The sequence below is a fragment of the Capricornis sumatraensis genome, chromosome 20 (assembly GCF_032405125.1).
Source record: "Capricornis sumatraensis isolate serow.1 chromosome 20, serow.2, whole genome shotgun sequence".
In the NCBI taxonomy this organism is placed as follows: Eukaryota; Metazoa; Chordata; class Mammalia; order Artiodactyla; family Bovidae; genus Capricornis; species Capricornis sumatraensis.
Genome location: NC_091088.1, coordinates 16,596,098 through 16,647,787, shown reverse-complemented (window position 1 = coordinate 16,647,787; position 51,690 = coordinate 16,596,098). Strand labels below are relative to the sequence as shown.

The following is a 51,690-nucleotide window of genomic DNA, read 5'->3' as shown; positions in this document are numbered from 1 at the left end:
CCCAGCACGGAGTCATTGCTTTCTCTCCACTGCCCAGGCCTATTTGAACTGAGTTTTCATTTGGGCTTCCCTGGTGGCTCAGAGGATAAAGAATCCCTCTGTAATACAGACAATGCATACAGGAGAACTGGGTTGCATCCCTGGGGCAGGAAGATCCTCAGAGAAGGGAATGTCTACCCACTCCAGTATTCCTGCCTGGAGGATCCCATGGACAGAGGAGCCTGGTGGGTAGAGTCTGTGGGGTCACAAAGAATCAGACATGACTGAGCGACCAGCACTCACGCGTTAACAAGTAAGAAGACTATCCACGCCGAAGTGGCTTGTCTCCCTCCAAGACGGTGATTCCCATGAGGGCACCGAGCATGTTGTCTAGTTCAAATATGCATGCAGGCAGCTCTTACATGTAACATTGTTACTGCTCAAGTTTAAGAATCTAGAGATGAGATTTCACAAAAAGATTCAGATTTTTTGCTTTTCTTAGACAACTGGAAGGCTTGGCCTCATCATGCCAAGATTCCTGCATAGCAACTGGGACAGATCTGAGAACCAGCGGCCCCCTTTAAAGGGCAGTTCTGAAGATGAAACTGACACCCAGAGGAGAATGACCTTCAGGAAAAAATGTTCTTGGACTCTGTACTTGGCTCATTCACATTACGTGCCTGCCCCCTACAGGCAAGTGTGTTTGTGATCCCTTTAGACACACAATGGGCCCAGTGCCAGGAATAAGTGAATGAATGGATGGATAGATAAGTGAATGAACAAATGAATGAATTTATACCTGCTCTCAATTTTTTTGTTTTGGTCCCACCATGTGGCAAGTGGGATTTTATTTCCCTGAAGTGAAGTCGCTCAGTCGTGTCCGACTCTTTGCAACCCCATAGATTGTAGCCTACCAGGCTCCTCTGGCCGTGGGATTTTCCAGGCAATAGTACTGGAGTGGATTGCCATTTCCTTCTCCAGGGGATCTTCCCAACCCAGGGCTCGAACCCGGGTCTCCTGCACTGTAGACAGATGCTTTACCGTCTGAGCCACCAGGGAAGTCCTTTATTTCCCAAGCAGGGATCAAATCCAAGCCCCCTGCCCTGGAAGTACAGATCTACTGACCACCAGGGAAGCCCCTCTCCCAATTCCTAACAGAGTAGCCAGCACGTTGCTGCTGTTGTCCAGCCCTTAAGTTGCGTCCAGCTCTTTGTGACCCCATAGACTGGACTGCCAAGCTTCCCTGTCCTTCACTATCTCCCAGAGTTTGCTCGGACGCATGTCTGTTAAGTCAGTGATGTCATCCAACCATCCCATCTTCTGTATCCTCTTCTCTGGCTGCCCTCAATCTTTCCCAGCATCTGGGTCTTTTCCAATGAGTCAGCTCTTCGAATCAACTGGCCAAAGCATTGGAGCTTCAGCTTCAGCATCAGTCCTTCCAATGAATATTCAAGGTTGATTTCTTTTAGGATTGACTGGTTTGATCTCCTTGCTGTCCAAGGGACTCTCAAGAGTCTTCTCCAGCACCAGAGTCTGAAAGCATCAATTCTTCAGCACTCAGCCTTCATTATGGTCCAACCCTCACATTTTTACATGACTACTGGAAATACCATAGCTTTGACTATATGGATCTTTGTGATGGTTTGGCAAAATGATGTCTCTGCTTTTTATTACACTGTCTAGGTATATCATAGCACATAATATATGTCAAATATTTTGATTTGATTTTTTCTAAAGAAATGTGAGTTTGATTAGATTGATTTTTATATTGTGTGGATCTCAGATTTAAACAAATATTCACACAGCGCATTTATTACTGGTGTGCAGTTTATTGTTCTGCCTTAGCTGGGCATGTTGACTTCACAATGCTCAAAATCAGGTTTTGTTTACACTTTCAGTCCAGTAGAGGGCGACAGCAACTACGAATAGGAGAAACACAGTTAAAGGTGGAACCGTCAAGGCACCCAGGCAGGGTCCCTGAACTCTGGAATCAAATTCAGACTAGAAACCACTTTGTTGTTGTTGCTTAACATTCTTAATATATAGTGCATTCATATGTTCAAAAACAGAACAGAATAGATAGAAGTAAAATGGTATATGGTAAAATCTCTCTCTTCTCTTCCCTTTGTACCTGGCTTCCTTCCTCATCTCCATCTCAGGTACAACTCTTTTTATTTTTCTTCTGTGTGTTCTTCCAGAGGTATTTATGAACGAACACAAATATCTCTGTACTCCCTCCCCCGACTTTAAAAAGGTAGCCGCACAAGAAGGTGTTTTGGGCATACTGTTCTGGACTTTGCTTTGTTCCATCAGGATGCAGACTCTCTATCATTAATGTTCTATCATTAATGTAGACTGTAGACCTATCAGTAACAGTGCATAGAGAGAAGCCCCCTACTCTCTTTGTTTTTCCAGCTTCAGATTTCTCCATGGCACACCTGTATCATTATCTCTTCATCCAGCCCCCCATCAATGGGGGACTTCTGCTACTAACAATAAAGCTCAATGATTCAGTTCAGTTCAGTTGCTCAGTCGTGTCTGACTCTGCAACCCCATGGACTGCAGCACTCCAGGCTTCCTTGTCCAACTCCCTGGAGCTTGCTCAAACTCATCCATTGAGTCAGTGATTACTTGAATGATGATTACTCAATGATTACTTGACTGTGTCTATAGCAGCAGCCATCAGCTACAGTTGCACATGAAAATGATGAAAGGGGATTTAAAAAATCCCACCCCTTAAGTCATACTTCAGATGAACTACATCAGAATCTCTGAGTGTAGGACCAAGGCACACAGAGCGCCCTATGTCCTGTTGATGTTTCTAGGGGAAACTGGCCAAGAGCACAGAGATTTGCAACTTTGCTAGATATTGACAAGTGGCTTCCATGTCTGGTTGTGCTAACTTGCACTCCCACCAGCTTGTATGAGATGGCCTGGGTCTTCATGGCTTCATCAACAAAGCATGCTTGTCAAATTTTGCTCTTTGCTAAACTGTTAGTTTTTGTTTTTTGTTTTTTTTTTTAAGTTATCTCAGTTTTGCTTCAATCTGCATTTCTCTTATTAGGGCTTGAGATTGAGCATCTTCTCATTGTTTAAGAGCCTTCTGATCTGTCTGGTCATATCCTGTGCTCACTTTTCTTTTCTCTCCCTTCTCTCTGGCTGTGCCACAGGGCTTGCAAGATCTTAGTTCCCCAAACCCAACCCTCCTCACCTCCCCAGGAGTGGAAGCATGGAGTCCTAACCGCTGGACTGCCAGGGAATTCCCTCTTTTTTCTAGGTTGGTTAATCTACATGTCAGTGAGATAAATTCTTCCTGATTTGAGTTGCAAATACTTTCTACTGCTCTACTGCCTTGTTTTGTTTTCTTTTTTTTTCCCCTCGAAGAAGACTTTTTACATATCTGAATGTATCTATCTTTCGTTATGGCTTTTGGATTTTGAGTCATGGTTAGTTTGGTTTCCCATTCCAGTCTTATAAAGGAAGCTTCCCATGTGTTCTTATGGCACTTTTGTGGTTTCCTTTATTTACAGGCAAATCTTCGATCCTTTTGGAATTTACCCTTATCTGCAGTGTGAGGTATGGATCCATCTTTGGTTTGATTTCTAATAGCTAATTCTCTCAGTATCTTCATCAGGGAGTAAGATAGGAGCTGCTTTGAGCTGTATCCAACTGGAATTGTTTTTGCCTTTTAATTTATAGCAATACCAGCTCCTACTTTTCCCACTCACCTTCCCCCATGTGTCTGTTCAATGCTTGATTGATTTTTGTTTGTTTAGCTTTGAGAATTAATTTTATTATTAATTAAACATTGTCCCTGACCTTTGGGGTTTCTATTTACGATTTATTTTAGTTGATAACCACCAACAATGACCTTTTGTTGAATGTCTAACATATTTGTTTACAAGTTTCATTAAACATTAATCATAAAGCAAACCTATGATGTCAGTTGTAGTTGTTGTTTAGTCGCTATGTTCGACTCTTATGTTGTTGGTACTATTACTATCCCATTGGAGGAAAGTAATCAGAGAGTTTCTGAGGCTTGTCCAAAGGCCCACAGTTAAAAAGAGGCAACACTGGATGCAATTCAAGAGCCGAGTCTTGGGGGGTTCAGCCTTTTTACTTGCCTCAACCCTGTAACTGGTCTTTGTGGAATTATTGCAGGAGGGAATGAATGAGTGAGTCAGTGAGGGAAGGAAGAAGACAGAATGAGTCAGCTCCTGCCCTCAGTGGAACCCAAAGGGGGAGATAAGATGTGAATGCAAATAACCAGAGCACAAAGTAAACAGTGATCCCACCAGTGTTTTGGAAGCAGTCCACTTTCTATCCCCTCCTATTTAACAATCTTACTTCTTTCCAATTTCTCCCTACCTAGAAACCACGGAGCCCAACACTGGGGTGGGGCAGTTTGATGCAGTAAGTCACCCATGTGGAGTTTCCCTGTGGAGCTCTGCAGCCCAGGAGCCCTGGTGGGGAGGAGGGAGGTAGAGGAAGGGATAGGGAGGAGGGGGGATGCAAAGTGAGAGAGAGAGGAGGAGAGAGGACAAAAGCTTGAAGACAAGGAATAGGAAGGAGGTAAACGGAGTTGTTGTTTGGGGGGGATAAGGAGGACTAGGGGTAGGAGATGGGGGAAGGGAGGGGAGGTGGGAATAGGGAGGCAGGAGGGAGAAGGGCTTAGGGAAGTGGGAAGAGCAAGGGGAGGAGGTGAGGTGGGGAGCGGGTAGTGAATGAGGAGGGAGACTCAAGGAGGGAGGAGGGAGACTCAAGGAGGGAGGAGGGAGAGGGACTAGAGAGAGGGAAAGGAGAAACAGCGCTTGGGGAGGAGGAAATGGGGGAGGAGTTAGGGGAGTGGGAGAACCAGAAAGGGTTGGGGGAGGGCGAAGAGAAGAGGAGGAGGAAGGAGAAGAGGGGGGAGGGAGAAGAAGAGCGGAGGAGAGAGGGGAGGAGGGCGAAAAAGCCCCCCTCTCCAGCCCCCTTCGCAGGGTTGCGCAACCCACTCGGGCTGGGATTGGCCGCTGGCGAGTAAAGACGCCACGCCCCCGATACGCGCTACGACCAATAGCAATAGGGGGCGGGGCTTAATGCGTCCTGGGAGGCCAATGGGCGAGGGGGGGCGGGACTGCGTGGCCTGGGTCTAGCTCGCGCTCCTCGCGCATTCGGAGCCACCGCCGCTCTCGGAGCTCGGAGCTCGGAGCTCGCCTTCTCTCGCTGCTGTCGCCAACCGCCCGCCCGCCTGCTTGCCTGCCCGCCTTCCGCGCGTCCCCGCCCCGCTCCGCTCCGATCCCTGCAGCCGGCCCCAAGCGCGCTCATCTGTCGCTGCGAGCACAGTATCCCCACTGCGGCCCCGCGGCAATGGCCACCAAGATCGACAAAGAGGCTTGCCGAACGGCGTACAACCTGGTGCGCGACGACAGCTCGGCCGTCATCTGGTGAGGAACTTTGCATTGCTCTTCGAGCCCCGCTGCCTGAGCTCGCGAGGGGCCTGGTGCGCTGAGCCGTCTTCCAGACGGGACGGATTAAGGGTCATCCCCGTGCGGTCTCCCCGCAGCCTTAACCCGGGACAGCGTGGAAAGCCAGCGCTGGCTTTTCGCTAGCCAGAGCATCTCTTAGATTGTTCTGTGGAAGCTCGGCACCGTTCAGGCACCAACGCTGATGTGTATGTGTATGTGTGTGTTTTTCTCTTCTCCCAATCCAAAGGGTGACTTTTAAATATGACGGCTCCACCATCGTCCCCGGCGAGCAGGGAGCGGAATATCAGGACTTCATCCAACAGTGCACAGGTAGGGAGACACGCCTTCTGGGGGACTCCCGGTCTTTTGGAACAAGGTCAGTGCTAGGGAGGAGCCTGAGGCTACCCTGGGCGCCCCCAGCGCTGGAGGAACCAGATTGGAGCGTTCTAAAGCCTCCACACGCCTTCTCTCCTCTGGGCATCCAGAACAACCAGAGGTGACCGGCAGCCTCCTCCCTCTCACAGTAACCTTTTCAGGGGCGACAGCTCCTTTGCCCCCATGGTCACTAGCTTTCCACCGTTAACTCACGGAGTTCCATACTCCAGGGTCCAGCCCTCCCGGGTTTCCCCTTTCATCAGTCAGAGAGCCAAAATAAAAACAATCCTGGTGCTTATTGAAGGAGAAAGGAATGGTTAGCGACAGCCCCCTCCTTTCTCCTGCCATCATTGTCCATGTGCTGGTGATGTGTTTTTGTTTGTAGAATATAGAGCAGAATATGAACACGTACATACCATATTATCCCATTTATGTGAAATTTTAGAAAAGGTGAAGCTAATCTGCAGCGTGAAAAGTCAGAAGAGTGGTCCCGCTTGTGGGTGGCTAGCCACTGACTGGGAGAGGCACATGGAAGGTGGGGTGGGGTCTCAAGGGGTTGGGAATATTCTGTATTTTGAATATTCTGTATTTTGGGAGGCAGTTACACAGGTGTGTACACATAAGAAATCTGTCAAGCAAAATCTTTAGGATTTGTAAACTTTGTGCCTTTCCCTGGGTTGTCTTGAATCATTAAGTGGAAAAAACACATGCATGTACAACAACAACCTCCAATCCTTGCCCCCCAACACACACCATTGAAGCAAAAGGCCCAGCATCACTGGTAATAAGGACCTTTAAAACTAAGATTGGAGGACGGACTCTTTTTCTGGGCTCTGGGCTCTAGCTTGGAAATAGATATTTTCAGACAAAGGCAGTACGGCCTGAAAGTTAGGGTGGGGACCTAGAGTCAGCATGGTGGGTTTGAATCCCCTTGTGGCCGCTTTCTAGTTGTGTGGTTTGGGGCAAGTTACTTAGGGGCCTTGGTTTCCTCCCCTGTAATCTTAGAGGGCTGTCGAAAGGATAGGTGAGTCAGTGCCTGTACAAATGACATGGTTGTGTGTGAAATAAAAAAAAAAAACACAACACTATGCTCAAGATCACGCAACGGCCCCTTTTCTTTATTCAAATGACTATTTTGAATTTATTCTAATTCAAATAATATCTATAAAGTGTCTGCTGTGGGCTGGGTGGTGCTGAGAATTACCATCCCTGCCCCCCCCCCCAAAAAAAAATCTCCCAACTAAAACATCCCCCAGAGCTACCTCTAGGCCTTCACTTACTGCTTTTGGACAGGATTGTTTAAAATGTTGTTCAGTTAAGTCGTGTCCAACTCTTTTGTGACCCCATGGACTATAGCCTGCCAGGCTCCTCTGTCTGTGCAATTTCTCAGGCAAGAATACTGGAGTGGGTTGCCATTTCCTTCTCCAGGGGATCTTCCCGACCCAGGGATGGAACCCAAGTCTCCTGCATTGGCAGGCAGATTCTGTACCACTGAGCCATCTGAGGAACCCTTTGTTTAAAAGCAGATGTGTAAAGTACTATCACAACTCACATCTGCTGAGGTGCACGGGGCCAGGATTGAAAGCCAGGTCCCTGACTCAGGAACCCTGTCTCTCAGCCACCTCTGTCCTTTCACCACCGTGATGCCTGCTTTCACAAGTGGGATAAGTGCAGACTCCTGGGGTTTGGTGTATAACTGGGAGGTTCAGCAGTATTTTTTGCCTTGCCGGCTCTGAGCTTTTCTCACAAGCCAGCTTCCTTCCTCTCTGGACAGTAAAGTAGCAGTTTCCTCCTGCTAGCCATCCATCATCCCCACCCCCAGCCATCAGACTGGGGTCTTCTCCTCCCACCCACCCCCCAGCTTAGGAAGCTATTGTTCTGTCCATTGAATAGGAGAAGGTGACCCCAGGAATAAAGAGCATCCTGTGAGTGGATTCTGAACTGGGGAGGCTGTGGTCAGAGAGCACTTCCTCCCTCCCTGGGGCTTTGTGGTTTGCTACTCCATCCCTTCCCCCAGTGATAGGGATGGCAGTGGGGAGGGCCTGGTGGGAGAACTAAAAATGCTTTCCCTGCTGCTTGTTGAGATTATGAATGGGCCGTGGGATCTGAAGGCTCCGTCTGCTCTGGCTGGAAGTCCGCCTTCCTTCCCCAGCCATCTGTTGGACAAATGTATAGGCGAGCTATGGTTGCCGTGTCTGCTCCTGTTTGTCTTAAGAAAGCCTGTTCCATGCTGCCACTGTGTCCTCCTAACCCAGTGACCAAGGATTCGGAACGCCGACTAGTAACTTTCTACGCGCAAGTCACTGCACTGGGCACACCTTGTCTCCGTTTCTAAGCTTGCTTCCCTTCTGTAGGTGGGGAAACGGAGACCCAGAGAGGTTAAGTGACTTGCCTGCAAGTCACAGCAAGGTCGTGGCAGGCCCAGGCCTTGAACCCGGGCAGGGTGACTTTGAGGCCTGTGCTCTTGACCTCTTCTCACTGAGAAAGTGGTTTAGAGGCTCATTTCTGAGTCGTGGAGCATCTTTGCTGTACTGCAGGTTCTGTTTGGGGCTGGTGGGATTGTTGGCAGTTACAGAAGGCACGTTGGCCCATTCCTGTGATGCGGGGAGGCCTCTCCGTGGCCCTCATCTCTGACCAGGTGTCCTGACAAGCCAGAGGGTCTAGTGCTCTTGGTCTGGCATAGCTTTCCTATTTCCAAACCTCTCACAAGGTCACAGGGGACCTGGGAGCCTAAAAACAGTGCCTGGTCACTCTTCTGTCTGCCCTGGGGGAACGAGGGGGTTGGAGGGCCCCCCTCCACCCCCACTGTGGGCTTTCTCTCCTCCTTGACATCCTCACCCTCCCCACCCCCGTCCTTGCTCTGAAATACCCTCTTTCGCCCCTCCTTTGCCCTCTGGCTACTATCTTCCTTCTGTCCTTCCCCTGGGTTCTTCGGAATGGAATCTACCCATTAAGCCTCTCCCTGTCACCCCTCCTCCGCCCCCCAGGCTGGCCTGTCCTTGTCCCCAGGCGCTGGTTCCTGAAGGTCACGAACTGGAAGGTCGCTGGGCCTCCCGTGTCCTCCGGTTTCTTGCTGACAGGATCTGGAGCCCTCTGGGCCCCGCACTGGCTCTTGGGCGCCGGCCTCACCTGGCCCCTTCCTTCTGTACTGGCTGCTCCATCACCGCCTCTGCTCTTGCTTCTTACCCCAAACTTCAGTCCCTGTGGGATGGTTGGATCTGTCAGGCACAGTGAGAGGAGCCTGGTGCAGTTAGCTTACCCACTCCCCCAGCCCCGAAGAACAGAAATCAGTTTTAGCTTCTGTGGTTGGAAAGTCCAGGTAAAGTACTAACTGCAGTTAAGGCTGTCCGAACTCACCCCCCTCTCCCAGCCCTGTTTTCTTCCTTGATTGCTTGTCTTGGGGGCAGGAGGGCAAGTTCTCCCTGAGCGGTGACGTGATAACCTCTAACCAGCCGGCTTCCAGGCTTCGGGGAGGAGAGAGAGACCGACTGCCACCGATTTCCGCAGAAGTCTCCAGACTGACACTCTGACTGGGTTCATGTGCACATGGGAACTAATCCCTGCGATTCTGGCTGACTCTACCTGGATCAGTGCCCATGCCTGGAGTGGGGGAGGGGCACCCCACCAAACCAGGAGGCAGTGGGGGAGGGGTAGCCCCACCAAACCAGAGGTAGAGTCGGGGAGGGTGGGTTCCTAAGGGAAGAGTGCAGGCGAGGGCATGCTGCTTGCAGAAGAGGGGCAGACCCAAAAGAGGCCCATGGCCGCCCTTTATCGCAGCAGTCTCTCAGCCCATGGTCTTTCTTGTCTTAAATTCATTCCATCCCCCTCCACCCCCCCAAAATGGGAGTGAAAGTGAAATTGCTCAGTCGCGTCTGACTGTTTGCAACCCCATGGACTGTAGCCTACCAGGCTCCTCTGTCCATGGGATTTTCCAGGCAAGGGTACTGGAGTGGGTTGCCTTTTCCTTCTGCAGGGGATCTTCCCAACCCAGGGATTGAACCTGTGTCTTTTGAATTGGCGGGTAGACTCTTACCACTGAGCCACCAGTGGTAAGCCTACAAAGTAACTTTTCCTAAATCGTGGGTCTCCTCAAGTTCCTTCTCTGCTCATTAACCATCTATAGCTCCCATCTGCCCACTAAGTGCAGGCTATCTACTTGGCCTTCCAGTCTGTCTGTCCCCAGCTGCATCCCCTGTGCAGTAGCTCCCACAGCCTCCTTTGTGCACCTGCAGCCTGACCCTGTGTAACACTCTCAGCCTGCAGGCCAGTGATTCCCTCTGGGTGGAATTCCTCTCCCTTGTATCTGTCCATCTGAGACTGAGCCAGCAAACCCACCTAGTGCAATCCCTTCTGTATTTCAACAGCCAGGACCTTTGGAATCAGAGAAATTCTAAATTCGCACCCCAACTCTGTCTCTTGCCATGTGACCTCAGGCATTTCTTTGTCTGTGCCACAGTTTTCTGGTCTGTAAAATGGGGGTTCTGATGGTGCCTGCCTCTGATGCTGACTGCGAAGGTTCACTGAAGTTATATGTCTAAATGGAGAGCCCAGACATAGTGATGCAGTTGGCTGTTGTTACTGTTACTTTTCTTTTTTTAACTCTCCTAGTCATATTGGTTGTTGTTACTATTACTGTTTATATCATTATTTCTGTTCTCCTAGTGTTTAGGATGGAGAAGGCGATGGCACCCCACTCCAGTACTCTTGCCTGGAAAATCCCCTGGATGGAGAAGCCTGGTGGGCTGCAGTCCATGGGGTTGCAAAGAGTCAGACACGACTGAGCGACTTCACTTCCACTTTTCACTTTCCTACGTTGGAGAAGGAAATGGCAACTCACTCCAGTGTTCGTGCCTAGAGAATCCCAGGGACGGGGGAGCCTGGTGGGCTGCCATTTATGGGGTCGCACAGAGTCGGACACGACTAAAGTGACTTAGCAGCAGCAGCAGCAGCGTTTAGGATGACAGTGTCCTTTCTGCTCTGAAGTTTCTTGTGCATGCCCTAGCTCAGCAGACAGTCAGCACTCAACTCTGAGTTCACTTAGTAGAGGTGCTCAACCCCAGACTGGCACACAGTAGGTGCCATGTGGGCATGCTTGAGACCTTTGACCCAGGTCTGCATGCAGTAGGTGGTCAGTACAGGGTAAGAGGTGGTTAGCACAGTGGTTAAAGGTCTAGGCTGCTTTGGATGGTCTGGGTTCCAATGCTTGCCAATCATGTGACCTGAATTATTCACCTGCTCATCCTTTTGCTATATATAATGTGATTATTAGGAGGGTTAAGAAAGCAAGCTCATGGTGCCAAGGATGCAGTCCGTTCTCCGTAAATGGTAGTCACTGTGATTGTCATTTCATTGGTGGAATTTAACTGATGTGGAAGTAAAGTATGTCACCAGAGAGATGAGGGGAGGGAAGAGATGATGGGGAATGGGTACTGAGCTGTCTGGAGGGTCTCTGGTTGCCCTGACAGAGCCATGGGGAGTGGGGAGGAGCCAGGGCTAAGCTGGGAAAGGAGAAAGGAGTCATTTGCCAGACTGCCTGGCGGTATGATCTCTCTGATCTCTGTAGGAAAGGCTTACAGATCATGTGTATGTGTTGGGTCAATGGCTCAGGGTGTCTGTGAAATGTTTTTTTCCTTCACCTTACAAGTAGTACAGGTCTGTGGCAGAATATTCAGAAAGCAAGATTAAGCAAAAGGAAGAGAATAAAAACCAGATATAATTCAAATGTAGTTTAACACTCAGAAATTTGTTCCTTCATTCATTCATTTCCTCCTTCCTTCCTTCGATCGACTACTCTGTAGGTTACTGGTCTAGGCACTGAGGGTAAATCTAGAAGCAGAGAAAGCCCCTGTTCTCATGGTGCTGATGTTTTATTGTCATCGTCCAGCCCTTAAAGTGGCTCCTAATCTATCTCTCGTATAAATGTAACATTGTTTAACAGATCTTTGGTTGATACACTGACCCCAAAATACTCTGTTGCAAGCATTTGTATTTTAGAAAAAATCTAGGCATCTGGGAATGAATCCAGTTTTCTGTTGGTACAGATTTTAGAGCCAGTCATTTACGAGCATCGATGGTAGAGCCCGGGTGTCTTGCTTTGACTCGTAGCCTTGCTGTGCTGTGTGACCTTGAGCAAGTCTCCCAGATTCTCTGTTTCTTCATCTGTAAGATTCAGTTAGTGATTGCACACAGGGTACAGGATTGCTAAAATTGAGGATAAATTGACATGATACACGTAAAGCTTATAGGCAATGCCTACTGTACAATGGGTGCTCAATTAATGTGGTTATCAGTAACACAGAACCTTGCAACTGCTGCTCAGGGACTGAGTTTGGCAGCGGGATGGTTAAGGAAAATGGGGGTGTCTTTACTGTTAAAGGCAAAAACATTCATTCTAACGCTTGTTAAAGAACAGTAAGGCAGAGACTTCCCTGATGGTCCAGTGGTGAAGACGCCCACCTTCCAATGCAGAGGGCATGGGTTAGATCCCTTGCCGGGGAATTAAGATCCCATATGGTGCATAGGAGAAGGCAATGGCACCCCACTCCAGTACTCTTGCCTGGAAAATCCCATGGATGGAGGAGCCTGGTAAGCTGCAGTCCATGGGGACGCTAAGAGTCGGACACGACTGAGCGACTTCACTTTCACTTTTCACTTTCATGCATTGGAGAAGGAAATGGCAACCCGCTCCAGTATTCTTGCCTGGAGAATCCCAGGGACAGGGGAGCCTGGTGGGCTGCCGTCTATGGGGTCGCACAGAGTCGGACACGACTAAAGCGACTTAGCAGCAGCAGCAGCATGGTGCATAGCGCAGGCAAAAAAAACCAAGAACAATGAGGCAGACTTTATTCAGAGGACTGTTGTGATAGGTGTAGGGACCACTACAAGGAAGAGAGTTCAAATTCAACTCTGAACACCACAAGGAGAAGTGGGAATTTGGAGTCAAGGAGCCAGGTAGGGATCAATGGCTGGAAAGTTACTAAGAGGAAGGGTCTGGGGTGAAGGGAGAGCTGGTTAAACTGACTTAACAGGATTCTTGCTGAAGGCATGCCAGGGATCAGACATCACCGGGGAAGAGTGAGAACAAGGAGTCTGATTAGATATTGAGGGGTGATCAGATATGGCGGACAGGGAATTCTGGCTCAGTTGACTTGGTGGGATCCTTGCCAAAATCAGTGAAGGCCGAGACGAACACAGAAGTCCAGAAGTTGAAACCCAGGTGAAAAAGAGTTCAGAAGAGCGTGGTTAGAGTTCAGTCAAAGAGAGACTCTTCGCTATTATTGCAAGAGGGACAGGTTGGGAAAGAGACAAGTTCGGCCTCTGCGTGTGCCGCTGTGCAGCACGCATACGTATGGCGGTCTCTCTATTTTGCTCTTCTGCACTGGACTTTTTTCCCCCAAGCTGCACATATGCATCTTCTTCCCCTCTAGCTTTACTCAAATTTCTAAATTTGAGTGAGAAAGGAAGGAGAGAAATTATCTAGTGAGTCAAAGGGAATATGAGGTCAGAAGAAGCTGTAGAGCTGTGACAGGGCTTTGGACCTTGTAAAGTGCTAAACAGTCTGTCTGTCATGCAATCAACAAATGGGGATTGATTGACACATCATTTCTGTTGCTCCAGAAACAATGCTGGGTGGTGATTCTTCAGTGGTACCTGAAGTGCTCTGGAAACATTATTTTCACAGTTTTCTGCAAAATTCAGTCTCCCGCTGCCTTCTTGGCTCATGCATGTGTTGTTGGGGGATCCTGAGCCGCGTTGTGTGGCTTCTTTGTGTCATAAGATGCGTAGGCTTTGTAACAGCTCTTCTGGGTGATATTTCCATTTGCTGTGGAGTTTGTGGCCATACCTCCGTGGAGAAGGTTGCTAGATATCCCTTTCCCTGCTAAGTAGGGTGTCTCTGCTTCAGCGAAAGTGTTCAGTTAGTTGAAATGAATTGAGTTTTCCCTCCTTGAAAGTCTTTAGACGTTAATGCAAACTTTAGAAATTATTGCTGGTGAATCGTGTAGATGTTACATCCATCTCCTCATCTCCCACCGTTTTTTCACCTCGTTACATCCTGGCATCCCACCACCCCACATCTGGAGCCTGGCACCCCATGCCCAGGTCTTCGGTCACCTCCTGGTGGCCACATGGAGTGGACGTTTCTTTGTATTTGTTCACTTTCCTTCTAGCCTTCGGCAGTGACGGCTAGTTACTAAAAACGTGGTTTTCCCTTCCGTCTGCTTCTGTAGTGCAAAGCTCACCTACTTCTCCTTTCCTGTTTCTCATCTCCTGCTCTCACTTCCGTCTGCTGGTTCTGCTTCCCTTTCGTGCCCCAGAAGTGTGGGTGTTTCCCGGGCGCCACCCACGACCCTCGCTTTTCCTTCTCCGGAGCATTTCTTGAGTGCCAGCCCTTTGCCCAGGACTGAGTTGACTCCTTCTGAACCTGGTGAGCTTGCAGTCCAGGTAGGGGTGGGGAGGTGGGGAGAGCTTTTCTCTCCCCTTAACCTTTTGTCGCTTTTGCCCACAAGGTCCAAATGCTTAGAAATGACCCAGAATGCTTGTTAGGATGGGATGCTCAGCAGCTCACCCCTCTCATGCACATCCCAACACATGATTCTGACCCCATGGATGCCAACTGCCCTGCACTAGGTAGGCGCTTTGCATGTATTAGCTCATCTAATTTTTCTTACCTGTGAGTGGTGTGTATGTAATAAGAACAATGACACCAGAGTAGGAGTCATCTCCATTTTACTGATAAGAAATCTAATTGTTTCCTCAGAGAGTCCAAAGTCACTTGTTAGACTCACATATGACCGAGAACAAACTAGTGGTTGCCAGTGGGGAGAGGGGAGGGAGGAGGGGCAAGTGAGGGGTGTGTCCTAAGTCGCTCAGTCACGTCCAGCTCTTTGCAACCCCATGGACTGTGGCCTGCCAGGCTCCTCTGTCCATGGGATTCTCCAAGCAAGAATACTGGAGTGGGTTGCAATTTCCTCCTCCAGGGAATCTTCCCAACCCAGCGATCAAATCCAGGTCTCCTGCACTGCAAGCAGACCCTTTATCACTGGGGAGGATAGGGGTAGTGGGAGAAAAATGATTATTATGGGATTTTATGACATCATGTGGGAAACTTTTGAAGATTGTAAAGCACTACAGAACTTAAAGAATCTTTCATTCAATAATAAAATAATAAAAAGTCACTTGCTTGTGATGGTTCAGTAGGTAGAGAAATTGGACTTTGAATCCAGGTCTGTGTCTGAGGCTGCACCGCCCTGCCCTCCCCCTTCCTTGGAACTTGTGCACAGTTTTCCTTCTTTTGGCCTGTCCTCATCTGTCTTGCTTTCCTGGAGGACTTCTATACATCCTTCAAGGCCCAGTGTAAATATCCCCTCCACTCAGATGGCCTGCTTGCCTTTGTGATGTTCATCCCATTCTGCGGTGATTACGTGTGCATCTGTTTCTTCAATTCAGTGGTGAGATTGTGGAAAGAAGGACTTTTGTCTCTCTGGTGGTGGTAACCTCAGTGAAGCATCCTCACCCCTCATGGTTACCTAGTCCTAATCTCTTTTCCCCCAGTGGTTGTGTCACTCTCTTGTGTGGACCCAAGTCATGGGTAGCAAGCCCTTAGCAACTCCCCAAGCTATATCCAAAACAGGAGCTTTCTGGTATCTGGTGTTTGACTCTGCTGCTAGATAGAATCTGAGCTCCTGGGGGTAGAAACCTGGTTGGCCTGGTTCTCTGCTGTACTGTCAGCACCTGGAACAACACCTGATCTCCCCAAGTGGGTGTTGAATAGATGAGTGAACACGGTCCCCTGAGATGTTTGAGAGCTGAGCTCGCCCCTGGACAGTCCACCGTGCCCTCTGCCAACGTAACAGCCCAGTGGCCTGTATGGAGAGTCTTTAGGTGCTGAGGCTCTGAAACCCTGTTCCCCTCTGGCCTCTGGCCCACATTCCTGCCCTGGAGCCCCTAGGTGTTTTCCTCTCCAACTGAATTTGATGCCTTGGCTTTTCGGATTCTGCTCATGGCCTCAGCAGGGCCAAGTCCCCAGAGGCTTGTGTGTAAGGCAGGGCTGTTAACCTTAGCATTTTCTGTTTTGTTTCATCAGTGCATTTGAAATTAACTTGCCTGACATCCTGTTTTAGTTCTGGGCTTAATTTCCGGTCACCTGTCTCATTTTTCTTCATGCACTTATTCTTTTTTTTAATCATTTGTGCATTTCTGTAACTGTCCTTGCCAATCACAAATTATCATAATCCGTAAAAATAATGACTAACACTGGGCTTTTATTGTGTCAGAAATTGTGCTGAGGTCATTGTATCAGTTTCCTGTGGCTGCTGTAACAAATGACCACAGACTCAGTGGTTTAAAACAACATAATTTCTCGTCTTAGAGTCTGGAGGGCAGAAGTCCAAAATCAGCCTCACTGAACTAGCATAAAGGTGTGGGCAGGACTGTATTCTTTCCAGAGGTTTGAAGGGAGAATCTGTTTCTTTGCCTTTTTTGGCTTCTACAGGTTCTGCATCCCTTGGCTTGTGGCCCCTTCCTCCATCTTCAAGGCCAGCAGTATCTGGATGAGTCCTTCTTATGAAGTCATCTGATTCTTCTGCTTTCCTCACTTTCATATTTGAAGACCCTTGTGATGACATTGGGCCTACTCTAGTCATCCAGGACAATCTCTCCATGCTGAGACCCTCAATTTAATCACACCTGTAAAGTCCTCTTTGCCATGTCCAGTCACAGAGTCACATGTTCTGGAAATTAGAGTATGGACATCTTTGGGGGCCACTGTCTTGCCAGCCAGAGTCATTTAATCCTCACTTTATTTCGTGACACCATGGCCCCATGTGGTACCAGGGTCCTATTGTCATTCCCATTTCACAGACAGGAAAACTGAGGCTCAGAGCTGAGAAAGCACCGACCCTGGGTTGCGTGGGGGTGGAACCGTGTTCCTTACCCAGTGTCTGCCCTTCTGGCCACCACTCCTGACACCCTGCTGCTTCCCAACACGTGGAGCTGAAATTCTTTTGAAACAAGGAGGGAAGACCATGGGCGAGCTCTTTTCTTTTTTCCCCTTCTCCTTCCTCCCCCAGTTTTGTTGAGAAATAATTGGCGTGCACCACTGTATGAGCTTAAGGGGTACAGCATGATGGTTTGGTTTCCATGTATCATGAAATGATGACCTCAATAGGCTTAGTTAACATTCATCCTCTGATATAGATGCAATAAAAAGAACAGAAAAAATATTATTTTTCTCCTTGTAATAAGAACTCTTAGGAGCTATTCTCTGAACAGTTTTCCACAAGCTCTTTTTCTGAAAGCCAAGGGGCAGACCGGAGGCCTGTGCCTCTGGCTGGAGGCACATTTCTAACAATACACAGCTCAGAGGTAATTTTTCTGCCTTTGTTCAAGTGGAAAAACCTGTGATGGTCTCTGGGGAGCAACACTGCTTAATCAAACGCCTCCATTTTTCCTAGGAAAGATTTCTGACTCTGCTGCTTTTGACTGAAAGGATGGCCCTTGGAGGTCATCTGATCTGACCTGGAAGTAGTTTTCTTCCCTTTTTTGGGCTATAATTCTACCCTGACTCTAGAATGGAGTGTATTGTTTAGGATTTGAAAATAAAGGAAGCTGCTGTCCAGGGGCCCCTCTGGGTCACATGCTGGGGCTTCTGGGGAGGAGGGAAAAGAGTCAGACTTTGTGCAGCCCCTGTGAGCCCCCTGCCTGATCAAGGAGGGCCTGTGTTCACTCTGGTGAGCTCTTGTAGCCCTGAACTGGAATGCCACTTGCACTGTTTTTTAAATTTTATTTATTTATTTACTTTTGGCCGTGCTGGGTCTTGGTTGCTGCAGCTACATGCAGGCTTTCTCTAGTTGTGGCGAGGACGGGCTACTCTCTAGCTGGGGTGTGAAGGCTTTTCATTGTGATGGCTTCTCTTGTTGTGAAGCATGGGCTCCAGGTGTGTGGGCTTCAGTAGTTACAGCATGTGGGCTCCGTCGCTGTGGCACACGGGCTTAGCTGCTCTGTGGTATGTGGGATCTTCCCGAGCCAAAGATTGAACCCATGCCCACTGCATTCGCAGGTGAATTCTTATCTATCCTTAACTGGACAATCAGGGAAGCACATTAAAAAAAATATATAGTGAATATATATATTGAATATATATAAAAATATATTGAAATATAGTTGATTTACATCACTTGCTCTGTTCTTGATTTGGCAAAATCTAACTGCTATGTGTTTGATTTGGGGAAAGTAACTTTTCTTCTTTGGCACTTTGTTACACTCATTATCCAACAAATGTACATTGAGGACCTACTATGTGCCAGGGACTCTGGACACTAGGAAAGTTGAGCGATCCAGATCACAGAGCTTACATTCACAGAAAATGCAAGGGAAGCTAATAAACAATCTAGCAAACGTGATCATTTCAGAATGAGATGAGTGCTAAGAAAATGAAATGAAGCAATGGGCCAGAGACACATTGTGGGGAGGCCACTGTTAACCAGGGTGGTCAGGGGAGGCCTGAAATGGAGGGGACACGAAAGCAAGACCTGAATGAAAAGGAACTGGGCATGCGGGTACCTGGGTGAGGAGTGACCTCAGCAAAAGGGGAGGGCCTCAGACCATGCATCCTGTAATGGTCCAGCTTCCAGGATATGTAAAGAACTCATACAACTCAACAAGACCGGTAACGCAAGTGGAAAGTGGGCAAGGGATCTGAATGGACATTTCTCCAAAGGAGACATACACATGGCCAGTAAACACTTGCAGAGATGCTCAGCATCAGTAGTCGTTAGGGGAATGGAAATCAAACCACAGTGAGATGTGACTTCACACACACTAGGGGGCTGTGATAACAGGTGTTGTAAGGTGTCGCGAGTCAGAACCTTCGTGCATCGCTGGGGGGAAAGAGAGCTGGTGCAGGCACCGTGGGAAACAGTTTGGCAGTTCCTGAAAGGCTAAGCCTAGCTCTTTCACGCCTTAGTATCTACCCGAGAGAGATGAAAACACACAAAAACTTGTGCATGAACGTTCACAGCAGCATGATTCACAGTTGCCCCAAAGAGGAAACCACCCAATGTTCATCAATGATGAAGGGATACACAAAGTGTGGTCCATCTGTTAATGGAATATTAATCACCCACAAAAAGGAATGGAGTACTGATTCATGAGACAACATGCTGCTGCTGCTGCTAAGTCGCTTCAGTGGTGTCGGACTCTGTGTGACCCCAGAGACGGCAGCCCACCAGGCTCTGCCATCCCTGGGATTCTCCAGGCAAGAACACTGGAGTGGGTTGCCATTTCCTTCTCCAATGCATGAAAATGAAAAGTGGAAGTGAAGTCGCTCAGTCGTGTCCGACTCCATGACCCCACGGACTGCAGCCTACCAGGCTCCTCCATCCATGGGATTTTCCAGGCAAGAGTACTGGAGTGGGGTGCCATTGCCTTCTCCAAGACAACATGGGTGACCCCTGAAAACATATTGCTGAGTGAAACATAATGCTGAGAAGTCAAATGTGAAAGGTCGCATGTCGTGGGATTCCATTTATTTCAAGTTTCCAGAGCAAGCAAGTCCATGGAGATATAAAGCAGGTTTAGTGGTTGCCAGTAGTGAGGATGAGGGACAAAGTGTGACTATTCATGGCACCAGGTCTCCTTTTGGGGTAATGAAAATGTTCTAAAATAGACAATGGTGATGGTTGCACAACCTCATGGATATACTAAAAACCAGTGAATTTTACACTTAAAAGGGGTGAATTTTATGGTTTGTAAACCTCTCAGTTTTAAAAAGTAAGAAAAGGGGTGGGAGAAGGGCAGAAATCCAGCAGGGTGATGGCCTCGCAGTGTGCAGGGAATGGGGTCAGAGGTGGGGCTCAGGGCCATGGCCACGACTCTGATTTTGCCTGAACAGCGTGCATTTTATTCCCACAACTTTTGTCCACGACTTTGTGGAATTTCGCCTTTGGCCTTCCTGTGGTTCATTACCAGGTTGGCATCTCTGGTTCTGCCATTTTCCTCTTCATGTCAGACTTGCCTTTCCCCAGGGTGGCTGTGCAGGTCCGTGTGCTCCGCATGCGCTCAGCCCCGCCACGTGCTCGTGTGTGAACTCGCTCTCGCGCGTGATCTTGCTCTCGCGCGTGGACTCGCTCTCGCGCGGGGACTCGCTCTCGCGCGGGGACTCGCTCTCGCGCGGGGACTCGCTCTCGCGCGGGGACTCCCTCTCGCGTGCTCTCGTTTCCCGCCTCCTCTGTGTGCTCCGCCATTGCCGTCCACGTCCTTATCGTCACCCTGTACCATTTTTAGTGCCTCTGGCTGTGTGCCAGGTTCAGTTCTGAGCTTTCCTTTCCACAATTCAGATGAGGATTGATGACGAGACCCGGCACCAGTCCCCACGGCCGGGTTTTCATCTTCTAGTCCAGTGCCTGGCACTGAGCTGGTGTCCAGGGGGGTATTACGTTGCTGGCAACCTTTCCTCAGAAGTGGGTCCTTAAAATGGGAAAGCCTGTCTTGGATATTCATGTGGGTTAGTAGCTGTGTGAATCAATAAAGAGTGGGATGAGTCAGCTGTAAATGTGTGGGCGAACTCCAGGGCTGCAAGTGTCAACAGCCACAGGGGGGTGAAACCCACTTGTGTGTTTGTCCCCACCACGCAGGGGGCTCTGAGACAGGGACTGAGAAGCTACCCCTCCCACCCCCAGCTTAGAACATGGAGGATCAGAGAGGGGATGCCATGGGTCCCTGGTCACACAGCAGAGAGAGGCAGACCCAGGGCTTGAACCCTGGCCTCCTGGCTCTCTGAGCTGCTGAGGGCTGGTGTCTGCTTTGCTCTTGTGGGGCACCGTGCTTGGTGATGCGAGCAGGGAAGGGAGAGAAGCCGCCCCACGTGATGCAGGCATTGCTAATCCTAGCAACACTGTGGTGTTGGGCTGCCCTTCCCATGCACTTTTATTTACAGGGCACCTTTGACCAGATCAGTCAATTGCTACCTGACGGTTCTCATCTGATTATTTCTGCTGGTCTCTTCATTAGAAGGCACACCTTTAAAATCCAGGGAGGGGATTGGTTTTATTCTTACAGGACAGAATCTCCCACTGAAGTGACTCAGCTGAGGACTGGGGACTGAAATGCTTCTAAGCTCCTAAGATAGATGGGCAGAGGCTCTTCATTTACTCAAGAAATGTTTATTGAGTGTGGGCAGTGTGTCCATTCTTAGGTACCATTCTGGGTCCTGGAGATGTCCTCCTAGGGGACAAAATGCTTGTCCTCCTTGCGTAGGGATGAGCATACTTCAGGAGCCCTAAGGGATGTCATTCTGAGCCATTCAACACTTGTTTTACACCCAGTAATAATAAGCCAATTATATGCCCCTCTAGCCTGTGGCAAGTCACAAAGAGAGCGGCTGGTAGAGGAAGGCGTTTTGAACTTGCCCACTGAAGCTGGTGCTGTTGTCTCTGGAGTTCTGTTAGAATTTAGCCCTTAAGTTGTTAACATAGCCCACTTCTTCCTCTTTACCCTGTTAGCTAGATGAATTCTAGGTCGTCCTTCAAGACCGAGATCAAACATCACGGCCTCTGTGAAGCCTGCCCTGATCACTGCCCCCCAGGCAGAGTTAATTTCTTTATTTCTTTGATGTTCCCCTCTGCCCTGTGATGCCTTGTGGTCATGGTGCTAACTTCACTGTATTCACATGCTTAGTTTTTCTTTTTTTGCCCTGCTAGATTGTGTATTCTTGAAGGGTTCGGATTGTATCTTATTCAGCAGTCTTTGAACCACACATTATCAACAAGTGTTTGTCAAACGACTAACAGCAACGGAAGAAACAGAAAAACTATAAGAGAACGCAGAGCATGTACCCCAGGGCACTTAGTGCTCAGGCAATCAGGCACTGAATCCTTCAGTGTCTCCAGAGTGTCTCCTTGTCAACGAGGCCATCGTGTACTCCTAGCCTTCAGAAACTGGTTGCAACCACTGGTTCTCTAAGTCAGGAGATGCAGTTGGGTGTAGCACACCGACTTCCATTTAAGGAAGTAAAAGTAATCACTAAAAAAAAAAGTTCTGGTGCTTTGTCACTGGGGGAGAACCTTTAGCTGTCCTGATCGGTTCAGTCTCCAGATCGGGTCCTTCCCTGAGGGTTCTACTGAAGTAATCATCTTTCTTTTCCTCTGGCTATCCTGTACTGCATTTTCTTGTGTTCTGTGTCAGACTAGGAGAGCGGGGTCATTCATTTCACAAAAATCCAGTGGGAAAGGAATCATTTGAGATATCTCCTGCTTTGAGGAAGGGTGGGACAAAGAGTCAATGTGCATGGGCTGTGAGAGCTCATATGCAAGGACTGTGTACACATCCATGGAGCCCTTGTCCTCTGTGTCAGAGAGGGGCCGTTTCCCCTGCTTCCAGGTCCTCGTCTGTGGCCGCTTGGGCTCCCCTGTCAGCAGCCCACTGGAAATGATGCAGCTGTGGCTTCTGTCCAGCTGTCCCTCCGCCCCAGGCAGCAGGATGTTTGAATTCTTTCCTGTTTCCTTTCATGCCCACTCTGGGGAGCTTGCTTGGTGGAAGCTGACAGCTCAGCTTTTTTGGTGTGTGGGTTGTTTTCTTCCTTACTGAACCTTGTTTGCATAACTTCTTAGGGAGTCTATATAAGGTAAGGGCAGCTTCAGCCCGACTCTGGGGCAATTTCCTGCTGTCTCCTTCCCCCTTTCTTTTGTCTTGCTCTGAACTTCAGTGTTGGGTGGAAATTATGAGATGGTTACTTCTCTCTCTCTTTTTTCTTTCTGTTGACCGGTAGATGTTTTGTTGGGTGCCTGCTATGTGCTTGGCACTGGAGATGTGACACGAATTGGACAGGTATGGAAGCAGCTAAAAATATCAAAGGACGTGCCCCCAACCTTTTGCTTAGGTTCCATAGGGAGTTTACTAGGCTATTTTGGTGGTGAGGCAGTTTTGTTTTTTGCTTGTTTGTATTTCTAGTTATTCTACACCTCATATGTGCTTTGTGTGTAATGAAAAAAAATTGCTCAAAACATTTGCAGAAGTGTGAGAGCATCACACTGCTTGGCTCATGGCAGCATCTCAGTCTCCTTTAGGTTTTGTCCTCTGGCCAGTGCCAGCTGTGGGAAGAGGCAGAGGGGAAGACAGGTCTTTTGGGGAGGAAGATGAGGGCCCTGGACCCATGTGGATCCTATGTCAGGGTCGCCATGGCGAGAATATTGAGTGTGACGAGGCAGACTCTGCCCCTCAGTGATTCCGAACCTTAGGAGATTTCCAGTGTGGCTGGGAGGTGTGGAGGAGGGCAGGGAGTCCTCGAGAGCTTGGTGGGGATTGTGTGTCGTTCATAGTTTTGGGGACGATTTTTAGAGCAGCTCATCCCTGAGGCCTTGGTGATTCCAGAGACACCTGACCTCCCTTGTTTCTTCACTCTTCCCATGCCCTCTGTGGTCACGTCTCTCTCTTTGTATCATTCTATGTCCTTCATATCCCCTTGCAGGATCGAGGAGGGAGATAGAGGAGGGAGGGGGAGGAAGGGGCTGTAGAGGAGAGAGCACCTAGTGACCACTGCTGGCGTTTCTGAGCACAGTTCTGCCAGGCAGCGTCCCAAGAACTTTACATGCAGTGACTTTATGCTGCAGATTAATGTACTTAATATGGGACGACGAGAAGCCTTGAAAAGAGGAACAGGACTTTGAACCAAGTGGGCCCTGCGTGGGGTCTCTAGGTCCTGGGGGTCCTTAGGGCTGTGGGACTGGCTGGTGCAGGAGATGTTTCACACTGATAACCCATCCTTGACCTGTGATGAGGCTACGTAGACCAATGAAAGGGTCAAGTTCTTTTGAGAGGGGACTTCTGTTAACACCCTATAAGGACCATCTCTTCATGGACAAGACTCTTCCTGGGCGGGAAGGGGAGGGTGTCCACAGCCCTGAATTGAGGCCACCACAGTGAGGGCCCAGAGGCATTGCCCAGAGGGCATTGACAGTCCTCAGGGATGGGGGTCCCGACCTTGTTTTGTCATTGGTTGATGGCTCCCCTGAGATGGGGCTCTATGTGGTTTTGTGATGCATTTGGGAATCCTTGTTAGTGATGGCTTATGTCAGTAGACATGCAGAGGTCACCGAAAAGCTCTGTTACTAGTGCGGTGATTCAGCAGCCCTTTTTCTAGAGACCACTCTTCTTTGTCTCGGGCTGTGGGGTTCGAGAGGAGGGAGAGTCTCTGGGGGACAGTCCCGGTGGTCTTTGATGGTGAGATGCTCAAGGAACCATGCCTCGAATTCTATAAATTACAACATTGACAAGACAGACCATACAGGAAGCTCCTTTGTATGATCACTTCCTTAAAATGAAAGGGTGTGGGTGGGGAGGATGGCGGTGGGGCTGAACCCTGGGCATTTCAGCTTTTCCACCCACAAGACCCTTGTCTCACCCTCTTTCCCAGTCAGGGGAGAGCAGGTCCTCCGAGTTGAAAACCCCATCTTCTAGTCTCCTCACCTCATCCTCTAGGTCAGTGGTTCTCAGGCTATGGAGGCATAAGAATCTCCCCCAGGGTCTCTTTGAAACTCACTTCTGTTTAAAAATGGCCCCATTCCTAGAGTTTCAGATTCAAGTCTAACGAGTTCCTGGGAAATGATGTTGCTGCTGGTCCGAGGAACACACTTTGAGAGCTGCTGCTCTAGATGGAACCAGGGAAAAGAGATGTCTGGTTTCTTGTCACTTCACCTCTCTGAGCCTCAGTTTCTCTATCTGTGAAGTAGGGTTGTGGGCAGTGCTGACCAGACGGAGAGGCTGGGATGAGAAAATGTGCAGTCACACATAAATGCTTAGGATGGCACCTGCCACACAGCAAGCGCTCAGTGAACAGCTTCTGTTATCTTCAGGACCCTCGTTGGTCTTATCTGTGCCCCCTAATGCTTGGCACTGTGCTTGGCATACAGTAGGCCCTCAAGAAATCTTCATGAGACGAGCGGTTCCATGACCATGTGCCTAGGAGGGCCCCTACTTTGAGACCCAGCAGAGTGAACGTTAATTGGTGGAGGCAGAAGGCCAGCTCAGAGGCTGGAAGGCAAGGAGGCCACTGTGGACCTCATTTCACCAGACAGGTGGGGAGAGAAATATAGTCACCAGCCCCATCAGCCAAGCCTTTCACGCTCTTTCTTTTTCATTTAACCCTCAATATGCCTTATGAGATATATGTGACCCATTTTGCAAATGAGGAAATTGAGGCTTAGAGGCATTCAGGAATCTGGTCTTATCACAGAGCTGGGACTGAATGGGGATGAGTTTCCAGTGGATTCCAAAACTTGGACTCAACCCGATGCTGTAGACCAGAATGTTGAAACTGAATGGTTCAGGGGGCAAGCAGGTGTAGACAGCTGTTCTGGGACCTCTCTCAGAGGGGGCTCAGGGTGTGTCCTCTGATGTGAATTCAGGGCCTGGGTCCCCCCACTGGGGTTATCCAGAGCTGCACCTCGACTCCCCTACCCCTTCAACCCCAGACTGGAAAGATGTGCCACTGAATCCCCCGAGTGCCACCCCGGGGGTGGCAGTAACCTCAGGACCAATCTTCTAGCCAAGTTTGCTGTCCTAGTGTGTAGGCGCCATCACATACGTTCACACTCATGCATAAGCATGCACACACACACAGACGGGCGCACACAAGCACGCTTCATATACATGTATGTGATGAGGTCAAGCTCTCCCTTCCAGGTGATACACCCATGCGCACATCCGTGTTTGATCTGCCCAGTTTGTTCAGAGGAGGGAAGTTAGTGACTAAATGAGAACTTCCTCCTGCGTTGACTAGCTGGAGGTCAGATGGGCTGAGAACCTCCTTCAGGAGGCTTGGGGGCTGGAGGTCTGTGTGGGCAGCTGTGCGGAGGTCTCCCAGACCAACAGGTTTTTCACGTCAGACTTTCCGCTGACTTTTCAGTGTCATGCCACATCCCGAGCAGCAGACATTTGTAAGCAAAATGTGACCCTCAGATTTTCAAAAATGTCAGCAATCTTCTCGGCCACACCATTGTCAGATAAGCACCAAACAGCCATCCAGGAAAGTGGTCTCTCCTGCTGTGATAATTTAAATGACATTGGCCTGCAGTCCTGGAAGATCTTACGGCTGGCCGTGTCCTCGGGGGTGGGGGTAAGGTGTCCATCCTGTGACAGGTCCTAGCCTGGTACTTGGGACACACGATTTGTAACTTTCTCAGTGGCTTTGGCCAGGGACAGAGCAGCTGGGATCCAAGTGTGGTCACGGGATCCCAAACATCCAGACTGACCAATGAGGTAAAGGGAAATAGAGTGGTTGCTGTGGAAACAGGCTGCAAGTTCTTTTGCTGGTGTTGTCTTGGCATTAGCAAGTCAGGAGGCATCAGATGTGTGGTCCGCCTCCCCTTCAAGTCAACGCTGCAATTTAATTAAACACTTTGGAACTGCTTCTCCTGTTCCTCCAGCAACACTACTCAGAAGAGTGTGCTGGCTTCCCAAATGCAGCCTCCAGTGCCGGGAAATACCGGGGAATGAAAGGGCTCCTGTACCAGCCGTGCGTGGCTGTGTGAGTTTCAGTTCCTCAGCCCCACCAGCCCTATTTCCTGTGCTCACACCTCACCCACAGCTCCACTCCAGGGAGAAGGTTCTACCGGGTCGGGCCAGACAGGTTTCACAGCATCCCATTTTATCCTCATGGCTGATGTAGAAGAGAGGTATAAAATCACCTAATTTGGAAACATCCCAGAAGTCCATCAGTGGGTGCATGGATGAATAGAACAGAATGTGGTCCATCCATACAATGGAGTATTATTCAGCCATAAAAGGAATGAAGTACCAGAATTCCCTGGTGGTGCAGTGGATAGGAATCTGCCTGTCAATTCAGGGGAGTTCAATCCCTGGTCTGGGAAGATTCCACATGCTGCGGACTGACATGCCGTGTGCCACAGCTGCAGAGCCGGCGCTCTAGAACCTGTGAGCTGCAACTACTGAAGCCGGCAAGCCCTGGAGTCAGCACACTGCAACTGCTGAATTCTGTGCACCTAGGATCTGCTCCACAACAGGCGAACCCACTGTGATGAGAAACCTGCATACCACAATAAAGAGTAGCTCCTGCTTGCCGTTACTGGAGAAAGCCCTTGCAAAGCCATGAAGACCCAGTGAAGCCAATAAATAAATAAAACCTTCAAGCTATTAAAAAAAAAAAGGAATGAAGTGCCGATCATGCTGCCACATGGATAAACTTTGCCAACATGCTGAGCTGAAAGAAGGCAGACACAAAGACCACATAGTGTAGGGTTCCTTCCATCTGTGAAATGTCCAGAGAAGGCAAATCCAGGGACAGAAAGCAGCTGAGTGGTTGCTTAGGACTGGGGGGACGGGGGAATGCTGAGGAGTGATGGCTGGTGGGTAGGGGGTTCTTTTGGGGGGCGATGCAGATGTTCTGGAATTAGACTGTGGTGATGATGGCACCATATTGCATATGTCCTAAGTGCCACTGACTTGTATGCTTTAAAATAGTTAAAATGGTGAATTTTTTGTGGTGTGACATTTACTTCCATAAAAGAAAAAATGGGGAGGACCAAAAAAATCACCTCATTTTTCAGATGAGGCCAACTGAGGCTCATATGTTTGGGGATTAAGTCAGGCTCCTCAGGGAGTTAGAGATGGCACTCATGTTGTCTCCTGTTCCCAGACTTCTCCTTCTTCATTTCTCACAACCAGTTGGTCACTTGTTTGGTTGCTAAGTCATATCTGACTCTTTGCGACCCCATGGACTGCAGCACAGCAGGCTTCCCTGTCTTTCACTATCTCCCTGAGTTTGCTCAAACTCATGTCCATTAAGTCAGTGATACCATCCAACCATCACATCATCTGTCACCCTGTTCTCCTCTTGCCCTTAGTTTTTCCCAGCATCAGGGTCTTTTCCAGTGAGTCAGCTCTTTGCATCAGGTGGCAAAGTATTGGAGCTTCAGCTTCCGCATCAGTCCTTCCAATGAATATTCAAGGTTGATTTCCTTTAGGATTGACTGGTTTGATCTCCTTGCTGTCCAAGGGACTCTCAAGAGTCTTCTCCAGCACTACAGTTTGAAAGTGTCAATTCTACAGTGCTCAGCCTTCCTTATGGTCCAGCTTTCACATGCATACATGTGAGACGTATATCGGTCACTAAGCTGTGTTAATTTGGCCCATGAAGGGTCCCTGAGACCCATCTCTCTTCTCTGTCCTCACCGCTTTGTCACCCACCGACCCCTCTGGTCAGGTCCTGGGATGGGCTCCCACCAGCCTCCCAAGGCCAGGTGGGGAGGGGCAGTTCCCTAAAGGAGGAGGGCTGGGCAGACACACCTGAGACACACCTTGGCTCCAGGCTGGCTTGTCCTTGGTGCATTACCTTGGGCATGTCACACGACCTCCTGGCTTCATCTCCCAAACGGTGGTTTGGATGTAGATGATGGTGACCATGATGCCCCCCGTGGCCCACCTCCCCGCATCCTTATGAAGACCTGGTGAATACTAACCCATAAACTGAAGGGTGCTGTGTCATTGTGAATGGCGATTATGATCTGTTTCCTCTAAGAAAACCCTGGATATAGAGTTTGAATCTGGAGTCCATGCCCTGTCAAGCGCTGTGTCTTAGCTTCCCTGGGTCAGATGGTTCCCTGCTAGACTGGCTGGCTTGTTGTCTAGGATGAACTTGGGCTTTGAGGTACTAACCAGCCAGTGTGGACTGTCTCCATCACACCCAGAGGGCTGGTGGTCTTGGTGGCTCAGACAGTAAAGCGTCTGACTACAATGCAGGAGACCTAGGTTCAGCCCCTGGGTTGGGAAGATCTCCTGGAAAAGGAAATGGCAACCTACTCCAGTATTTTTGCCTAGAAAATCCCATGGATGAAGGAACCTGGTAGGCTACAGTCCATGGGGTCGCAAAGAGTCGGACACGACTGAGCGACTTCACTTTCAGTTTATACTTTGTGTGGGATTCCACATGGAGGCACCTGGAATGATTCTAGGATCAAGATGCCTTGGTTTTTGTTTGTTTATTTATTTATTGGCTGCGCTGGGTCCTTTTTGCTGCTTGAGGGCTTCCTCTAGTTTGAGAGCGGGGGCCACTCTTTAGTTGCAGTGCTCCGGCTTCTCACTGCGGTGGCTTCTCTTGTTGGAGAGCATAGGCTCTAGGCCACGAGGGCTTCAGTAATTGCGGCACAGGGGCTCCAGAGTGCAGGCTCAGTAGTTGTGGTGAAGAGGCTTAGTTGCATCTTGGCATGTGGAATCTTCCCAGAGCAGGATCAAACCTGTGTCCCTTGCATTGGCAGGTGGATTCTTAACCACTGGACCGCCAGGGAAGCCCAAGATGCCTTGGTTTTAAGAAAGAAAGTCGTGAAACCCCAAAGCGTGATCCTTTGACTAACAGCATCAGTATGACCTCAGAGCTAGTTAGGAATGCAGACCCCAGGGTCCCGTCCTAGACCTGCCGAATTGGAATCTGCATTTAAGCAAGATGTCAGGTGATTCAGATACACACAGTGCTTGGGAAACATAGCTCCACGAGTCATTGGGTCCCTGAGAAATCCTAAAGCCAGCAAGGAAGAGCCGTTTGAGAGCATGACCTGGGTCAAGGGCCAGGTACAGGATGATTAACCCCAAACCAGCAGCATCGACTTGATGGACACGAGTTAGTGACGGACAGGGAAGCCTGGCGTGCAGAAGTCCATGGGGTCGCGAAGAGTCGGACGTGACTGAGTGACTGAACTGACTGAGCAGCAACCTGCGTCCCGGCCATCACCAGGGAGGGGCTGAATCGAGACTTCATTGATAACTGCAGTTGACATGTGAACTGTTTAGGGATTAATCTGAGTAAGGGTATGTGATGCCCTCAACTAAAAGGGCTGGATTTTGGTGCAAAACTGAAAGGGGTCCTGATTAAACGGGGACATAAAGTATGTCTGGAAATTGGTGCTCACCCGGCTGTGGCTGGGGGTGGTCTGTTCCCCAGGGAACACTGGGTGACGGCTGGAGACATTGTTGTTTGTCATCCTGGGCTGAGAGATGTGATACTGGCATGGAGGGGGCGGAGGCCAGGGTTGCTGCCCAGTCCTCCAATGCACGAGACGACCCCACCAGGAAGACGCACCCAGCCCCAAATGACTGGAGTGCCGAGGTGGAGACATACACATGCGCGCGCGCGCGCACACACACACACACACACCCCCCATGTAACAAGCATAACACACCTAGTGGAAAAATGCTCAGAATTCTTTATTGGCCTAATTGTCTGGCCACAATCTAAGAATGCCCAGAGGGCCCCAAGCTGAATCCCAGGCCAGAAGCAGGACCACTGTCTTTGTTCCCTGCTCCCTGACCCCAGCTTGGTTCCTGTCTCTCTACTGTGTGGCTTTCCTGTTCCAAATAGGGCCTCAAAGATTTGGGATAACCTTTTGCTCCTTGAATCAGATTCAGAATTTGAGGCATGACTATCTGAGGGGAGGGCAGGGTGGTGGGTGTGGCAGCCAGAGAGGCCCGGGCTCCCTCTGGCTGTGCAGCCTCGGGAGCATCCTGGGGCCCTTCTGCGCCTCCACCCTCCGTCTGTGAAGTGGGCATCTCTGCCTGCAGCACTGTTGTTAGGATCGAAGGAGGGAACGGTGGCTCCTTCTGTGTCACTCTGGGTGCCCTTAAGGTTCAGAGCCCTGTCTGGAGGGTGTGGATCTGGGTATTCTAACCGAGCCCCATGCCCTCCTTTTGCTGTTGGTGCAGATGATGTCCGATTGTTTGCCTTCGTGCGCTTCACCACGGGGGATGCGATGAGCAAGAGGTCCAAGTTCGCCCTCATCACATGGATCGGCGAGAACGTCAGTGGGCTGCAGCGCGCTAAGACCGGCACCGACAAGACCCTGGTGAAGGAGGTGGTGCAGGTAACCGTATTTGTGTTCTCTTAGGGTCTGGGGGGTGGGGGTCACATTCCGCAAAGCGTCACCATCCAGTAGGGACACAAGGGGCAGGCTTGGCTCCTTGGTCTGTGACTTTGAATGTGGCGTGCTAAGTCCTTGGACCACTAGCGACACTGGTGGGAGATACCCCAAATTGCCTTCTGGGTACGGTAGCCGCATTTGTGACCCTGACCATCGAATACTAGAGACGTGGTGGCTGGTGTCTACCTTTCCGGGTGGGGCAGGCAGCTCATGGAGGAGGAGGCTGGAGGAATGATCAAAATGGCGCCACTTCCTGTGGCTGACGGAGGGCTTCCGGCGTGGCCGTGAGGACGCAAAGGGAGAGTTCACGAGTGCCCGCTGAATGGTGTCTAGCACACAGTAGGAGCGCAATGACACTTGGTGAATGAATAAATGTCAATCACATGGGCACCAGCAGGGGTTTACAGATAACTTTGATGACCCTAGAATGACAAAGGCTGCATCAGTGCGTCAGCAATGGCAAAGATCCCTAGACTAAGTAGCTGGGCGCTGGTGGTAGCTGATTTACTCCTGTGTCCCTATTAGACTAGAGGAAGAGGGGAAAATAGTGTACCCTTGGTTTTGTCCCTGGAGTTCTAGACAGCTCTACCTGCAGAGCTTCCCATTTTAAAGTTTTTTATTTTTGCATTTTGGACAGAACAAAAATTGACACTATTGGAAATTTCCAGAGCAGGTCATTTGAAGCTAGGGCATGGGGTCATGCTGAGAAAAAAAAAAATCCAAATTCTAGGGCTTCCTTGGTGGCTTAGTGGTAAGGAATCTGCCTGCCAGTGCAGGAGACGTGAATGGAATCCCTGGGCCGGGAAGAGCTCACATGTTGTGGAGCAACTAAACCTGTGCACGGAAACTGTGGCCCCTGGGCTCTAGAGCCAGGGGGCCACGACTACCGAAGCCTGTGTGTCCCAGAGCCCGTGCTCCTCAACAAGAGAAGCCCTCACACCCCAACTAGAGAGTAGCCCTGGATCCCCGCAGCTAGAGAAGGGCCCCCGCAGCAGTGAAGACCCAGCACGGCCTGAAGGAGCAAGTCAAAAAATCATGGAAAAAATCCAAATTCCAGAACGATAGACTGGGGCAAGGGGGTGGAGGGGGGAGGGTTTTCTCCCCACCAAAGGGATCTCCATCTTGCAGAAGGATTTCCCAAAACCCATGATAGGGGGTGGATGGCTAACTGGTACAGGGCTTCCTTAGAGGGGATGAAAATATTCTAAACTGTTCTAAAACCTGTGGTGTTGGTTGCTCATATCTGAGAATATACAAAAAGCCATTGCATCCTAAAAAATAAGAAACACACACACACAAAAATCTGCCGAGTGCAGTGTGGTGTCCTGGTTTAGATCCAGGACAAACTGGTGAAATCTAGAAAAACTGGTGAAATCAGAATGAAGTCTGGGGTTTAGTTAGTAGTCATGTTCCAGTGTTGGCTTCCTGGCTGTGATAAACATACCACGGTAACTTAAGACGTTCACAGTTGTCAAAATGGCCGTGGGGTACGTGGGAACTCTTGGTGCTGTCTCTTGCAACTTTCCTCTAAATCCACAACTATCCCCAAATAAAACTTCTGTTTAAAAAGTAATAATAGGAGAGAACGCCTATCATTCCATTATTACAGCCGATTTTTCCTTCTCTCCTCCCAGTCCTGTGGGTGAGCACACTCCCCTCTGCATTGCTACAGTCACAGCCTATGAATCACACCTAATCAGCTTCTTTTTCCTAACATAACGTAATTACATAAATTATGTGTCTGTAGAGTCTTTGTAATGAACGTTTTTCTGGCTGCCGACCGTCCGGTTTCACAAGTGTATTGTGATGGATTGAAAATCCCCTTGGTGTTGGCCTCTTGAGTTGCTTCCCATTTTCATTGTTATAAATAATACGTTCCAACCAACATTTTAATACGTGCAGCTCCTTCCCGCCCTACACTGAATCGTTTCTTTAGCGTGCCGTTTCAGGAGGGGGAGTGTTCCGGAGTTAACAGGGGTGAGAGTCCCTTTAAAAAGGAATAGGCTAGGACTTTCCTGGTGGCCCAGTGGTTAAGACTCTTCACTTCCAATGCACGGGGCACAGGTTCAATTCCTGGCCAGAGAACTAAGTTCCCACATGTGCTGGTGTGGCCAAAAGTAAATAAAATGAAATTTTAAAATATTCGAGCCAAAAATTAAAAAATACCTATATATTGCACATTAAAAAAAAAAAAAGGTATAGGCTGTCAAATTACCTCCTAAAGGGCTAGCACTGTGCCTGGGATGTGGCAAACGTTCCATAAATGTCATTCACTTCCTAGCCTAATCAGCATTACCAGCAAATACTGCAGCTGGCACCCTGTCCAGCCCTGGCACCCTTTCTTTGGGCAGCCGCCTACTCAACCCCTCGGGCTGTTTTTGGACAGTTGGAGGCTTCACTGGTTAACCAGCTTTCAAGGGTCTCCTTTGTGGCAACAGAATGGAAAATGCAGAAGAATGTATGTCCACGATCAGAGGTCTCCCGCTGGACTCCACCATCCACGCTTAGCCCTCTCGTCAGCCAGCCCGGCGTAGCCGGAAGAACAGCACAGACTGGGAGAGGGTGTTTGCTGGGGCGCGTCCAGTGGGGGTGGTCTTTGAATCTTGCAGAACCCCTGTTTTCTTTCCATTTTTAAGACTATGGTAAAATGGAATAACATAAGATGTTAGCCCTTTTAGTGTGCCATTCAGTGGTGTGACATACATTTAGTGTTGGGCGGTCACTGCCATTGTCCAAAAATTCCAGAGCTTTTAAAATCACCCCCAAAGGAAACTCTGTCCCTAGTAGCAGTCTGCAGAGTTCCTGTTACATCTAAAACTCTTCTCAGTTTGGTGAAATGGGTAGAGAGTGGTTTGGGGAAATATGATTCTTTGGTGGAAAGACTTCAGTTGGGAGTACTGGTTATAATTCATTTGTTTGTAAACTCTAACATATTGCAGCAAAATGGGAATTGCTTGGCTCTCTGAACTAGGAAATGCAGGGGTTGCCAGCTTACGATGTGGCTTGATCTGGAGCTGAAGCCGTAGCTTCTTTTCTTTTCTCTTTTCTCTTTCCTCTTTGTGTGGCCCCAGGTGGCTTCTGTGCAGCAGGAGAAATGGTCCAGGCCTGGTGGCTGTTCTGGGTCTTGATCCCAGGGGAAGGGAGAGTCCTCCTCCCTTAGTGTCAATCATTCCCTTAAAGTGATCCAGTTGGCCCAGCTGAGGCCACACGCATGTCCTGTGGGGCTGGGAGGTGTGGAGCCTCATGACTGACAGCTCTGAACTGATTCCAGTTGTTAAAAGAAAAGGATGCTTGTATATGAAGAGCATAGCGGATGCTTGCTTCATCTTGAACTGCAGGTGCAGTGTGATATTTTGACCATTACCTTTTGCATTTCCCACCTCTTCATTTAAAAAGGTTTATTACCTGAAGCTGTTACAAGACCTCACATTTATACTACAGTTGTAAATACAGCCATTTATGTTACAAAGGGTCGATTTTACTGGTGTAATGGTATCTTCCGACAGTCATTAAAATCATGCTGATGCTGGCAGGTCAGTTTTCCCCTCTGCTTAGTGGGGACTCAGAGCAGGTGTTCTTTAAGGGGTCTCCAGATGGCCCTTCTGGATTCCTTGTCTTGGGGACAGGGTCACATCCCCAGCTGCCTTTTACCACCATTTTCATGTGAAGAATAAATGAATTTTTAATTTAAGATTTAATTTAAGCCTTTTTTTGGTAATAATAAAAATACTCCACATCCTTATGCTTTGTATGAAATGTTCAGTTCAGTTCAGTCGCTCAGTAGTGTCCAACTCTTTGAGACCCCATGGACTGCAGCATGCCAGGCCTCCCTGTCTGTAGAGAATGTAAATGAATGTTGTTGTTCAGTTGATACGTCGAGTCCGACTCTTTGCAACCCCATGAACTGTAGCCCACCAGGCTCCTCTGTCCATGGGATTCTCCAGGCAAGAATATTGGAGTAGGTTGCCGTTTCCTTCTCCAGAGGATCTTCCTGACACAGGGATCAAACCTGTATCTCCTGCATTGGCAGGTGAATTCTTTACCACTGCACACCAGGGAAGCCCATAAATGAATGTAGAGCCACTGAAATCAAGAAGCGTGGGTCTTTATGCCACCTGCCTGCACATGGGCAAGTCTCTCTCCCTTCCTGGGCCTCAGTTTCCTCATTTAAAGATAAGTTGGATTGGGACTTCCCTGGCAGTTGACTTTGCCTTCCAGTGCAGAAGGTGTTGGTTCGGTCCTTGATTGGAGAGCTAAGATCCCACATACCTCCTGGCCAAAACACCAAAACAAAAAACAGAAACAATCTTGTAACAAATTCAATAAAGACTTTAAAAATGGTCCACATCAAAAATTTTTTTTTCTTAAAAAAAAAAAAAAGAATTGGATGAGTTGACCTGCTGTGTCCTATTCTGTTTGTATATATTCTGAAATTGTTTCATTTGTTTAGGGGGTACTTCGTTTATCAAAGTGTATTACTTTTAAAGGAACCTTTTACTTTGTCAGTAGAAGAGACAGTGTGCAGTGCAGTAGTCTGGGGGTGTAGCCTTTGGAGCCAGATGGAGTGAGCTCAGGTTTCAGGCCTGCCATTCAGTGTGCAGCCCCGGGCAAGTTGCTCTCCTCTGGGCCTGATGTCTGAAGCAGGGCTGGTATAGAATCTGCCTCCTGGGGTTGTTGTGGGGATTGAATGAGCGACTATCAGGAATCGCAATTAGAACAGTGTCTGGTAGCATCCTGGGAGTGTAGTTGCAATTACTTCCAGCTTTCCTGGTTCGACACCACTGCGATACACAGCTTTCTGGTTTCCCTGGGGGCTGACAGGTCCACATGCTGAGTCCCTAACCTGGGGCATGACTCTTGATTTTGAACCATCCTGCCTAACTATCTTACAAATGGCTTGGACCAAAGTCACATCCGTCAGCAACACAGGAAGGTTCCAGCCTCACTCACCGTTGCTGGTGCTGATTTCAAAACAATCCAGACCTCACCTGGGGCCTGTGCCTGGGTTCATCAGCTAGGAGAGTAACCCTAAGCGTAGCCCTGAGCAATAAGACTTGCATCAAGCCATGGCTAACAAGCAGCTGGCCCGGGGCTGCAGCCCCATGGAGTCAAAAGTCAGGAGGTTTAATGGCGGGTCCCTAGTCTGTGTTCAGAGCCAGGCTGGCCTCTGAGGCTGCTGGAGAACAGGATGAGGCCAGCAAGGCTGGGGGCAGCAGCAGGGTGCCAGACTGGGCAATGATGACACCCAGACTTGGGCCTGGAATGTGCTGAGTGGACAGGGTGCGTGGCTGCCTTGTCACAGCCATCGTCTGCTGCACAGAAATGCCTGGCTGGTGCCTGCGACACAGTACCCAGCCCATTGTCCCGGCGCCGCTGCGGGGTGAGAGGGACAATGCAGCGGCCCCGCCAGAGACCAGCCTGCGCCGGGCCAGGCTGTCTCGATTTAGAAGCAGACTCGGTCGATGGAGCATTGTGCTGGCCTTGCAGAAGCTCTGTACTCACGTGATCCTTTCATCTCTTTTTTTATTTTTGAACATCATATGAATGCTCACGGAACCAGTTACCCGCAGGTACATCTCAGCTTTCAGCTCTGGGAAGAGAACAGCAGGGAGTATTTCCTCTAAGGGGAAGTGGAGGTGGGAAGGACGGGCCTGTCAGTGACAGCATGGAGCCATCAGTGTAACGTGTATCCTGAAGGCTTCTGAACCCCAGGAGCAAGGGCAGTTTACATGCTGGACCCGTCCACCCACAGGGCCAGGACCAAATGTCCTAACTCTCTTCCAGGGGGGTCATGTTTATGTACAAGTGTGGTAGTTATGTTAATAACAAGAGTTTTACTGTGCCCTTGCCTTATGCCTGGCACTTTGAAGGACTTTCCACATATTGAAATTATTTCTTCTTCACTAGGCCAGTTCTGCCATCATCTGCATTTTATAAATGAGGAGTCTGAGGACCGGGGAAAGTTGGGGAATTTGCTCAAGGTCCCCTGTGCTTGCAGACTGGCCAGGAACCCCGACTCTGTCACTTCAGCCCACTACACATCTCCCAAAGTCTTCTAGCACCAGGAAGAATGTTCTGAGGCCAACATACCTTTTGGAAACTACTTTTATAGGCTCGCATGACACATGAAAGGCTCTGAGAAAATCTGCAGGAAACAAACATCTTACATTTATTTTTAAAAATACTGACCTGGTTCTCAATCTTCCTTGATGTTAGAACTTTTTTTTTTTTTGAAACTGGAAACTGAACATCATTTCACAGTGTTTCTTTCTTTTTTAAATACTGCTGTGTCAAGTGGAAGAGATCATGGGCCTAATGGGAGTGAGATCCAAGTTGATATTCCAGCTTTACTAACTTTTCGCCCTAGTGAAAGTGAAAGTCGCTCAGTTGTGTCCGACTCTTTGCGATCTCATGGACTATAACATGAATTCTCTAGGCCAGAATGCTGGAGTGGGTAGCCTTTCCCTTCTCCAGGGGATCTTCCCAACACAGGGATTGAACCCAGGTCTCCTGCATTGCAGGCGCAATTCTTTACCACTTAAGCCACAAGGGAAGCCCCTTGCCCCTAGGACCTCGGGCAAGTAACTTTATCTCTAGAAGCTGTTCTCACTTAAAGAGAATGTAGATTCTCACAGAGCCGTTGGAAGGATGAAAGAAAAACAAAGTGAAAGTTTTCTCCTTTTAGTGACTGATGAACTCCTATTCATCCTTCACAACCCTGATTTTTTATCCCATTCTCCTACCAGCCTCAATCAGAATTGATTGCTCCTGTGTTTGTACTGTAGCTCAAATTCCTTGAATTATAATTAAGTGGCCCTAGAAAGTGATCTCGAGGGCAGGGACCATGGCTGCTTTATTTGCATTTCTCATACCTAGAAAAGTACTAAAACATGATAAAATGTGAAGAAATAGATCTGTTGAGGTAGGCTCTAGTCTGTGACTTATTCTGGACAAAAGCTAGTAAATGTTCAACAACTGCTCTTAGGGCTGAATTAAGCTGTGGAAGCCATTTACACTCAGGGAGGGGCTTGAGGGTGGATTGGGATTTCCACAGGCTCCTCTTTTGTTTCAGGGGAAAGCAGAGGTGAGAGCTGTTTGGATCAGCGGGGAGAACCCCTGTACCTCGGTGTCGGGAGATTTATGGGGCTGCTGCCCCCGCTTGCAGAGCATCAGTGCTGCGCGCCAGCTTAGATGCCTCATTCCTCTTTGAAAGGGCTGTTTTTATGGGGAACTTTATGCTTCTTCAAGCCTGTGGTTTGGCCGTTTATTCTTCTCAGAACCAGAAAGGGCTTTTTGTGCTCATGTGTTTCACCTGGGCCTGGACTCAGACAAGGGGGCTTTCCGGTGATCAAATCCTGTATTGAAAACATAGGGACTTGCCTGGTGGTTCAGTGGCTAAGACTCCATGTTGCCAATGCAAGGGGCTTGGGTTTGATCCTTGGCTGGGAAACTAGATCCTATATGCCACAACCAAGATCTGGCACAACCATATATATATATATATATAAAACACACAGACAGACAGACAGACACACACACACAAGCACTAAAGTCCCAAGCTGCCTGTGAATGGTCGTGCCGGGATCCTGTGTGGAGGGCCAGGTGCCATTATGTGTCCAACGTACAGATGAGGAAACTGAGGCTTGGAGGGGTGCCACCTTGAGCCAAGGATGAGTGTCAAGACAGAAGCCAGATGATGGGGCTCAGAGGCCATTTTAGTCCTGGGGAGGGCAGTGGGGAATGTGGTTCTATGCTCTTGCTACCAAGAGGTTAAAAGCTCATGGGAGAAAGAGGAAGATGCCCACACCCTGAGCCTGGCATGTAAATGCAAGTCGCTTTCACAAGTTGAGAGCTCTGCCAGCTCTCAACGGGTTTAGTGAGAGGCTGGGTGCCCGTCACTAAAACCCTAGATGGGTCCCAGCCCTGGGCCAGCTGGCCTTGGCATGGTGCCTGCCTGCCGCCACCCCCCACCCCTGCAGTGGTCGGCCTCCTGGTGTCCACACAGTGGTTCCTGACACTCACAGCAGACGGTTTCCACGGACTGGGGACATCAGACTAGAGCCGTGCAGGTCTCTACTGAAGGAGCTCAAGTGCTGAGTCCAGACAGGTCCCCAAGTGTGCCCCGCACACCCAGTGCTGCTGTTGAGACGGCTGCCTGTGCCCTCGGCTGCTGAGCCTTTCAGACCTTCACTCCCTCAGTCTCTTGCCTTGCGGGACCACCCCTACCTCTGCCCTTCTCTTGTCGTAGCTTATCCCCGGCACCCTGCCTTTTGAGAGTCCCTCCTAGAACAAGCTCCAGGCTCTCTGTTCTTTCCCCTATGATGGTTTATCCCCAGACGGTGAAAAAATGGTTAGGACAAAATGAAGGACTTCCCTGGTGGCTCAGACAGTAAAGCCTCTGTCTACAATGCAGGAGACCCAGGTTCGATCCCTGGGTCTGGAAGATCCCCTGGAGAAGGAAATGGCAACCCACTCCAGGACTCTTGCCTGGAAAATCCCATGGATGGAGGAGTGTGGTAGGCTACAATCCATGGGGTCGCAAAGAGTTGGACACGACTGAGCGACTTCACTTTGCTTCACTTCAAGTGATGGTTAGTCACACAGCTAAGTCTGCTAATTCCCCTGGAGCTCTGGGTGGGTGATATGTGTTATTACAAAGCATTGCAGAGGTGCAGGGTGTGTCCTTTCATGTAACATTTCATAGATGCTTTTGGTTTTTGTAATTTTAATGGCTGAATACTATTCTGTTCAGTGGATGTGGGATTGTGTGCATGTGTGTGTGTGGTTTTCATCCTCCTGATGAAGACCTTGGTGTGGAGTTAGACATGGGTTTGGGCCTCAGCCCCACCCCATGATGTGTGTGGCCTTGTGCCAGCTGTTTCACTTCCCTGAGCTTCAGCTTCCTCTGAAAATTGGGGATGATAATATCTAACTCATAGAATTGTAAAAATTAAATACTGTGTATCCTAAGTGCCTGCCATGTAGGAACTGTTCAGTGTAGGTGCTATTTACTTATTTACTCAACTTTTGTTGAAAAGTGGAAGCAGTTTGGTATTTACTGACAGTGAACATCTGTGAGTATACATGTTGTCATTTTTTTTTAATTCTGTTGAATTTTTTCCTTTGGGAAAAATTCCCCAAAGTGAGTATTGCTGAGGAGCAAGAAATACTAACCACTTTTTATGGTTGAGCAATGTTCCACTGCATGTATGTACCACAGCTTTTTTATGCATGCATCTGTTAATGGGCATTTACATTGTTCCCATGTCCTGGCTATTGTGTAAAGGGTGCTGCAATGAACATTGGGGTACATCTGTCATTTTGAACTATGGTTTTCTCAAGCAGTTATACTCCAAGTTAAAAGAAGAAAGAAATGTTAGCCACAGCTTCAACCAGGCAGAAAGTGAAGTCCTAAACTGGGTTAATATTTCTTGTCAGTTGATTGATAGCAGGGGCTATTTGGAGGTATGGATTAAGAAGGATTCTGGGGTTAAGTCTGGACTCAGTGGGAAAAGCGCCATGACTGATTTGTGATGTCTGCCGTGGGTACCAGAGGAGAGAGTGGAGCTTGTTCCTCCTCCTTTTTATGTATATATTTATTTAGCTGGCCGTGGCAGCTCTTACTTGCACTTGGGGTCTTGTTGTGCCATGCAGGTCTTCCATTGCAGTGCTTGGGTTTAGTTGCCCCGTGGATTGAACTCGTGTCCCCTGCACTGAACCACCAGGGAAGCCCCCAGTTCCCACATTCTTACCATCCTTGATCTAGATGGAGCCTTGTCAGAAATCAGGCAAAGTGGAGTCGGGGCTCTTGTCAATATCCATGGTCAGTGTTGGACCGTTACCTTGAGCCCACTTGGAATGCCACCGTACTCCTCTCTCGTCCTTTGCCCCCTCCTGAGTGAAATGGGGTCGTGTCATTCCTGACCTGTGACAATGGTGCAGGTGCCTTCGTTCCCAAATTCTGTCAATCACTGGACCATACCCTTTCAACCGACTTGTTTTTCCCTTGTCTATGATGACTCATGCCAGTTACAGGAACCTTTTCTTTTTTAGTAAATGTACCCCACTAGAAGGACTTTTAAGACCTTGGTCTCTGAGACTCTGTAGAATAGTTGTAGGAGGGAAGATGTAGGGGGCCCAGGAGGGGTTGGCAGGTTTGAAGCTGTGCATTTTCATCTGGCCCATGTTCCTTGGAAGGGTGCCTTTTCTCTTAGCAAGATGCAGGCTGCTGGGGACCAATTGCTTTTCTTCAGCACGCCAGGGTCTTTGGTTTATAATTAATCTTCACCCGCTTGGGGAAAAGATACATTATTGAGGCCAGCATGTGTCCCATCCACCCTCTGCCCCATCTCACTGCCTACACACACTGCCCCACCTCACACAGGTGGCAGGGGAGGTTCCATCCCCCTCATTTTTGCAAGAGTTTGGGATGGGCCTGAAGCCAGCACACAACCTTTCTGAAAGTCATACTCAAATCCAAAAGTTGACATTTCTGTGCTGGTTTCTCTCACTGCTCCTTGGATTCTGGTGTCCAAGGTGGAACTTTGTCCCATGGGCTCTGGAGGCTCAGGTGCAAATCCGAGGATGGCTGGTGGGGAAAGAGACAGCAGACCCACCATCCAGACCACTTCTTTCATGGAGATGGAGACCAGGGCCTAGAGCCATTGACTGCTTCCTGCAGGGCTTTTTAGAGCCCTCCTGGTTCTTTTTCTCTGCTCTGAGACTGTCAGAGGGACCTGTTAGTATCAGATTTTGACTTCCCAGGGCCTCAGAGAGTGTCTGGCATATAGTAGATGTTCAGTAGGCAGGTGTTAATTGGAAGAATGATTTGCATTAACTCTCGTTATCTTAGGATATGATGAAGGTCACCTCTCCTCCCTGGCGCCACCTTGTAGAAATGGGCATTGCTGGCATCACAGACTGAACTCACTTTTTCTCCCCAGACTTTCCCGGCATCTGTGTTCTCTGTGTAGGGTAGCAACTCATCATGGTCCTTATGTTCCGGGTAGAAGACCAGACACACTTCTGCCCCCACAGACCTCCTCTCTGTCTTCCCATGGCTAATTCTGTCCCCAGCTTTTGAGTGAGCAGCTGGACTTGCTGTTTTCCTTCTGCAAGGGTGAAGAGAACCTGTGTCTCTATCTTGGTTATTCTGAGAAATTCCCCAGACTTCCCTTCATTAAAAAGTAAACAGTGAGGATGGAGAAGTTAGTGTGGGTGAGGGAAAGGGAACTTAGCCTCACCCTATACATTTGCTCCTGAGAAGGCAATGGCACCCAACTCCACTCCTCTTGCCTGGGAAATTTCATGGACAGAGGAGCCTAGTGGGCTGCAGTCCGTGGGGTCGCTAAGAGTCAGACACAACTGAGTGACTTCACTTTCACTTTTCACTTTCATGCATTGGAGAAGGAAATGGCAACCCACTCCAGTGTTCTTGCCTGGAGAATCCCAGGGATTGGGGAGCCTGGTGGGCTGCCGTCTATGGGGTCACACAGAGGCGGGCACGACTGAAGCGACTTAGCAGCAGCAGCAGCACCATACATTTGCTCTGAGCATTTCAGAAAACTTCTTTAGAACTCACAGACTGCCCTAACAATCTTGAGAATGAAGAAAATACATAATCTTGTGAAATATTACCTAATCCTTCTTGAGCACTTGCTCTGCGCTAGGCACACTCATCAGATCCTTACAGGATGTAAGTCCTCTTACTGTCCCCACCTGAGAGAGGAAACTGAGGGTCAGGTGGGGAAGTTTCTGGGGAGGGTCAGGCTGCTGGAAATGCACAGGGCAGCCGTCTCAGTATGTGGCCCAGGCCACTCCCAGTACATTTTAGGACCAAAGCGGGGGCTTAAACCCAGGCAGTTGGGGGCCATTTAAAACCAAGATGATTTGGGGACTTCTCTGGCAGTCCAGTGGCTAAGATTCCACCCTCCCCATGCAGGGGGGCTGGGCTCAATCCCTGGTCAGGGAACTAGATCCCACATACAACTAAGAGCTTGCATGCCGCAGCTAAAGAACCCACATGCCACAAAGAAGATCCAAAGATCCCGGCTGCTGCAACTAAGACCCAGCACAGCCAAATAAATAGTATTTTAAAAGTAATAAGAGTGAGATGATTTAAAACCAAGGATGGGAAACTATAATATGCCCTTTTTAGACCAGCCTTGCAAATAGATTCTTGACTGTGTATAGAGCACCACTTCCTAATCCTTGTCCTTCTCTAGAGTTGCCCTCCTTGGAAGCAGACCAATGTCCATCCTCTGTCTTTGAAGTATGAGCTTAAATGCTCTTGAGAAACATCCCGGGGACAGAATGTGTCCTGAATTTGCTCAGTGTGTGTCTCCAAGCCATCTAGGAGTCCTGGTTAGCTGGATGAAGCGTCTTCCTTTGAGAAGTCCTGCCCTGGCAGAAAAGGGAGAGACCCTGTCTGCAGGCTGTCAGCCAGGGACACTGAGTTCCCAGACATGACAAAGATCTTTCTAGAACTCTAGGTGACAGTGCCCCCAGGCCAGCCCATGTTGCTTTGAAGTCCTTGGCATGTGGCTCCGGCAGCCTGAAGGATGTGATGGCTGCTGGCATGGGAGGGGCGCACAGCCCACCCGGTAGTATGTCGGGGCAAGAGGGCCTGTTCCCCGGGGCCCTAGTGTGATGCTGCTGTGTTCCCTGGGACGAATCACTCCCCCTCTCTGGATCTTTTCCTTGCTGCTGCTGCTAAGTCGCTTCAGTCGTGTCTGACTCTGTGCGACCCCATAGACGGCAGCCCACCAGGCTCCCCCGTCCCTGGGATTCTCCAAGCAAAAACACTGGAGTGGGTTGCTATTTCCTTCTCCAATGCATGAAAGTGAAAAGTGAAAGTGAAGTCGCTCAGTCGTGTCTGACTCTTAGTGACCCCATGGACTGCAGCCTACCAGGCTCCTCTGCCCATGGGATTTTCCAGGCAAGAGTACTGGAGTGGGGTGCCATTGCCTTCTCCAGGGTCTCTTCCTTATTCTCTATCAAATGAGGGAGTGAATGTCAGGGTGTCAAAGGCTCTTTCAACTCAATGCCCCCTCACCCTGACTTTCTTTGGTTAACCAAGGTACACGTAAAGGAAAACACATATATCTTAGGTGTACAGTTTGATGAATTTATGAATTCTAAAATTTGCAATTTTTGTACACACCTGTGAAACTACCGCCCAGATCAAGACATGGATCCAGCACCCACCCACTCCTGCCCCAGAAGGCTCTCCTCCCCCTGAGCCAGATCAGCTCTAATATTTTATGATTAATGTGTCTGCTTGACTGAGCACATTATTTTATTTATTTTTTAACCTTTTATTTTATATTGAAAGATAGCTGATTAACAATGTTGTGATAGTTTCAGGTGCACGGCAAAGGGACTCAGCCATACATATTTTATTTTTTATTCATTCAGCTGCTCTGGGAGCAGCTCACGAGATCTTAAGTCACAACACTCGAACTCTTAGTTGTGGCATGTGGGATCTAGTTTCCTGACCAGGGAACGAGCCCAGGTCCCCTGTATTGGGAGCGTGTAGTCTTAGCCACTGGACTACCAGGGAAGTCCCTGAGCACGTTATTCCTTCAGGCTCTTTCCTGTTCTCTCTGGATCCGGACTGCCACTGGCCATGTGTGGCCACAGAGCATGTGAAGCCTGGCTTGTCACACTGCTGTGTGCTGAGTGCACTGGCTTTTTGAGATTCAGTATGGAGAACAAAATTACTTGTTCTGGTGTGGCTTCTAGCAAATTTACGATTCCCTATGTGTTAACGTTGCTCTGGCCACGCTGGTCTCCTTTCTGCAAGGACTTGCGCTCTGCAGCTTGCAGCCTTCGTGTGGCCTGCCTCTTCTCCGGGAGGTGTTGGTGGTACCTGGAGGGTGCCAGGGACTGTGGCTGAGAGTCCAGGGTGTGTGCATGGTGGGGGGGGCCTGCTTTCTGTAGATGTGTTCTTTGTGGTTTTCAGTGTGGGTGAGTCCTTGCAGGCCCCTCAGGTCGTGGCCTTTGCTCCTACATTGAGGTCTGGCTGTCCACAGAATCATTTTTGCTGTTTCTGCCTGGTTTTGAAAGCTGACATTTAAGCCCACTCCCCAGAGGTGGTGGCGCCTCCCTTGCCATGTTGAATGCCCGCTCTGTGAGGACCCTGGAAGGAATGGAGGTGGAGAAGTGTACAGTCATTTGGGGTTGGCTTAGGTTGACTCAGACCTTTGGGGGACTTTCTGCGGAGTCCACACCCTGAGGCGATCTCACCTTTTTGAAGCCTCTGCCCTCCACAAACTCCACCCCAACATCCTGTGGTAGGGGAGCCCCTCCAGGCCCGCCAGGACCACCTCTATGTGGCCAGCCACTTCCTGTCTGCCCTCCGGAGGGAGGGGGCTGATTCCAATAGTAGGGATCGATGAGGCTGCTTGTCTCTGTACTTTCGTTTGAAAGAATCAGTTTTGGCAAACGTGTCAAAAATTTTTGGTTTTAAGCATGTCTCAGATGTATAGGGTTTGAGTTTTATTTTTGCAGTTTGAGACAGAGATTTTTTTTAAACGTAATTTTGTTCATTTACATTTATTGTTATGCTGTATTTCACTGGGTTCTGCTACCGTGGTTTGCTTCTTTAGCTATGATTCGATTTCCCATATACTTGTGGTTTTCAGGGGGACTGTGCTGTGTGCACTTTGACTGTGGATTTCTTAGACCTTATCAAACCTCTTCTTAATCTACATTGTCTAATGGCTAACAGACACAAGCGCAAGTGTTCTTGTTTCTCTAGATAGCCGTATATAGCTATCACGGGCAGAGGAACTTTGGAACTTCCTTCTATAGCATCTTGAGCTGTGGGGCTTCCTCCTCCTGGTTTGCTCTTCGTCCCTCCCCCTGCTGCTGGGGCTCAGGTTGAGAAACACCTTATTTCTGGGTTCCCTTTTCCGGCTCTGCCGTTCCGCTGTGTTCACTCTATGCTGATGACTTACACAGACCCTTAGCAGCACAGTATGGCGGACTGGGAGTAGAAAAGGATGTTGAGTCATCTGGGCTGATTACACAATCTCTCCAAGTCCAGCCCGTGGAGCTTATCTTTAAAAACAACAAAAAAAACTAATATACTGAAGGAGGATAAGCGAGAAAATGTGTGAGGCTGCACCTGGCACCTATTAGTTGCCTGATAAATATTAGCCTCCCCTTTCCTCCTTCCTGTTCGTATTCTTGGTGACTTGGCATGTTTTGTGAAACTTGACCTTGAGGTTGCTTCTGGTTTAGTCATTCTTTTTTGTTTCTTTCTCTCTCTTTTAAAAATTGAGGTGAAACTCCCATAACATAAAATTAACCACCATTAAAAAATACACAATTCAGCAGCATTTGGTACCTTCACAGTGTTGTACAGACACTGCCTGTATCCAATTCCAAAATATGTTCATCACTCCTAAAGGAGATGGTGACGCTTTTAAGAAGGCCAGCTTTAGGACGTCCATCATGGTGCAGGGGATAGGAATCCGTCCGCCAATGTGGGGGACATGGGTTTGCTCCCTGGTCCAGGAAGGTTCCACGTGCTCTGGAGCAACTGAGTCCATGCGCCCCAGCTGCTGAGCCCGTGTGCCTAGATCCTGTGCTCTGCAACAAGAGAAGCCACCGCCGTGAGAAGCCCGTGCACAGCAACAAGGACCCAGTGCCCCAAAGTAAAAATAATAATAAAAAAAATAAAAAGAAGAAGGCCAGCTTTAGAGTCAGCTGTACCTGCTAGCCATGTGACTTTGGCACCTGTCATTATCTCCAGCCTTTGTTTTGTCATGTTCACAATGGAAATAATATTGATTATTAATATGTTACAGGATTTTTTAAAAAGCAGCTTTATTATGATATAATTTACACACCACAAAATTAACTCACCCTAAGTCTGCAGTTCAGTTATTTTTAGTAAATTTACAGGGTTGTGCAACTATTATTGCAATTCAATTTTCCAGCATTTCCATCTTTTTCTGTTCTAATCTCTAGCTCCTTTTGTCTCTCTGGATTAACGGAATCATACAATATGTGGTCTTTCACGTCTGGCTTCTCTCACTGAGCGTAATGGTTTGTTCTTTTTTTTTGAGCATAATGGTTTTAAGGTTCATCCCTGTTGTAGCCTGAATCAGCACCTCACTCCTTTTTACGACTGAGTAATGTTCCATCGTATGGATAGACCCTATTTTGTTTGCCCTTTCTTGTGTTGATGGGCATTTGAGTTGTTTCCACTTTTTGACTGTTATGAATAGTGTTGCCATGAATGTTTGTGATTACAAGTGTTTGTGTGGACATATGCTTTCATTTCTGTTGGGTAGCTATCTGGAAGTAGAATTGCTGAGTCATGCTAAAGGTTTTAAGAATTAAGTTTGCTAATGTGTGGCACTGCCTGGTCACTTAGGCCCTTTGTATACAGTGCTCATTGTTTACATTATTTCCTCACGGACTCTTTTTTTTAATGTGGACAATGTTCTGACCTTCAGACTTGTTATTCATATATTGGTAACTTCTCCATATTCTTACCTGTCACCATCCTGACATTTTCCTTATGGCAGTTTTATAATGCATGTATTCAAATACCTATTGACTCTTCATGGCTTAGAACACCTGCTTCACTCATTCAAGCCTCACACATTTGCGAGAGCCTCGTGTGTGCTGGGTCTGTGGGGTTTTATGGTGGACACATGTATACCACAGCAGCTACAGCCATTTGGCTTATCACTACAGCCCCATCTCATGGCACCGTGTTTGTTGAGTGAATGCACACAATTCCTCCACCTTCAAATAACCGAGTGTGGCTGGAGAGCCCTGTACAGCTTTCACTGCATCCAGTGTCTGGGCTGATCACTCAGACCTAGGACCAGAGGCCCCACTTCACAGGAGTGTCTGAAGCTATCTTGTACCAGCTGATGACAGCCAGTCAGGCGTCTCTTCCCAGCTCCACTTACAAGCCCCTGTTGATAGTTTGTAATCAGCCAATGTGGGGAGATTTATGCCAGCCATGGAAATGGGTAGAAGGCTACCATCCACCCCTAACCCCTTTTGTGAGACAGCCTGGTGTTAAACATTGACCAGCAGACCAGCCTGCCTTTCCAACCTCCTCTTCAGTTATTCTCCTAACAAGATGGGTTTTCAGATGAGGAAACGGAGGCACGGAGCATTGAAGGAACTTGCTCAAGGCCGCACAGTTGGAATATGACAGAGCCAGAATCTGAACCCAGACCTGACCCTGGCCTTTCTGCGTGGTCTCGGGATCTCTGATTTCCTGATCTCTGGCCACGTTTTTGTTTTTTCCTCCTGCAGAACCGTTCTGCCCCTAGATTTTCGTTCTGATCATTTCTTAGCACTTCAGTTCCCAAGACTTCCTGGTGTGTTGCCTGAGCAACACTCACATCCCGTCCCCTCTCTTTTAACGGGAACTCTGTGTTTTATTTTGTTCCTGCAGAATTTCGCCAAAGAGTTTGTGATCAGCGATCGGAAGGAGCTGGAGGAAGATTTCATCAAGAATGAGCTCAAGAAGGCGGGTGGAGCCAATTATGACGCCCAGACGGAGTAACCCCTCACACACCCCGCCCCTTGCCAAAGTCATCTGCCTGCTCCCCAGGGGAGGGGACCGCGGCCTCAGCTACCAGCCCACCAGCCCACCAGGGAGAGGAGACGCAATGAGAGGCGACGTCCACCACCCCGTCCAAAATCCAGCTCCCCTCCCCACTTCCCTTGTGCACCTGCTGTGTCCTAGCCCCCGAAGCTCATTGAACATCTTTCTTTTCTCTTTTGTTCTTTCTCCCCGCCCTTCTTTCTTATTCTAAAAAAAAATCATTTTGTTGCTAAGGTCACGCACATCATCAGATCAGAGGCGCCTCATGTGGTGACCCTTTCCTGATATTTCTCTGACGCACAAGCAGCCTGCCCGCCTTCACCCACCAACCTCGTGTCGCTTCTGGCACCTGGGTCATGCTGCTATCTCGGTTTTCCTTGGCGCCTGCCTGCTTCCCGCTGAGGTGACGGCTGTGCCAGGAGCCGTGCCCTCGACAGCAGCCTTTACAAGCACACATGCATCCCGCTGGCCAGGCTCACACCCCTGAGAGTCGCTCCAGAGCCCCCCCCATCCCCCCCATTCCAAGTTGCCTAAGCTCCATGCCCATCCGAGACGGTGCTCGGTGGAGAGAAGCGCAGGCCTGACTCAGACCAGACAAGAAGAGAGAAAATTTGCCTTAAAAGTTGCCTGGCTTTGCCATCGGTCTGAAGTGGCCCGTTCCCACCCGCTTGATCGAAATCTCACGACGTCGTAGAGTAGGGGCAAAGGTCCAAGTCCAGATTCAACAAGAGGAGTCTTTCAGGGGTCACCTCCTGGGCTCCCCAAGTGATGAGGACGTTAGGGAGAGAGGTCCGGGGTGTGGGATGGGAACTGAGGTCCAGCCAGTCAGCAAGCACAGCAGGGGACAGAGCGTGTGCAGCGGGAGCCCCGCCCTCGCGGGACCAGGGTCTGTGGGTTTAATCCTCGGTGGCATCAGAGCGGCCCAAGGATTTCCTTTTTTGTCAAAGAAAGATGCGATTGGCTTGGTTGTTCATGAGCACGTTTGGTAGCGTTCTTTTTCTCTTTTCCTTGCTCATTTCTTTGGGGGAAGTCTGTGCTGCGTTGGGGTCGTCAAGAGCATCTGCACTCAAAACGGTTTACAGAAATAAACAGTTTTTTTGTTTTTCAAAAAACAAAGCTGTCTGATTGGTGTTATAAAGCTTCTCTCTTTCCTGGAAAGATGAAGGCGGTTGTCATTTCAGATTTTAATTGGTCTTCACAGAGCTCTTGGGGGCTGGTTGTATTCATATTCCACAGCTTGTTCAATTTTAGCAATAACCGTAAGAAACTGGTGCTGTTTGGGATTTCCCTGGCAGTCCAGTGGTTAGGACTCTTGAGCTTGTAGTGCAGGGGGCATGGGTTTGAGTCCTGGTTGGGGAACTAAGACCCCACATGCCATATATGGTGTGGCCAAAAAAAAAAAGTGCTGTTTGCATCCCCATTTTGTGGAAATCGAGGCTCAGAGAGACTCAGTGATTCACCTGTGGCCTCCCAGCTGGCAGGTGGGAGAGCTGGGATTCGAACCTGAGTCTCCAGGTGGCCCTGGTGCTGTGGCTCAGGACCGGAAGCGGGGGAGGCCCAGCCCCGAAATAGTGATGAGACGGTGGGATTGTGACATGTCTTGTGTGGTCAGAGCCCTCCACTCTGTGCATTCAGGGAAAGCTGTGAGAAGGCGTCCCCCTTCAGCTGGGCTATGACATGCTTTCTGAGATTGAGCTTCCAAACGAGATTTCCAGCACGCCAGCCCTGCTGGGAGTGCAGAATCAGGCCAGAGGAGTTTCAGATGCACAGCCGGCTTTGGAGGAGCTGTGAGTGGGGTGGGGAGGGTGCGGGGAGACCAGGAAGGAATCCTGCAAGATGTGGGCAAGGGCTGAGGCCTCCTCTGCTCACGGCTGGGCGACATTGGGCAGGTTGGTTAACCTCTCTGAGCCTCAGCTTCCTCATCCGTGAAATCCTTAAGAAGCAGTGAGGATTATGAGGATGTGTGGCAGGGCTCGGTCATCATCCCGTCAGGCCTGCCACTCAGTCTTGACAGCTCTGGGTGCCCCAGTTTTTCCTAAACATAGAACAGAGGGAGCCAAAGTAGGTCTCTGGCTTCCTGGCTTTTCGCGCTGGTCGGAGAGCTTAGATAATCACACATGCAGATGAGCCCCCTCAGGAAAAAAATTATACAGGCACTGGGGCTGGTTAGGGGCATCAAGGAGGGCTTCTCCGAGGAGGTAACACCTGAGGTGTGAAGGGGAGGAGGGAAGCCGGCTAAGGGGTCTAGGGAAAAGGAGACCAGGGACAAAGGCTCCGGGGGTATGTTTGCCGAGCAGGGCAGAGAGGGTGGAGCTGGGTTTATGTGTCAGGGAGCTGGGGTTCTAGTTGATGACTGCAGCTCAGGCCTTTGCTGGGATTTCAGAACTTGGCTGATGGGATCTTGATGTCCTCAAGGGCAGAGAGACCTTGCCTTTATGTCGTCAAGAGTGAAGGTGTTGTTCACTCAGTCGTGTCTGACTGTTTGCGACCCCATGGAGTGTAGCCCACCAGGCTCCTCTGTCCGTGGGATTCTCCAGACAAGAATGCTGGAGTGGGTTGCCATTCCCTTCTCCAGGGGATCTTCCCAATCCAGGAATAGAAACTGGGTTTCCTGCATCCCAGGCAGATTCTTTGCCTTCTGAGCCACCAGGGAAGCCCCCAACTCTACCGCCCCCACCCCCTCAACCACCATAACCAGCATCCAGAAGGCATCTGGTAGTGCTGCCTGGAGCTGATTCCATCCAGCTGCTCCCAACGCTGCCCAGGGCATGGGCGCCCTAGTCTAGCCTCCCTCAGGGTCTGGCAGGTCTTGGGGTGAAGCTCTGGGTACTCGAACCTCCTTGCTTACAGACTCTTAATTACTTGACACACTGGACATTCAGTAGCTATTCCGGGTTCCCCCAAACTGAATGGTGTAAACCAACCACTGTGTTGTTTTGCCCTTGAATTTGTAGAACTGGATTTAGGAAGGGTTCAACAGGGCGATTTTCACTAGCAGGGTCTCTCCTTTGGCTGTGGTCGGATCAACTGGCCTGGATGCTCAAACTGGCTGTCTCACATGGCCCCCGGCCAGCAGCTAAGGCCAGTCTGTGGCTGAGTGCACCCAGCGCATCCTCGTGCCACAGTATATCAGACTGTGACCTTTAAAAAATGTTTTAAATGTATTTTATTGATATATAGTAGATTTACAATGTTGTGGTAATTTCTACTGTAGAGAAAAATGATTGTCACACATACATGCTTTTCCGTATTCTTTCCCATCATGGTTTAGCACAGGACACTGCATTTAGTCCCCTGTGCTATGAGCAGGACCTTGTTGTTCATCTGTTCTATGTGTAACCGTTTGCCTCTGCTCACCCCAGACTCCCACTCCATCCCTCCCTCC

General features: G+C 49.2%; 1 protein-coding gene across 1 annotated transcript; it reads left to right on the top strand.

Annotated features, from left to right (window-relative positions):
- The first annotated feature begins 5,107 nt into the window (after positions 1 to 5,107).
- Positions 5,108 to 49,398, top strand: COTL1 (coactosin like F-actin binding protein 1). The gene is made up of 4 exons (XM_068992344.1): positions 5,108 to 5,405; positions 5,674 to 5,756; positions 30,507 to 30,664; positions 48,153 to 49,398. Exons 1-4 carry the CDS (start codon positions 5,329 to 5,331, stop codon positions 48,261 to 48,263), a joined length of 429 nt encoding a protein of 142 aa, XP_068848445.1. The 5' UTR covers positions 5,108 to 5,328; the 3' UTR covers positions 48,264 to 49,398.
- Positions 49,399 to 51,690: the final 2,292 nt, after the last annotated feature.

Excerpts from the sequence above, each read along its gene's own strand:
- COTL1 (XM_068992344.1), top strand. The coding sequence starts at position 5,329 with ATGGCCACCAAGATCGACAAAGAGGCTTGCCGAACGGCGTACAACCTG. Across the intron at positions 5,757-30,506 it reads CTTCATCCAACAGTGCACAG|ATGATGTCCGATTGTTTGCC; the intron begins GTAGGGAGACAC and ends CTGTTGGTGCAG. Across the intron at positions 30,665-48,152 it reads TGGTGAAGGAGGTGGTGCAG|AATTTCGCCAAAGAGTTTGT; the intron begins GTAACCGTATTT and ends TTGTTCCTGCAG.